The sequence below is a fragment of the Cornus florida genome, unplaced genomic scaffold (assembly GCF_030987335.1).
Source record: "Cornus florida cultivar Cherokee Brave unplaced genomic scaffold, ASM3098733v1 CherokeeBrave_3.0.0_Hap2_Chr08, whole genome shotgun sequence".
Taxonomy (NCBI): domain Eukaryota; kingdom Viridiplantae; phylum Streptophyta; class Magnoliopsida; order Cornales; family Cornaceae; genus Cornus; species Cornus florida.
Window position 1 is genome coordinate 244,680 of NW_026775578.1, and position 60,948 is coordinate 305,627.

The window sequence follows — 60,948 nt, forward strand, 5'->3', positions numbered from 1 at the left end:
CATGGTGAATTGGCTTTCTCCGGTCTGTCGTCTTGGGGCCCACAAGACATTCGAAAGCTCGTCCAACCATTTACCCTTTTCGTCTTCAAGCTTCTTCTTAATGCAAGCAAAGATCGTCCTGTTCGTGATTTTAGCTTGGCTGTTTGCCTGTGGATGGCTAACCGCTGCCAACTTTTAATTAATTCCATATTCTTCTAGCAAATCCCTCACTTGTTTACTGTCAAGATTAGTCCCATTGTCCCCAATGATCGATCTCGGCACGCCAAAATAACAAATGATATTACTCCAGATGAAGCGTCTTACTTGAGTTTCGGTCACACTAGGATATGGCTCTGCCTCTACCTATTTGGTAAAATAATCTATTGGTAGCAAAACTTATTTATTTTGTAATCTCGCGATCGGTAGAAGGCCAACCACATCCATCCCCCATTGCACGAAAGGCTATAGTTTGGCCATTACGTGCAAGTCTTCAGGTGGTTGGTGGATCAGTGGTCCGAACCTTTGGCACTTATAGCATCTTCGAGAGAATTTTTCTACATCTCACGACATATTTGGCCAAAAATACCCTTGCATCATCGTTTTGTGCACTAGAGATCTCCCTCCTGAGTGATTGCCACACACACCCTCGTGGATAGTTCGCAGGATCTGCCTTGTTTCTGTGGGGTTAACATATTTCAAGTATGGACCCAAGAAAGACCTTATGTACAACTGGTTATGTACAATGGCATACTTGGCAGCGTTCAATCTGATTTTCCTTGCCTCATCTTGTATGAAAGTTATAATTAGATCGATCCAACTCGGCTCATATGGTATGACATTCACTTGGCAAGGATCTGAGCCAGATGGTTCCTCAAAGATAAATGGCTGACACAACACATCAATTGGAATCACCCTTGCCAGTGTTTCTCCAAAACTTGATGCACTGCAGGCTAACCGATTGGCATCTTCGTTACGTTCTCTCGGTAATTGGATAAACTCGATTTGATCAAAGCCCTTTGCTTCACGCATAACGGCTGATCAATACACCTTCATTGTCTCATCCTTGGTTCCGTATTCCCTAGTCACCCGCCGAATGATCAGCTGCGAATCGCTAAAAGCAACTAAACTTTTGACCTTCAGTTCTTTAGCCAGCTTTAGTCCAGCCAGCAATGTTTCATACTCTACCTCATTATTGGCTGCTCTGAACTCAAGTCTGATCGCTTGACTCAGCGTGGTACCTTCTAGTGTCTGCAATTTGATCCCAATTCCTGCCTTTATTTGATTTGAAGAGCCATTAACGAAAAGCTTCCATGAAGAATCTCCAAAATCATCCTCCATGTGTCCTATGTCACATTCCAGCAGGAAATCATCCACCGCTTGTCCTTTGATGGCCATTTTGGGTTCATACGTTATGTCAAATAAGCTCAACTCTATGGCCCACTTTGTCATTCTTCTCGACAGATCTGGCTTATACAGGATCACCCTTATAGGAAAAGTGGTCAGAATGATGATAGGATGGGATTCGAAATAGTGCTTGAGTTTCTTCTTTGCATTCACCAATGATAGGATCACTCGTTCGGCCTTCGAATACCTTCTTTCTGGCTCGTCCATTATTTTGCTAACATAAAACACTAGGAATTGCTTACCTTCTTTACACCATACCAGAACGGCACTTGTTACAATCCTGGACACTCCAAGGTATATGAAAAGTTTTTCACCTGGTTTTGGGGTAGTCAAGACTGGAAGGTCCGCATATACTCCTTCAACCTGGTCAATGCCTATCATTGCTCATCCCCCCAAGATTGCCTTCCGTGGCTTCTTATTGTATCGAAGAATGGTTTGCAGCGATCTGGCAGCTTAGAAATGAATGGACTTAGTACTGCTATTCGTCCGATGAGAGCTTGTACCTCTTTAACAATGCTTAGTTCTGCATTTTTTATCAAAGCTTCCGCTTAGGCTAGACTAACTTCAATTCCTCTATTGTTGACCACATACCCCAGAAATTGCCCAGAACCCACACCGAATGAGCATTTGGTCGGGTTCAGCTTCATACCGTATTTTCTCAACACCTCGAACACATCTTACAAATGTTGCAAATGACGGTCCATCTTTCTACTCTTTACTACCATGTCATCAATGTAAGCTTCCACAGTCTCACCCATTTGACTTTTGAAAATCTTACTAACCAACCTTTGGTGGGTGGCCCAAGCATTTTTCAATCCGAACGGCATGACCTTATAACAATAGATCCCACGCTCAATGACGAAAGAAGTTTTTTTTTCATCATTTGGATCCATAGGGATTTGATTATAGCCTAAGTAAGCATCCAGAAAGGTTAGCCATTCATATCTAGTTGTGGCATCCACCATTTGATCAATCTTTGGTAACGGAAAATTATCCTTCAGACAAGCTTTGTTCAGGTTGGTAAAGCCAATGCAAACTCTCCATTTCCCATTCTTCTTTTACACTACAACCACGTTTAAGAGCCAGGACGGGTATTGAACTTCACTAATGAACCTAGCTCCCAACAACCTGTCAATTTCATCAGCTATGATTTGGTTACGCTCCGGGGCGAACCTCATCTGCTTCTGTCTTACAGGTTTGACGTTCGGGTCTACATTGAGGGAATAACAAGAGACCAAGGGATCGATTCCTGGCACGTCCGAGTGGCTCCAGGCGAACACATCAGCATTCTAAGACAGGAAACTAACTAACTAGTGTTTTTTCTCCTCTACAAGAGGTTCTTCAGTAGGGACCGAAGGCTCCTCCTCCCCATTCTCGCTGGGTGGAGACTCCTGTAATTGCTATCTTGGGCTACCAGTCTGGCTGGGAGCTTTTCCCTTCCCAGTGGCTTTCAGAGTTACAGAGTAGCATTCCTTAGCTGCGACCTAGTCCCTATGGATATCAATCACCTTGCTCTCTCAAAAATCTCATCACTTGGTGCAAATTCGATGGGACACCCTGGACCTGTGAATCCACCCTCTTCTCATCAAAAGATTGTAAGACGGATGGATCTCGACTACCACAAAGCTTTCAATCAGCTCTCTCTCAGCAGCTCGAACAAGCAATTTTACCATACAGATAGGCTCTACTCGCTTCCCATCGAATCCCAATAAGGGATTTCTAGTGGGTTTGAGCTTCTCTGGCTTGATCTTGAGCCGGTCAAACGTTATTCTTGGCATGACATTCGCGCTGCTCCCTAGATCAATTAAGATTCTTCGTACCAAGCACTCTGCCACCGTCAAGCTAATGACCAGAGGATCTTCGTGAGGGATCTGAACTCGCAGCAGGTCTATTCTGTCAAACTTTATCTGTACTGATGCGCTCTGTTGGTGCAGAGCATTTACACTACCTATCCTCCTCTTCATTTGTGATTGACAAAGGCGCATTCGGAGTAATTCTTCTAAATCTTTAGTCTGCTCAGGTCGGCCATGAATTGCATTTATTATCCGAACAAACTGGCCATTATGGTAGTTTGGCTTCTGATTTCTCTTCACTTGCTCAGCCAATCGGTTCCACTCCTGTGCTGGCCCTTGAACCTATCTTACGAACTCACCCTTTGCTATCAGCATCTCTACTTACCTCCTTAAGTTCCTGTATTCATTAGTCTGATGACCAAAATCACTATGAAAAGCATAATGTTTGGATTGATCTCTCTGTTCAAGGGGTTGTCTAATTGGTAGGGAAGAGCGAAACTTATCTTTGTTCTCTTGATACAACCTTTCCAAAGTGACTTTAAGTGGAGTGACTAACTTCTCCTCTCTCGGCCTCTTTTCTACTTTCCAGGAGGTCTGACGCTGTGATGGAGCTTGTTTTTATCGAATCTTTGTTTTGGACTTCTCTTTCGTCGAGATCATGGACGTTTTCCTGGCATTAGCAGTTTCTTCTTCCTCCAAGTGCAAACAACTATCAGCTCTTTCATTCAACTCGTCCATAGTTCTTAGTGTATTCACCACTAGGCTTGTATGAACGGTGTCCCTTGGTTCATTGCTAGTTTAAACGCTTGAACTACAGTGGATGGATGGCATTCTATTACCATGCTCTTGACGAGGTTGAATCTGATGAGGAAAGCTTGGAGACGTTCATTTTTATGCTGCTTCATCGTAAACAAACTTAAAATATCTTTGGCCGGACGCTTGTTCCTATAATATTGGCTTATGAATCTATCACACGAATTCCAGAAGCTATCCACTGAGCCTCTCGCCAGGTTCTTGAACCAATTGAGCGCTGGTCCGGTCAGGCTTGTAGGAAAGCACTTGCACATCAAAGGATCATTCTTCGTGTTCAGAGCCATTTTCAATTGGATATGGTAAACATGATTGATCGGATCAGTCGTTCCATCGAATATAATGAAAACTGGTATGGAAAACTTTCTTGGATTCGGAGCATTTAGAATCTCGTCTGTAAATGGTGAATCGATTGTTCCTGCTGCCGAACGAAGGGCCTCATTCTCCCTCAAAAACCTTGGGAGAATCCTCTGATCTACAAATCTCCTATCCTAACTTCTATAGTCGTACGTAGCCATTGAAAGCCAGTAAGGCGGATCGAATGGTCTTTCCTCTATGAATTCTCTCTGCCACGGTGACATAGCCTTATGGTGATCAAACTCCATGGCTTCCTCTCGCCTCAGCCTTTCTTGATATGGATCGAACGCCATAGCTTATTCTCGCCTTATACGCTCGCAATGCGGATCCAAATGAATAGATCATTCATGATCATCCACGTGATGAACATTTGACGGTAAATCACCTGGCCTAATCTCTTCGCGTTGAAGATCCATGTGATTGTTTCCTTCCTGCTCGCCTTGGAGAACAACATCAGGTTACATAACTCTCTCTCCTACTGGAGGTGGTTATGGAATCGCCGGAGTTTCCCGACGCTCCATTCCAACTTGTAATTCTGCATTCTTTCTCCTCAGAGCTTCAATCATACTCATCAATTCGTTGAGCTTTGTTTGCTGGTCATTCTCCTGTGGATTAGAACTTTCACCTCCTATCATCATTCCTAATCAGAGCAGAGTCATCAACCGTGAATTCCTGATCGAATCTGAACTCTGCTAATGCCAATGCACCAGATCTGGCCTCGAACTAGCTGAATTCCGATCTCCTTCGGCCGGATCTGAATCTTTCCTCCTGTGAACTCGTCGGATCTAGCTTCACCTAACATATTGCGATTGTGCAGATCCAACTCCAATCTCCAAAGATTAACTAGAACCAAGACTCTACAAGACAGATCATAATCTCGCCAATCTAAATCCAACTTCCAGAGATCAAGCTTATTCTTCTCGAATCAATCTCGATCGGTTCCCACAGACGGCGCAATTGAAGATGCAAGAAAAATACTCTCTCAATTTCAAAAGAATAATTGTGCACTTCCAATATTTTTTAACCCATTTTCCCTCTCTTTTCAGTCTATTTATAGACTGTTACAAACATTCTAGAAGCTTCCTAACTAACTCCTTACGTTGGGCTGACCTTCTGAGCTTATCTTGGTTATGGGCTCACTTCTTTTCATCTTAAATCGAGATTTCAAAATGATCTTCCGGTCCTGGGCCTAATCTATGAAGACTTGGTTCGGGTTGATTGTTTTTACCCGACCCATTCCTGGCAATTTGGGTCGCGCCTAGCCTAGGCCATTTTTGGTATCCTCAGACATCCCCTTCTTTCTCAGTAACTTTATAAGATGATACTTCCTCTGTCCCAAAAAGGATGTCGCGTTTAGGGAATCGTGACTCACAATAGAATATTGAAGACAACGACTTAGCATAGGTAGCTTCTGGGATCAGACTCAGGGTATGGAAGAAACCCGGATAACCATCAAAAAAATGTTCTTTTCGTAGAAGCAAGGAATGCATTAATAGCCTATGACTCCACCATTGAGGTTGCTGACTTAGACCAAGAATATTGGAGACTGCCAATCAAATAATTCCTCCAAAATACAAGTGCAGGTGCTGAAAAAAGAATCTAAAAGATTACACAATATGTGAGTCACGGTTCCCCAAACACGACATCTTTTATGGGACGAAGGTAGTACTTTATATCAAAAAATGAATAACAGAATCCTTGTACCCAAACAAGTAAGATAGATGGTACTTCATCTAATATCCCCATCTATGTCCGAATCATCATCAATTTCGTTCAGTCACGACGCATCCCTGTGTTTTTCTCTCTTCCGGCCGATTCTCTCTCATCTCCTCTATCTTCACAATTTTTTTCATATCGTTATGAATGGATATATATATACACACATAAATCAATTTACATATATATATATATATATATATATATAATACCCAGGTCAACTATCGGCTCTCTCTTTATCTTCTTTTCTCTCTGGCTCCATCATCTTCTTCTTCTCAATTTTAAAACGAAAAGTCTCCGGTGTTTCCAAATCGACGTCCGGCGAGTCTTCGTGCGTGTCCGGACGTGTCCTATTAATTAAAAAATACAAGAATACGTGTTCGGTCCTTAGACGTCTACAACAGCCGTGTGTCAATGCTTCATAGTTTTTAAGTGTTTTAATTACTAACTTGACATCATCTTTACGATAAAGTATTAAATGTTTCGAGAATATTGGTATCTAAAGCAATGGCAGTCCTTAGATCATAGATGTGGTGGTGAGTTCCACCACATACGAGGGTTGGAATGACTTCTGTAGCATACCACCAAGTATGAAAAAATATCACTTACCTTTCTCGATGTTAGGCATAATTACATATAGGTTTCAAAAATTATACTGACCTCCCTTCAATCTGATCACGTTTCAGTTGTATTAAAAATGTGTGAATATACTTATATACTTCTATTTTTATATTAATAATAATAATTATCTATCAAATTACTCTTTTACCTTACCAGCCTTAAATGATTTGATATGTAAATGAACCCTAAATTTGGAGCGCAGAATCTTCACTACCGCCAAAGTTCAGAGCCACCATCTTCACCACCGCCGGCAATGCCACCATCTTCATCACCCCCGGGACAGCCACAACAAAACCACCATCTTCACCACTGCTGCTACAACAAAACCACCATCTTCATCGCCGCCACATCACATCCACATTCCCCACCGCCGTCGTAACGGCCATAGCCACCACCACTGCCACAACTTAGCCCCCATCTTCACCACCACCGCCACGGCCATAGCCACCATCACCACCGCCATTCCCCACTCCTACCACCGTAGTTGAACCCATTAAAGTCGGTCCAGTTACACCACCACTGCATACACACCCCCACCCCTACAATCAGCACCATCCCCACCCCCAAACTACCATTGCCATCTCCACCCCAACAATAACCCGTGTATTACGGTATGATTAAACCACCGATCCGACCGTCACCTCATAACCACCATGATTAGTTCATTACCCACAATAAAATCCAAAACAAAACCCTCACTTATCATCACTGCCACGGGCATATACCTCGTCGGGGCACATACCTCATCGGCGACGACTATGGGATCCATGATTCCGACAACCATGGAGGAATGGATTGATTATGCGGGCTTTTTATGGCCACGAGGTTGAAAGATTGGCAAGGGTGGATGTGATTGAGAGACTCTATATATATATATACATATATATATATACACACACACACATAACTATAGTTCTTCACTGCCAATTTTTTTTTTAATTTTTTTGAGAAGCCCGTATATATATGTTTATAGATAGAGGGAGATTGGTAAAGGTTCTAGACACAGAAGCAAAGTAAAAATATACATAAAGGACATGGACGAGTTTTTCTCTCTTTATATTGAGGGTACATAAGTAATTTTGTATCAAAAAGTGAGGGTGCAAATGTCTTTGCAACCTATCTAAAATATGGCATTTCACTCTAAAAATAACTGACATTAGCAAAAACCAGAGTTGGCCGGGGCTAAGTGTTATGACAGGGGTAACTTTAAGAGAGATTAGTGTAATAATTGAAATTATAAGAGTACCGGATGTAATTAAGTCTAACCTAGAGAAAAGTAAATGATATTATCTCGGTAAGTATTTAATACTTTTTTTATCTTCACACCCATACCACACCATCTAATTGTGTATTCAATCCTAATACCGTTGGTTGGGTCAATGACTAGGAATTAGCACTCAATCACCCACTCCCTGTGAATCATCTCATTCTATTATAAGAAACAAGGTATTAAATAGATACCACACACTTAAAATATAGGACAAATTACGGTGACACCCTTCTTAGGTTAGGTCAAATGTATTTTGGTTTTAATTTTCATTCATATTTTGAAGTGTTGATCCGTATTTCATTCACATCCCAAAAGTCACTTTTTACATGTAAAATGACAATACTACCCTTCTCCTGTGTTTACTTTGTTTCATATATAAAATAACTTAACTACTCCAAGAGCCCCACTTTAACTGACCAAAAATGTCCTAAAATTTAACATATGCGTAAAGGGAACACATTTTTTGGACAAATTTGACGGTCATCAGAACCTCTCACGTCATTAAAAATGTGGGCATTTATGTAATTGCATAAAAAAACCTAGCCACCTACACATCTTTTTCTGTGTCTCTCATATTTCTGTCCAAAGCCAACACAATCGTCACCCCCACAAGGGCCACAACAGCAGCCATCATTCCCACCACCACCAACATTTCCCAAGGGACTTCCCCCTCCTGTCATCAGAACATTATTCACTACTAATTAAACAAACAATGCATGTAGTGCACCAACCATCACTACCAATAACAATAAAAATAATAGTCACAATAATATTGATCATGATCTGTCCCTCACTGCACCATCTTCTTCAACGGCATTCCCAGTAGTACCTAACAAGGCATCTTTGGCATTTAAAATTATAGATATTTTGTGGTAAAATTATATTTAAAAAATTAAGGGTAAATGTTCCAATTCGTATGTGTCAGCCCAAAAAATAATTTGAAGTGTAATTAAAAATTAAAATCAAAATGTCCATCTATGTAAAATTTGACCTAACCCGAAGATGTCAATGTAGTTTGCCCTAAATATATTAAGTTTTCAATTTTTTTGGCAAAGGATTTCTATCCACCGTCTTGAGTCGGCTAAGCTTTCAATTTTTCCACACAATTTTTCCAGTTCGCATCAATTCTCTTTAACTTGTGCACGCATTTCATTGTGTACATACATCTAATCACTTCCGCCGACCCCCGCCGGTACATGTAAAATTTTGTATTGTATATTTATTCATTCTCACTTCATCTAGGTCAAAGGAATGCCCATCAATCTGCTGCTTGTAGAGTTCATAGCAACAACAATTGGCTGAACTGAAATCACAAACGTTCAGTAGCCATCCATGGTAGGACCAAGATAAAATGTCCACAAGCACACGGGCGTATTAAATCCATCCATGGTGGTGCTTACGACTGTTGCTGAATCAAAACAACTAAGCTTTAAATTTCCCAACTTCTAATTACTTCCAAGTGCCCTATCAAATAATTAAAAATAAATAAAAATATGAATTATTACAAGGACGTGGTAAAGCCTACCACATTGATCCCACAATTTCTCTACATTTCAACAGTGTGGTTCCCTATGATGCTATGACCTCTTCAAGATTTACAAAACTTTAAATGCTTACACTAAATGATGCCCCAATATACCATACAAAAGCTCCAATACACTATCCAAAAGACTCAGATGAATCTTTATATTGCTTCATTCAGATCTCACGTCGGGTTTCATGAGCTAGACTGGGGGCTGACAGCTGATGATGAGGATTCAACAGCACCAACTGATTTAGGGTTATTACTGTCACTGCCCCTTCCATTTGCAACGAGCTTGGCTGATTTCTCACTTTGTTGTTGTTCCTGATCTTTTACCAGCACAGGACGAAACTGACGGAAGACATTGCATTTTAGAAAAGAATTAGTAACTGCTGTAGTATTTAAGTGACATATCAGTGGCCTATCATAGAAAAATTAAAGATGTGAAAGACCCAGCTTTGGTTAATTACAAACCTGGTATATGGCATATATTACATTTCTTCTTATCTGCGCCATCATGTCTATGAAAAGGTTGTAGCCTTCAAGCTTGTACTCGATAAGTGGATCTCGCTGTGCATATCCTCGTAAACCTACAGCTTGTTGAACAAACTTGAGTGCTTGCAAGTGTTCTTTCCACAACCGATCAATGTTGCTCAAAATTAGGAACCTCTCTGCTTCCTTCATCAAACCTGGTGCTTGTTTCTCCACAGCATCCTACAAAAATTTATAAACCAAAATGAAAATCTACGAACACCGGGAAAATGAACAATCAGGGAGTTAGTCAAGAATGCTCATAGCATGATTCATTTTACAAAGTAACATTTGGCTACTGAAAGCTGTGCAGGATACTAATTGGGAATCCAGTCTTTCTAAAGTCGAAGTAAGTTGAGATGTATATAAGCCAGTATTTTCTTTCTTCCTTTGGATATTTGACAAGTTCTGCAGCAAGTAACAATTTTGGCCACATCCCGTTTCAAACTTGGCCAAAAAAACGATCTTCCACCATGGCAATGGTTTTCTCTCTTCCAAAATGGCCTGCTGCCCCACCAGCATGCAACTCCCATATCACATATTCACGAAGAGACGTCTTAGGAAAACAAAATCGAGTTCCTTTGAAGAGATAACCATCATGCACCGAATAATCAGGATATGTACCCTGCTGTCCAGGTATCAAATCAGCATGTGTGATGCTAAAGTCTGTGCAAGATAAGTAGTCTCATTTAAGCATATCGAAACCAAGAATTTGGACAGCCATGGAAGCAAGAATATGAAGATCTCGGGCTGCCTTATTCTCAACACCAGCTTTATGTTTGACAACGAATGAGTACTCTTGCAAGTATGAAACCCACTTCCCATGGCGGTGGCTTAACTTCTTTTGGGAGTTGATATATTTGAGAGCTTCATGGTCAGAGTACAACACAAAATCCTTGAAAAGAAGGTAATGACGCCAGTAGCAAAGTGCTTGAATCACAGCATAAAATTCCCTGTCATAAGTGGAATACTAAGCTTTGCTTTGCTTCATTAAGTTTCTCATTAAAAGATGCAACTGATGTCCTTCTTGACTAAGCACGCCTCCAATTCCAACCTGTGAAGCATCACATGCAACTTCAAAGACTTTTGAGAGGTCTGGAAGGCACAAAATAGGAAATGCAGCCATTATTTTCTTTACTTCTTCGAAAGTTTGTGCTGCTGCCTTTGTCCAAACAAACTGACTGTTCATACAATTGGTGATAGGGGCCATTATTGTGCTGAAATTCCTAATAAAACGCGGGTAGAATGAAGCTAGCCCATGAAAACTCCATGCTTCCTGCAATGTGTTGGGAATTGGCCAATCTAGAATCGTTTCACTTTATCAGGATCAATATCTACCCCTTTGGAAGAAATAACAAAGCCCAAAAATACCACACTCGGCATCATGAAAGAACACTTTTTCAAGTTCATGTAAACTTCTCTCGGCGGAGAACTCTCATAACTTGTTGAAGATGGGAAATATGCTCCCCACTTGTTCTGCTGTGGATTAGGATATCGCCCAAGTAAACAACCAGAAATCGACCAATAAAGGGCTGCAATACCTGAGTCATGCAGTGCATGAATGTACTACGGGCATTAGAAAGACCAAATGGCATAACAAGCCACTCGTAAAGTCCATCTTTTGTCTTGAAATTCATCTTCTATTCATCCCCGGGCCTTATGCGAATTTGATGGTAGCCACTTTTCAGATCTATCTTTGAAAATATACAAGAACCAGCCACCATGTCTAGCAAATCATCGATTCGAGGAATAGGAAACCGATATTTGATTGTAATCTTGTAGATAGTGCAACTGTCAACACACATGCACCAACTACCATCCTTCTTTGGTGTGAGCAAAGCTGGGAAATTTCATAAATAAATCCTTTGGACAGCAGCTCATTAACTTGCCTCTGAAGCTCGGCATGCTCGCTTGGATTCAAGCGATAAGCTGGAAGGTTAGGCAATGGAGACCCCGGTATAAAGTCGATGGAATGCTGGATATTACGTAGAGGAGAGAGTTCATTAGGGAGATTTCGGGAGACAAATCGGAGAAATCGGACAGCGAGTTGGCGACCTCTGATGGCATGAACAACAGTAGAGTCTTTGATTTCCCTCGCTACAGCAGCATATATAATACCTGTCTCTTTACTTTCCAATTGAAATCTCTTCTTGGAAAGAAGATGGAGGGACTTTTTCTTGCTTTTTGCATCATCTACAGCCTTCCCACCCTTATATTTCTCCATTTCAGCTGAAGACATAGGCTTCAAAATAATCTGTTTGTTGTTAAACAAGATAATGTAGGTATTCACATTCCCACAATGATACACATCTCGATCATAAATCCAAGGCTGCCCAAGGAGAATTTGCGTCACTTTCATGGGAATTACATCACACCAAACAGAATCATTATAAGCTCCACAAGAGAAGAAAACGAGACAACGTTGAGTTACAGGAATAGAAGTTTTATCTATTCACGCCACTTTGAATGGTTGTGGACGTGGTTGGACTGAAAGCTTGAGGCGCTCAAACTGTGGCTGCAGACACAACATTCATGCAACTTCCGCCATCAATAATGAGCTTTCGAGCTTGATTCCCACAACAAACTAGCATTTGAAAAATAGATGTGCGTCGCTGATCTTCATCTTCAACTTTAGGGGCAGCAAACTTTAGGGGCAGCAAAGATGTGCCTCACAACGGAGATTGACGGAACATCTTCATCCTCTTCTAGATAAGCAGTGTTGTAGATCCCATAGTCAAAACACGTTATCATTATCCTCTCCTTGTTCTTCTGGCTCTTCTTCATGCATTATCCCCCAATGTGTAAAATTTTCTTTGGACATTGGTACGCCATGTGACCTGTTTCTCCACATTTGAAGCACTTGTTATCCCTTCCACTACCCTTGTTGGTCATAATGCTCTTTCCTTTAGGTTCAGCCATGTTAGAAAAGGATAGTTTTGATCCAGCATTTCCAACATTCGGCTGCACTGCTGCTGATCGTGTGCTACATATCTCCATCACTGGACTTCTTGAGTGCTGCCTCCCAAGTCTGATATCCAGATCTTCGAGCTATTTGACAACTCAAGTACTCCATGTCCAATGCAACCTGAAAAGCATGTTCAACACCATATGACTGGCAAAGCAATTCCCTTCTGATATCAGACCTTAGACCAGCCTTGAATCTTGCAAGTGTTTGTCGCAGGTCTTCCACAACTTGAGTTCTGGTCTTTAACTCATCAAATCTTTGCATATATTCTGCGACCGAAATGCTGCCCTGCTTTAGATTGATAAGTTGATCACACAGCTTGTCATAGTAATTGACCGACATGTATTTCTCTCGAAGCTTCGACTTCATTTCTTGCCATGTGCTGATTGGTGGTCGTCCCAACCTCCTAATATTCCCTTCAACACCAGTCCACCAAACTTATGCCAGGCCCACAAGCTTCATTCTAGCAAATCTCACTCTACGATCATCACTCATACCATACCAATCAAAATATTCTTCAATTGAAGCAACCCAATCAGAAAATATTGTGGGATCAACCTTACCTTCAAAATCTGGCACCTCTATTTTAATTTTCTTTGTAATATCTCCAGCAGTATCATGCAGCTTACAATAATTCACTCCTAATGGAAACTCGAACATTGGATGTAGTGGCAGATCAGCCCTCACATTTCAACTTTGTTGCATGTTTAAAGGCCGCTGTTGCTCTCGATCTCTGCCATCATTTGTACTAGATGCAGTTCCTTGTTCAACGGCAGCATAATCGTTATTGGGCTGACACATTCGAGTTTCTAACTCACTGAATCGAACATTCAGCCCATTAATCTGCTCCACAATCTGAAATAACAGCTCATATCACTGATTACCACCCGATCTTTCATTTCCCAATTGTGTGAACATGATGTCAACTCAGGCTCTAATACCAAAAACTGATGTAGGACACAAGCAGCCTCAAATAGTTGAAAACAAATAAGAGTTTGGGCTGAAAATTCAGATAACCAAGCTATGGTTCAAGATGTGCTAGTAGAGGAGGAGGATTGGCATCACACAAAGGGGTTAGGCATCACAGCTAGGGAAGGCCTCACACCCTCATATATAGGGATGGCAATTTTCCCCCGACCTGGCCGGTTTCCGCCCCGCCCCGCTCCTAATGAGACAGATTTGGTAGCCCCCTAAATGAGTTTGGGGCGAATATGGTAAAATAATTAAAAACCGGAAGTGGGTTTGGGGCGGAGGCGGATTTATCACTAAACCCGCCCCGCCCCAATTATATATATACCTTTAAAATTTATATATATAATATCTTTAAAAATTTTAAGACCCTTGTTACTTTTCTACAAGTGTCAATTAATATATTAATATTCACTGCTTAGTAATTTAAAAATTAAGCCAACTTATTTATCAGCCCAATTTGACCACATTGGGGCAAGTTTTTTTATCAAATAATAAAAATAGCATAACCAGCCCCGCCCCCACAATTAAATGGAGTACGCAGGGCAAAGTCGGTACTTTGTCTACCAGAATAAGGACGGGGATAGTATACCAATTACAAACCCGTCTCAAAATAGGGGCGGAGTTGGTACGACAGATGTTCTAATGGGGTGGAGTAAGGTTTAACTAACTCCGCCCCGTTGCCATCCCTAATATCTTGTGAATCACTCACCACGAAATTTCTTAAGATATTTTATTCATTCATTGACTGAGTAATCAAAGTTACATACAGAGGAAAGTTTTTGAATAGGGAATTCTATTAATTTCCTTAATAGTTTACAGATTGTACAAGGCCTATATATACAAGAAAGGACAGCTACACTCTAAGCTATAAATAAGGAAAGAAATATATGTACAAAGTCAAAGATTTGCAGTTGTACAAACAGCTAGAATCGGAGACTAAAATGGGAAGGAATCATTCCAATTTATTCAGGGAATAATTCTGAATAAATTGGATCCGAATCCTGGGTCAACCGTGCCTAGAATCCCGGATTTTCTGGTGATCTGTTTTTCTACACTCCCCTTCAAGCTGACGTGTAGATATCAGTCATGTTCAGCTTGCCAATTAACTCCTGAAACTGTCCTTTAGCCAAACCTTTAGTCAAGGTATCAACTAGTTCTTTAGATTGGATGTAGGGAGTACATACTAGGCCTCCTTCAATTTTCTCCTTAATAAAGTGTCCGTTGATTTCAATATGTTTTGTTCTATCGTGTTGTACTGGATTGTGTGTTATACTAATGGTTGCTTTGTTGTCACAGTAGAGTTTCATAGGATTACTGCTTTCCAACTTCAGTTCTTTTAAAATAGACTTCAGCCAAAGTAACTCGCAATTCCCAAAGCCATTGCATGGAACTCAGCTTCAACGCTTGATCTAGCCACAACCGTTTGCTTTTTACTCCTCCATGTTACCAAATTACCTCCTACAAAGGTACAATACCCTAAGGTAGAGCGTCTATCACTGGGTGATCCTCCCCAGTCTGCATCAGTGTAGGGTTCAATCTCCATATTCCCGTTTTTGGAGAATAAAACTCATTTTCTTAGAATGCCCTAGAGATATCTTAGGATCCTAAGGAACGTGCATGAACCTGCTCACAATTCAATTCCCAAGGCATAGGCAATATCAGGCCTAGTATGGGATAAGTAAATGAGCTTTCTAACTAATTGTTGGTACCTCTCCTTTTCCACCATTGCACTTGTGGTTATAACATCAAGTTTGTGGTTAAAGTCAATAAGAGTATCTTCTGGTTTGCATCCCAATAGACTGGCTTCCTTAAGCAAATCAAGGATATACTTCCTTTGTGACATAAATATTCCTTTTTTTGACCTTGCAACTTCTATTCCCAAGAAATACCTCAGATTTCCCAACTCCTTAGTCTCAAATTTTTTTGCAAGAGACTTCTTCAGGTCCACCTCGGTGTCATCATTACCAGTCACAATGATGTCATCAGCATATACAATTAGTACAATTACCTTCCCTCCTCCTTTGTGTTTGTAAAACACCATGTGATCTCCTTGGCTTTGCGTTACTTCAGCCCATAAAGAGATTTCTTTAATCTGCATAATTTCTTTTCTCCAAAATTACCTTCGAATCCTGGCGGCAGCTCCATATACACTTCTTCCTCAAGGTTTCCATGGAGAAATGTGTTTTTTACATCAAGTTGGTGCATCGGCCAGTCTCGGTTTGCAGTCATGGACAGTAAAACCCGAACTCTATTCATATTTGCCACAGGTGCAAAGGTTTCTTCGTAGTCTATCACATAGGTTTGTGTGAAGCCTTTTGCGACCAATCTTGCCTTGTATCGATCAATCGAGACATCTACCTTAAATTTGACAGTAAACACCCATTTACACCCCACGACCTTCTTTCCAAATAGCAAATCAACTAGTTCCCAAGTGTTGTTCTTGTTGAGTGCCCTCATTTCTTCCATCACAACTTCTCTCCACTTTGAATCCATCATTGCTTCCTGAATGGACTTGGGAATCTTTTCATGTCAAACATTAGCAGAAAATGCTTTGAAGGGTTGAGATTCTTGTATGAAATATAATTGGAGAGTGGATATTTAGTACAGGATCTATTTCCTTTTCTAAGGGCAATGGGGGACTCACCTTGTCTCTCCAAGATCTCATTGGAATTTGAAGTGACCGTAGCTGGTTCAGGGATTGGGCAGTGCCAAGGAAATGTCCCAACCTCCTTATCCTTGTTCTTTCTTGCATAAACCTTCAGTTCTTTAGTCTGCCCATCATTGGTTGCTGGTTGTTAATCAACCAACAGTTGTTGCTGCTGCTGTTGTGGTTGCGGTGGCTGCTGTAGTTATTGCTCCCCCTCACTTGAGTTACCAGGGCTCAGTTGTGGGCTAGGAAGGCTTAGTTGTGGGCTAAGAAGGAAGCTAGGTTGAGGACTGTTTAGGCCCGGTGTGGACTGAACAGGGATAGGCAACACGGTAACAACCCAAAACTGATCTCCCATTTGATTATTCTCCCCCTGGAGTGAAGTTTTGGTGAAGAACGATTGATGTTCATAAAAAGTTACATCCATGGAGACATAAAATAGTGGGGTCAAAACACTTGTACCATTTCTTAGTTGGAGAGTAACCAAGGAAAACACATTTTATGGCTCTATAATCCAGTTTGCTTTTGTTGGGACTGTGATCATGAACAAAAGCAGTACATCCAAAAAATTTGGGGCTTAAGGAAGAGAATATATGTTTTGTCAAGGGAAAGGATTTCTTGAGTTGGTTCAAGGGTGTCTCATACTTAAGAAAATGACTAGGCATTCGATTAAGTATAAGGCTATTAAAATGGCTACACCCCAAAGGTATTTAAGAACACTCATTTGGATTAGGAGAGCCCTGGCCACTTCAAATAAGTGCTTATTCTTCCTTTCGGCTACCCCATTTTGTTGGGGTGTGTCAACACATGAGGTTTGGTGAACAATACCATGAGCAACAAGATAATTTCCCAAAATGTTTGAGAAGAATTCCTTACCATTACCAGTACTAAGGATCTGAATTTTTTTTCTGAAATTGGTTCTCAATCATTTTATGAAAGGTTAGAAACACTTGGGCTGCTTCGGACTTTCCTTTAAGAAGATAAGTCCAACACATCCTAGTATGGTCATCAATGAATGTTATGAAACATTTTGAACGAGAAACATTGGTGACACGCGAAACGCAAAATATCCCTATGAATAGGAGCAAAAGGGCTAGACTCAATGTAATTCAAAGTTAGAAAAGGCACTCTATGATGCTTAGATAATTCACAGGTTTCACACTTGAAATCTGAAACATTTTTCTCTGAAAATAATGAAGAAAACAACATTTTCATAGAGGAGAAACTAGGATGTCCCAACCTAAGGTGCCACAAAAGAACATCATTCTTGCTAGCCAGATTCAAAGTCCCACATTGCATAGCTTTCATGCCTTAGCCTTCTTCGTCTTTGCCTTCTTCAAGGACAAAGAAGCCATCCATTTCTCACTGACAACCCTCTTCCTTGTATACGGTTCTTGAAATTCACAATGAGTAGAAGAGAATTTAACTATACAATTCAAATCTCGAGTGAGTTTACAAACTGATATACGGTGGCAAGAGATTTGGAACATGCAGGACAGATTCAAGGACAAAATCCTTTGAAATAATTATGGAACCTTTCCCTGCAACTGATGATAAAGTACCATCTGCAACCTTAACTTTCTGTTGTCCTGAGGCTAGGAAATAGGTATTGAAGAGGCTGGATGAACCTGTCATGTGGTCTGAAGCCCCGGAATCTATTGATCCAAGGGCTGGTTTTTGAAGTTTGTGTGTGTAAAGCAGTGAGAAAGTTACCTGCTTGTGCAATATTAACTGAAGAGGAAGGTGTAGGATTACTACTGAGTTGGCTCATGAATTTATGAAGATAATCTAACTGTTCTTGGCTGAAAACAGTAGTCTCCGAGCCTTTCTGCACATTCTGAGTCTTCAGGTTGTACCTGATAACCTCGGTTGTGCTGGCTGGATTGGTTGTTGTTGCTGTCAGCCCTAGTTCCTCATCCAATGCCTTGCGGTTACCCATGAAGCTTCCAGCAATGATCTCTTGCATGGCGTGGCTTCTTACGATAGTCACACCATAGTCTGTCTTTGTCCTCATTTCTCTTACTAGTTCGCTGTGCTCCAAGAAAGGCATTCTCGGTTTTCACAGCCATGATTGAGTTCTCATTACCCGAGTTATTTGAGCCATTCATCATCACAGCCAGCCTTGATTATTCCCTTCTAACTTCGGCAAAGACACGGCTAAATATTCATTTGTCCGAGGAATATGTGTCCGACACGGGTACTTCACTACTTTTGAAGAGTCCTTGTAACAGAGTCTCTAACAGATGGAACTGGTTTCCTTCCAAGCAATCTTCCTCTAATCTGATCGTATTCACCATTTAATCCAGCAAGAAAATCAAACACTCTGCCTCTCTCAAGAATCCTCTTATATTTCATGTTGTCCTCCACATTCTTCCAATCATGGTCCTGATGCAGGTCCATTTCTTGCCAAAGACGACTCATTCCATTGAAATAAACAGACACACTTTGTGTACCTTGTTTTGATTCATGGATCTTTCGTCTCAAATCAAACAACTGTGAGTCATTATCCTTGTCCGAATAAGTGAGATTGACAGCCTCCCAAAGCTCGTGTAGTAAAAAAAGACTTGAAACTCTTATCTCTGGCTCCATCGAGTTAATGAGCTAGGAAAAAATCATGGTTTTCAGCACCCCACGCTTCAAAACCAGGCTCCTTTGGTTTGGACACCTTCTTTGATCCATCCAACAGTCCCATCTTCCCTCTGCCTTTGATGAAAAACTTCACGGACTGAGACCAGCGGAGAAAGTTTTGGCCATTGAGTTTGTGGGTAGTAATCTGAATGGTAGGACTTTCTATAGGCCCTGAGGTTTGCCCACTATAAGTCTTTTCCGAAGCACTAACAGAGATTGCTTCAGACATGGTGGTCAATGGAAGTTAGCATAGAATGAAGGCCGAATGATTTAGAAGAAAATGAACCCAGAACCCAAAGGAGGCTCTGATACCACGAGGAAATTTTTTGAATAGGGAATTCTATTAATTTCCTTCACAGTTTACAGATTGTACAAGGCCTATTATATATACAAGAAAGACAGCTACACTCTAGGCTATAAATAAGGAAAGAAATAAATGTACAAAGTCAAAGATTTACAGCTCTACAAATAGCTGGAATCAGAGACTAAAATGGGAAGGAATCATTCCAATTGATTAAGGGAATAATTCTGAATAAATTGGATCCGAATCCTGGGGTCAACCGCGCCTAGAATCCCATATTTTCTGGTGATTTGTTTTTCCACACATGCTATCTTTTTTATAACAACGGACGACCATTGGATTACCCCATAATTGAGGTAATCAATAGTTGACTCTAGCATAATAAAAGTAACAAAAAACTTGATTGATGCAATTTACCATAACTATGCAATTTCACCATAATTGATACAATTTGACCAAATCCCCTAATTATGCAAGACTCCAAGTGGACACCCCCACCCCCCCAACCCCAAATCGTCTAGCATGTGCCAAATTAACGCTTGAGCCTTGCAACCCTCCTTGCCACGCCTTTTTTACACTTTAAAAGGTTGTTGCCACTGTTCTTTTTCACTCTATATCTTTCCATTAGTCTCCTTAATAAGTTGATAGCCTCCATCGTGACCTACATGGCAAGAATCCAAATTGATTTTCGAACACTTCCGTCTCTCGTCTTAAGCGTTGTTGAATCACTCTCTCCCAAAGTTTCATAATGTGACTCATTAATTTAATACCACAGTGATTATCACAACTTTGTACATCCCCCTTATTTTTATATATAGATACTAGATACTTTGGCACCACTCATCCAGCATCTTCTTAGTTGTTATTATATTTTTAAACAATTTTGTTAACCAAGACAATCCAACTTCTCCAAGACACTTCCACATCTCAATAGGAATGCCATCGGGCCCTAAAGCACTCCCTGATTTCATCTTCCTTAAGGCATTCCTAAACTCCCACTCCCAGACCCTACGGAAAATATGTTCTCTCTAACATATTCTTCTCAGCCTAGACTTCATATATGGTTTTCATTTAGCAATTTCTCAAAATAACTGTTCCATTTTTCTTTAATTTCAACGTCTTTTACTAGAAGCCGTGAATCTTCACTCTTAATACATTTAGTATGGCTAAAAGCTCTAGTTTTCCTCTCCCTTAGCTTAGCAAGGTTATATATATTCTTCTGCCTTGTGCCTAGTTTAGAATTGAAATCGACATATGCTTTATGTTATGGCTCAAAGAGGGGGATCGTAATACCAAGTTTTTTCATAGAACTGCTAATGCTCATAGGAGGGGCAACCATATTGGGCGACTGTGTGTGGACGGTCTAGTCTACAGAGGAGAGGTGCGAAATGGTATTGTCTCTTTCTACCAAAGGCTTTATTCTGAGCCTCTTTGATGGAGGCCAAGGCTTGATGACCTTCATTTTGACTCTATTTCTGTTTTGGAAAGGGATGGGCTAGAGGTTCCTTTTTCGGAGGAGGAGGTGCTGAAGGCTCTCAAGAGTTGTAATGGCGATAAGGCTCCAGGCCCCGATGGTTTTACTATGAGATTTTTGCTGGAAAGTTGGGAGGTGCTTAGGCTTGAGATTATGAGCACTTTTCATGAGTTTCATTCCACGGGGAGATTTGAGAAATCACTGAAGGCATCCTTTATTGCCCTTATTCCTAAGAAGGGTGGTGCTTCTAATGTCAAGGACTTTAGACCAATTAGTTGATTGGGCGTATCTATAAGATCATTGCGAAAGTCCTTGCGCTTAGGCTGAGGGAGGTGCCTGATGGAATTGTTTCTGAGTCTCAGAATGCCTTTATTGGGGGTAGACATATTCTGGACTCGGCTCTCATTGCCAGTGAATGCGTGGATTCTAGACTTTGTAGTGGTGTTCCTGGTGTTCTTTGTAAGCTGGATATCGAAAAAGCCTACGATCATGTCAGTTGGAATTTCCTGTTGTATCTGTTGGAGAGGATGGGTTTTGGTGCGAAATGGAGGAAATGGATTACTACATGTGTTTCCATTGCCAGATTTTCGATTTTGGTTAATGGGTCTCCTACGGGATTCTTTGGTAGTTCTCGAGGTCTGAGGCAGGGGGACCCGCTTTCCCCATTTTTGTATATTATTGTTATGGAGGCCCTTAGTAGGCTGATGAGAAGGACTGTGGATTTGGGGTTTATTAGGGGTTTCAAGCTCAGCCCTGAATCGGTTTAGCAGATGGAGATTTCTCACCTTCTTTTTGCGGATGATACTATTGTTTTCTGTGAGGCAGAGGTGTCCCAGTTGCAGTATTTGAGATATGTTTTGGTTTGTTTTCAGGCTGTCTCTAGTCTGAAAGTCAATGTGGGTAAAAGTGTGCTTGTCCTTGTGAGGGAGGTGCAGGATGTGGATTCTCTGGCTGCTGCTTTAGGCTGTGGGACGCGACGCTTCCCTATTTCTTATTTGGGTCTACCGCTGGGGGACTCGGCAAGGAGGGTGGGAAGTTGGGACCCGGTGATTGAGCGGGTCGAGAGAAGATTGGCTGGTTGGAAAAAGCAATATCTCTCCAAGGGTGGAAAAGTCACGTTAGTGAAGAGTGTTTTGTCAAGCCTTCCAACATACTTTCTCTCGCTTTTTAGGATTCCAGCCTCTATTGTGGGAAGACTGGAGATGCTCCAACGGAATTTCCTTTGGGGGGGTCGTGGGGAGGAGTTTAAATATCATCTTGTCAAATGGGATCAGGTTTGCAAGCCTCTTCAGCTTGGTGGTCTCGGAATTAGAAGACTGGCCCCTTTTAATAATGCTCTTCTAGGCAAGTGGCTTTGGAGGTTCGGCAGTGAAAGACATAGATTATGGAGAAAGGTCATTTCTTGTCGTTTTGGGGAGGAGAGAGGGGGGTGGTCAGCTAGGCCTGTTTGGGCTGCTTATGGTGTGGGGGTGTGGAGGTCCATTGGGAAGGGGTGGGATGAATTCTCCAAACACATTAGATTCAGAGTTCGGAATGGAAGATTTGTCAGGTTTTGGGAGGATTCCTGGTATGAAGATAGGCCTTTGGCTCTGTTGTTTCCAAGATTGTTTAGAATTGCTGTTGACAAACATGCTATGGTTGCTGACTGCTATCGTTTTGATAGCGAGACGTTGTCTTGGGATGTGCGATTCAGGCGACCTTTTCAGGATTAGGAGTTGGATGATGTCACTGGCTTGTTGGCCCTTTTGTATAGACAAGAATTGGATGGCACTGGTGTGGATTCCTTGTTTTGGGTGCCTTCTTCTAATGGGACGTTCCAGGTCTGGTCATTCTTTGTGCGCCTCTCTGGGTTTCATGGGTTGCCCTTCCCGTGGAAGATGGTGTGGCTCTCTAAGGCGCCCCTTAGGGTGGCCTTTTTTGTGTGGACTGCAGCTTGGAGTAAGATTCTAACTTTGGACAATTTACGGAAGAGAAGACATATCATTGTTAACCGGTGTTGTCTTTGCAAGTGTTTTGGGGAGTCCGTGGATCACCTTCTGTTGCATTGTCCTGTTGCTTATGAATGTTGGAGTCTTTTGCTTGGTTTGTTTGGCATCCATTGGGTCATGCCTCAGACTTCTAGAGGATTGCTAGATATCTGGAGGGGCAATGGATGGGGGCTCAGGCTAGAGACTTCTGGAGGGTGACCCCTCTTTGCGTTTGGTGGAATCTTTGGAAAGAGCGGAACAGAAGATCTTTTGATGGGAAGGAGTCCTCTATTGGAGAGCTGAAATTTTCTATTATTTGTACCCTTTTTTGTTGGGGTTGGGGGAGGGATTATTCTTCTTTAGAGGACATTGTGGACTTTTTGGGTTCTTTGAGTTCATAGATTCTTTTTGTGTATATCTCGGGATGCGTTCCCTTTTTGAACGCTTTCTAATACATTTTACTTATCAAAAAATATATATATGTCAAAGGTTTCACTATTTTTAGTGTTTTGTCAAACTTCATAGCATTCCCGTTTTGTTTTTACAACTTTTTTTGGTCCCATTCCTTGTGATTCCCCTAGGACTTTTTTTGCTACCCTTTTAATATATATATATATTCATCTTATTCCACATTAAGTTTGTTTCATCTTCTACATTCCATGTTGCTTCTTTTAACATCCTATTTTTAAATAATTCTACTTTCTCCCCTCTAAAATTCCACCACCTAGTCCTTAGGTTTATGGTTCTCTTTCTCCTTTTAGGTTGTCCTTTTATACAAAAATCTAAAACAAGAAATTTTTGCTTGTTAATCTATCTACCTTCTAGTTAAAAAGTAATCAATTTGACTCATATTTTACCCACTTTTAAAGGTTATTAAGTGTTCATCTCTCTTTATAGAATAGGTATTCCTAATTATAAGATCATATGCTAAAGCAAAATCTAAGATAGTCTCTCCGGCATCATTTCTATCTCCAAGTCCATGTCCGCTGTGTACCATCTCATATCCTCCACACTTTTCCAACATGACCATTAAAGTCTCCTCATATATACACTTTTTCTCCTTCGGGTATCCCTTGCATCAATTCATCTATATGCTCCCAAAATTTTGTTTAAATATTGACATCTAGTCCTACTTGGCGTGCATACACGCTAACTATATTAACTCTATTTCCTCCTAATACGAGTTTTTACTAATATTATCCTATCTCCTTTTCTAATGAAAGTTACCACATCTTCTGTTAAATTCTTATCGATGATATCCCTACTCCATTTCTATGTCTATTCTTTCTGGTATAACATAATTTATATCCTTCAATCTCTCTAGTTTTTGCACCTACCCACTTAGTTCTTGTGGACACAAAATATTGATCTTCCTTCTAATCATAGTGTCTACTAACTCCACTCCTTTACCCATCAAAGTTCCTATGTTTCAGGTCCCTATCCTGGGCTAACTTCTTTACCCGAGGTCGTTCAGAAAAACGCGAGAATCCTTGCCGATTTTTTACCGCACCTGGGCGCCAATGCAGCACCCCTTGCCCATTTCTCGAAGCATCCGGAAGTTGATGCAAATGGTCACTTAAGGGGAATGTTGTAGCATTTACTCGTGTATTTATAGGATTCACCAAAAAAAAAAAAAAGACTGACCCTTTTCTGCAAATATGCTTCGCGACCACGAATGTGAAGGTAATCCCGCAGTTCATCATAACTTGAACAATTGCTCACAACCAAATCCGGGGTCAAATCATTCAGCAGATAGCAGTACCTACACAAAGTAATATGTAGGAGTTTGTCAGAAAAAATATTTCAGAAAATCGTACAGTTTAAAGGCATTAAAATCATTCATAAGAAGGATTTTTAAAATCTGACGTTGACAATGATCAGATCAGGTGAAACTTTTGAATCAAAAAATCAAATGAATTATTAGTAGAAGCCAGAATGCCAAAAGCCTCAATCTATCTGTGCTGGACCCACATGTGAAAATCCAGAGCAGAATAATTCATCCTCCTCTCATTTCACAGGTAATTAGTGCTTCAATTTTGACATATCTTTAGATTTTTAAGTGCCACGTACACTCAGATAGAGGATGATTCTTACTGTTGGAGTTTTGCGATGAGCTTTTCGAGGTCCCAGCTTTCCTTTGGAGCATCAGACCCAATATTTGCCTATTCATATTATTAATAAAAATCTAAGAATATGCCAGGACTTGACACATAACAAAATATAGAACGGAATCAGCTTATGAAGTTACCAGAACAGATGTTGTTTACCTCTAAGATGTCACCCATTGTCAGTTCTGCATATTCAATAATGAGAGATTGGAGATCATCAGATACAAGGGCTCGCCTTCTCTCTGTATATACACGGTCTCTTTGGCTGTTTAAAACATCATCATACTCAAACAATTGTTTCCGAATATCAAAAAAGTAATTCTCCACTTTACGCTGAGCTTCATCGAGTGCTTTTGTCAGCATCTTCGACTCAATTGGTAAGTCTTCAACTCTAAAAGCTCTCATCAAACCCTACAATTCATAGTGATAAGAATTTTAACAAGAAGATCGTAAAGCAGTATAAACTTAACAAGAAGATTGTATAGCAGTATAAACACGTAGACCCTTAGTCCACAAATCAAACCTGAATGCGGTTCCCTCCAAAAATCCGAAAGATATTATCTTCAAGACTAAGGAAGAAGCGGGAGCTTCCGGGATCCCCTTGCCTGCCACTTCGACCACGCAGCTATACAATACAATTTCAAGATTAATTTCAATTCATCTGGGTCAAGCATTTTTTACATTGATAGGAAGGTTAAGAAAAGAGGGAGGGGGAGAAAATGTGAAAAAGAACATGTTTTGTTAAAATAAATAGGTTTGAACTCGCCAACTTAAATTAGAATGTGAAACTTAAACCTGATTATCGATTCGACGTGATTCGTGTCGTTCAGTCCCCACCACGTGAAGTCCACCTGCTAAGACAACCTACATCAATGGGGAATTAAAAGTTTAAATTAAATTAATTAAAATAAAAATTGGTTAGATTCATTAAAGGGTCCTCACAAAAAGTCAATCCCATCTAAGAAATGAGAATTTTTGAACTCTAAATTAGTTCTAAATAATTAAAAACAAATTCAAATAGGTTCTATTAGCTTCTCAATGGAAAACAAGGGACTAGGTCCAACAATCATATGAATCCCATTTAACATTTCAAATGTATTATAATTCAAGCTCGATATGAAAACTCTGTTTATCCCATTTGAACATTCCTTCTCTAAAATCTCTATTTGGCTTCCCATTATTCAGAACACCCAATAAACTAATTATAAAATCAAAGTCATTTCATACACTTGAGTTACACGACGGGGAACTAATGACTCCCATAAGTACTATAAGCTAGGTGTTTTATTTGATTATGGCATGACTTTAAGTTATTTGATCACACAAATAGTGTATATACCTGTTGGCTTCATAAGACCCATCTAAAAATATTTTCTGCAAAAGTAAGACTAATGGAATTTCATATATCCCCCTTCTTTCCTGTTGCTAACTTTTCACTTTGCCCAAAAAAGTTTGCAGTTAATAATAATGTACAACAATTCACTAGGAACAAATTTTAGAATGGCTTACCTTCATCCTTTCCTCCTCGGTGTAAACCTTATATTCTTTAACAATTTCTAAAAAGGCACTTCGCAGGTTGGCTATTACTTCCTCCTGAACGGGACCCTACAAATTTATAAAAACATTGATAAATATTTAGTAGTATATAAATGGTGTAACTCCCAAATAAGAACAGCTAACATCCCTATATAGTATATACATATATTTACGCATATATGTCACTACAACCAAGGAATATATCATATCCTGTAATGAAATAGTATCCTTTACTCATGTCACTTCTTATATGTCTATTAATATTCATCCGCAGAGAAAGTATCTGTATCTTAAATATGAATTTCACCTTTTCACAAGAATAAGATAGTCGCTCCTCAACTTCAAGCTCAGTTAACGATCTTTGACCCCATGTTTTGACAGCTAATTGTACCGCTTCCTCGGCCAATTTGGTATTTACTTTGGATAATGTGCATGGAAATAAACTCTCATTCACCTAGAAGATTGTGTAACAGTGAGATAAAGAATGACGACATTGCGAAACATAGCAACCATTATAATTGGTACTAAATTTACATTCACCAAAATCAAACAATACCTTCCATGTCTTTGTTGTAGGAGGTTTCTTAACAGAAACAAAAATTCCTTCAGCTGGCTTTACAACTCTGCAGCATTTATAATATTTTAGTCAAACTCAATCCCATTCACTTGTGAAAAGGCATAACTAGCATTAAAAAGAAAACGGCAGATGCTCTTCCCTATTTTTTTGTTGCGAATATGGCAAACAATGAAAGTGTTGTTTGCTAAGAATATAGCATGGGTGGTGGGCATGCTTCAAAAAAAGAATATAGCATGGGTGGTGGGAATGCTTCTTCCCTCCTGATGCAAGTATAACTTGATGCTTCGAATATATAGATATAGATATATATATATATATATATATATATATATATATTAGCTAAGCATTAAGGAAACTAAAAAGGACGCCTATATGACAAACAGTATAATACTAGAGGATGGCAACCCAAATACTCAGAACAAGTAAATAAGAGGAAGCATTTTAATATCATGGAAACCAGGATAATTTTTGTTTTTCTTTTTCTCCATTGAGAAGGGCGAAGGGCCAGGTGAATATATAATGCAATCATGTGAAATGGTGAAACTGGAGATTACAAAGTAATGACCGACTGCTAGAGACAGGGCCTGCTCTAGGGGTAGGTTATTGAGGCACTCGCATAAGACCTCACTTGAAAAAGGTATCCCCTATTAAATTATTTTTAATTCTCTTGGTGTGGGCACAATAAAAAATGGTTAAACAATGTAATAGAACCAATACCCTTCTATATCTACTCTTCTTTTTCTTTTTTTTTTCCTAATTGGGACTCACACACACTGCCTCCACTAAGGTTTGAACCCCTGACCTCCCTTTAGAAAGTAGGAGCCTTGTACCGCTAGGCCACACGCCTGTTGGTTTCTATTTCTACTCTTCTATTGTATCAGATTTCTATTTATTTATTTAGTCCACTTTTTTTTTTCAATTTTTTTGTATTAGATCCATTAGAATATTAATATCAAAATTTTCTACTTCAGTTACTTTTATTGTTTCACGTCTTTTCTTATTCTTTGAAGTTAACAGTTGTTAACACTAGTTTAGAAATCCATTCAAACTAAATGATTTTAACAACCTAAAATCCATGAATTATTTATTTTTTGCAACAACAAAGTCAGGGATTAATTATTGTAATCATAAAACCCTAGAACAAGACTGCGTCCCAACCTATATTCATGTGAATGTAAAATGCTTCATTTACAGTTTCATCTAAGGCCTCAGATTGTATTGAGCCTGTCCAGGCTACAGACTGACCAAATACTGCAAAGCTCAAATGATACCTTGGCATCAGCATTTCACGCAACTTCAACCTCGCCATAAATTCTGCATTGCCACCAAGGATTATATCTGTTCCACGACCTGCCATATTGGTAGCGATTGTAACAGCTCCAAGACGACCACTCTGTGCCACAATTTCAGCTTCTCTCTCCACATTTTCTGGTTTTGCATTGAGAACCTTCATATAAATTATAACAGTTATAACCTTACAATAAGGAACACTTGCTTAATGTGGATGTTTCATTATGCTAATAACAAAAATTATACTGATGAGAGACTAATTTATATAAAATGTCATCCATGGAGTGTGAATCAAACTTCAAATCTTTTCAACTAATATAACTTCTGCTTTAGAAAAAATAAAGATCACCTCATGGGGAATTCCAGCTTCATGCAACTGTTCCGATAATGCATCACTCTGCTCAACGCTAGTTGTGCCAACAAGCACTGGGCGACCTGTTTTGTGCAGTCTAGAAATCTCTACAACGACTGCTCGCCATTTTCCTTTAGTAGCCCTGAACACCACGTCTGACTCATCCTGGGTAAGAAGTTGAAGAATTAAGGGGCTCTGGCGGGAACTGGACAAGGATGTGTATAAATGCATGTATGCATGCAAAGGGGGTTTAACCATCGTATATCATAAAAAATCTAGATTACAAAGAGATGCTTAAATGTCCTCATAAAGTAAGTTTCCTTTGCTTTCTCCTTTCTTTCATGTTCAGAATTGGTGATCAGAGTTGCAAAAAGGTAAGCATGACGTGCAGCATTTCAAATGACAGGTATGCTCAATAGAACCTTTCTTATCATGGGCTTGTTCGTAGGTACAATTGTGACTTTAAGCTTGTATATACTCTCAAATTCTGTGCTCTCAGTTGCTGCCGTGCCAGTCATGCCACAAAGTTTTGGGAACTATAACAGAGCAAGAAGCCAAGCATCAGAAACTTAAAGAGCAGAGAAATATTTTCCATGGTTCATCTAAAAAGTTGAGAAGCCTCTCTCACCTGGAGAAAAAAGTTTTGATAGCTAATTGAAGCCAGGGTCACAGTTTCATTTTGAATGGGCAAACATTCTTTTGCTTCAACTGCCTGGTGAAGTCCATCACTCCAACGCCTCCCCTAAAAGAAAAATAACGTAATGTAAATATTATGTGCCTTTTAAAATCCAATCCCATTTTTTCCTATTTATCACTCTAAGGTGGTGCATGCTCAATGAGCACAATCATATCTCGTGAGTAGAAAGAAAGATATGAAAAATAGGAAATAATGCATATGTGACTGTGTATGGGAAAAATCAACTTACAACTGATGTACAATTACTTATTCTTACACCTAATTAATTTTCTGTAACTTTCACCTTTTGAGAATCCTACTACTAAATTATATACCCTTAAAATGCTCATTGTGCAAACCAAATATCAAGAATCAGATGTAAATAAACCAATCCAAGAACTTATATTTCTCTTAATAAAATATCATAGCATAATTCTAGTTAAAAGCGTGATGTCAATGAGGCAGCTGTAAATGATTTTGGATTAAATAATATACATGATAAGGAAATCCAATCTAATGGCTGGATTGTCAAGGAAGATGACAAAAAGTTCTTGATGAGTCTAAGATTAATTTATTCTTACACCATGTGTACACAGATTCGTTCATTTATACATATATATATAGAGAAGAGAGAGAGAGAGAGAGAGAGAGAGAGAGAGAGAGAGAGAGAGAGAGATGGAGGCAGGGATAGAAGAGAATGGGTAGGGAGAGGAGAAAAAAAAAAAAAAAAAAAAGGGAACTGCTCTTTTCCACCATCTTTATGAAATAGTACAATGCTACCATTTACCAGTACATTGTTCCATAATAATTGTTATGATAAAATATAAATCCTAATAATAGTTTTGACAACCAAGCCTGGTCCTGGGCTTAAATAATGGTATAGAAAATTATTTGGACTCCTAGTTATCATAATTCATCAAATAGCATTCCGCAAAAGGTTATTTTTAGTAATCTAGATATGGATATGATTATTAGAATACCAATTTGTTAGCCGAGAATTGATAGGCTAGAATCATGAATAGCTTTCTTATTTGGATTTTAATATATATTTGGTAGTTAGCTAATATAAGGCTAAGATTTTGGAGGAAGAAACTCTATATAAAGCCTTGTAATAGCTAGAGTTTGGAGGATTAGTTCCACAGAATTATTTTACAGCAAATAAAAAGTTTTCCTTTCAATTCAATTTTTTGTTTTTCCTCAATGAAGAAAAATTTATATAAATAAAACAATATAGAACAAGGCTATAAGTTAGGGCATACCCTCACTACACACACCAGAACCCTAGCATTAGGGTATTGCTAACAAGAAAACCAAACAACAGCTAACATGAAAGTCATCCTGGTAGGAATGCTAAGGACAGTCGCCTTAGGGCTAAGATTTAGAAGGAAGAAACTCTATATAAAGCCATGTAATAGCTAGAGTTTGGAGGATTAGTTGCACATAATTATTTTACAGCAAATAAGAAGTTTGCCTTTCAATTCAATTTTTTTTTTTTTCCGAAATGAAGAAAAAATTATATAAATAAAACAATATAGTACAAGGCTATAAGTGAGGGCATACCCTCACTGCACACACAAGAACCCTAGCACTAGGGTCTTGCTAACAAGAAAACCAAACAGCAGCTAACATGAAAGTCATCCTGGTAGGAATGCCAAGGACAGTCGCCTTAGCGAGTGTCCATTCTCAGTCGCTGATTTCATTGGCTGTGGTTTACCTCATTAATTGCATTGTCTCCTACTTTTATGGAATATTGAAAACTCAACTTTTTTAGACAAAATTGCCCTTTTTAATTTCTTCTCCTCTCTTATTTGAATCAGTAAAAATATAAAAAGAAGAAAAATGAGAGAATTGTGTAATGGCTTGAATGAGATAATCACTCATTCACAGTTCTAGTATTTATAGATAAAAAGAGCACATGCTCATATTACAAGAAAAGAAATTAAATCAAATCTAAATTAAATCACAGCATATTCTATGGCATATTCTATAACATATTCAATAGCATAATCAAATATCTGCTAATACGGTAAGTCATTCCATAAATCGTAGTTATCATATCTGCTAACACTCCCCCTCAAGTTAGTGCGTGAATATCTGAAACGCCCAACTTGGACAATGCATTCTCAAACACAATCTTGTTGACACCCTTTGTAAGAGTGTCTGCAAGCTGCTGAGAGATTGTGACAAATGGAGTGCAAATCTAACTAGCAATGATTTTCTCTCAGATGAAGTACCGATCAACAAATCAAAAATGTCTCCTCAGACCATAAACAACTAATCATGTCTCCTTAGACCGTAAACAACCAACAATGTCTCCTCCGACTATTTCCCTTCATACACATGTTTAAAGCATGTAGATGGAAGAATCAACAATGTCTCCTCAGACCATTCCACTTCATACATATGTTTAAACAATGTAGATGACAAAATCAATAATGTCTCCTCAAACCATAAAAAGAAACAACTATGTCTTCTCCGACCATTTCTGAATAGGTGGTGCCAAACTCGCAACGCCCTCATTGAGGTCGGACCAACCTGCCTACCTGACACCTCCCGGATGGACGATATCACCTTAGACCATTCCCGAATGGGTGGTGCCGAACTTGCAATGCCCTCATTGCAGTCGTTGCAAGTTCGGCACCACCCTGGCTTTGATACCAAGTATAAATATAAAAAGAAGAACAATGAGAGAATTGTGTAAAGGCTTACAGCTCTAGTATTTATAGATAAAAAGAGCTAATGCTCATATTACAAGAAAGGAAATTAAATCATATCTAAATCAAATCACAGCATATTCTATAGCATAATCAAATCTCTGCTAATACGGTGAGTCATTCCATAAATCGTGGCTATCATATCTACTAACAGAATCGTGTGTGTGTGTGTGTGTGTGTGTGTAGCTAAATCTTTCCATGTGCATTCTTTTCCAGGACCTTTCTTTCTTTTTTTCAGTTCTTTTTTTTTTTTTTTCTCTGCTTGTCTTTACGTATTTGTGTGTGTGTGTGTGTGTATACACACACACATATACACATACATGCATCCATATCTTTCAACTTTTATTTTTTTATCAATACCTAACTCTCCCTCTTTTTTTTACCAAACCATATTCATCTCTCTCACAAAATAACTAAAACTCAATTTCACAATTTTACTTCAACTTATACTCAATTTCATAATTTTACTCAGTTAAAACTTTCCATGAAGAATCACATTTAATATATATATATATACACACACACATATAATTTAATATATATATATATACACACACATATAAAGAAACTATCCAAAGTAAGAATTACGTGAATTCATATGAAGTATATATATGCGTATATATAAATAGTTAAAGACAATTGGAAAAAAAAAAAATCATGCATGTGAGGTTAGTTGTATGTTATATACATATATGAAAAGAAGGGGAAATTTTGTCTTAAAATGTTAAGTTTTAATGTTCCATAAAAGTAGGAAATATTGCAATTAATGAGGTATACAGCCATTGAAAACAACGACTGGGAATGGAGACTCGCTAAGGCGACCGTCCTTAGCATTCCTCCACTAGGGTCTTGCTCACAAGAAAACCAAAAACAACAGCTAACATGAAAGTCATCCTGGTAAGGCGGCATCAATAAATGTCATAGTTGTGAGCCTGTGAATGTGTGATTAATTCTCATTGAAGCCTTTACATATTTCTCTAGTATTTCTTCTTGGTATCAAAACCAGGTGGTCTAACCGCAACTAGGGCGTTGCGAGTTCGACACCACCAATTCAGGAATGGTGTGAGGACACATTGTTGATGGTTTGTGGTCTAAGGAAACATTTGTGATTCTTCCATCTACATATTTTTAAACATGTGTATAGGGGAATGGTCTGAGGAGACATTGTTGATTATTTATAGTCGGAAAAGACATTGTTGATTCTTGGGTTAATTTCACTGACACCCCCTCAGGTTTGGCCAAATATCACATTAAAACATCTTTCGAAAAAAACTATCACTTGCATTACAAACGTTTGGTCCGTTTTTCACTTACACCCCCAAAGTTACTTTTCAAATATGTCAGATACCTTTTTACATGTAAAATGACATTGTTACCCTTCTAATTATCTGTTGACTTAAAAAAGGGGTGAAATGACTTGAATACCGTTTTACCTTCATTATATAAATTTAAAATTATTATATATATATATATATTTCTCATTATGTACACCAACCAATTTATAATTATAAATTACAAACGTTTGGTCCGTTTTTCACTTACACCCCCAAAGTTACTTTTCAAATATGCCAGATACCTTTTTACATGTAAAATAACATTGTTACCCTTCTAATTATCTGTTGACTTAAAAAAGGGTTGAAATGACTTGAATACCGTTTTACCTTCATTATATAAATTTAAAATTATTATATATATATATATTTCTCATTATGTACACCAACCAATTTATAATTATAAATTTATAATTATTTTTTAAAAATTATTCTTTATATATATATATATATATATATAAAGAATAATTATAAATTTATAATTAGAATAATTATAAATTTATAATTATTATTTAGTTGGTCATGATGAGAAATATATATATATATATATATATATATGAAAATTTCTTATCATGTACACCAACCAACTTTCTCCTCATTTTCGTCTTTATATACATGTCTTTTTCTTTTTGTCTTTTTTTTTTTCTTTTTTCTTTTCTTTTTATTTTATTTTCTTTTCTTTTCTTTTCTTATTCTTCCTTACTACCGGCAAGAAAGGAGCCTCAGTTAGACCCAAAATCGGCGAGTTTCAACAGACTCAAAATCGGTGAGCTTCAACATACCCAAATCAGTTGAGTTTCAATAGACCCAAAATCTGTAAATTTCAAAAGACCCAAATCGGTGAGACAGACAAAACCAAAGCTCCTTGCTGAGTAAATAGATGTCCAACTGAAACCAAAGCTACGTTCTGATCCAACCGAGACCCATCAAAAAGTCTCATTGCAACCTTATATATATATATATATATATATATATATATATATAAGGCTTCAAGTTTGGTCAATTGGGGGTTCTGGAGAGATGATAAGTAGAAGAAATAAAGCGATTTATGACGGCGCCTGCATCGTCCAAGATCGAAATTCGCGATCAATTATTGTGTTTGTTAAATCTATATATAATATTATATATAGAATATATATAAATTTATATATAGATTATATAATATTATATTATATATAGATTATATATAATATTTATATTATATTATATATATATTTATTTATATAAATAAATATATATATATAATATAATATTATATATATTTATATTATATGTGTGTGTGTGTGTGTGTGTGTGTAGAGAGATACTACAAATTGGCAGCAAAAGATTGAGATGAAGAGTTTTGGGGGGTTACAGAGTAATAAATGAGGGCAATTTGGTCATTTTAGGATTTTGATATTTTGGATTAAAATAGATTAGAAAAAAAGGGATAAAATTGTCATTTTGCACCTTTTTAACGGAAAAAGTAACGGAAAAGAAAATTGGAGTCTGAATGATAGTTAATTTCGAAAGATGTTCGAGGGTGATATTTGACCAAACCTGAGGGGGTGTCAGTGAAATTAACCCTTGATTCTTTCATCTAAATATTTTAAACATGTGTATGAAGGGAAATGGTCTGAGGAGACATTATTGATGATTTATGGTCTTAGGTGACATTGTTGATTCTTCCATCTAAATATTTTAAACATGTGTATGAAGGGAAATGGCTTGAGGAGACATTATTGACTGTTTATGGTATGAGGAGACATTGTTGATGGTTTATGGTCTGAGGAGACACCAACTCAGTTAGATAAGACATATCCACGGTGGATTGGAGATAACACCATAGTTATGTTTTGGGTTGTCCATTCAAAGTAGCCAAACATAGTCATTGGCTATATGTTTATGAAGACCAAGTTTGAGAATGCATTGTCCAAGTTAGGTGTCTTAGATATCCATGCACCAAATTGAGGAAAAGTATTAGTCGAGATATGATAGGTTAGAATCATGAATGTAACTTACCATATTAAGATATGATAGGTTAGAATCATGGGATTTGAACTTATTTACACATATATCTAGGCATAGGATATGCAGTGATTTTATCACGTTTCATTTTTTTTGTAATATAACATGTGCTCTTTTTAGTATACAAAGACCATAGTTGTGAGCCCATGAATGTGTGATTATTTCTCATTCAAGCCTTTTAATATTTTTCTTGTATTTCTTCTTGGTATTAGAGCCAGGGTGGTTCGACCGCAACGAGGGCGTTGCAAATTCGTCACCACCCATTCAAAAATGGTTTGAAAAGGCATTGTTGGTGGTTTGTGTTAGCCAAGATATGTTAAGCCTAAAATCATGGGATTTGGGGGCGTAATTTGTGGGATTTGACCACGTAATAATTGTAATAATTAGTAGGCATAATTAGTGAGATTTGCCCACGTAATTATTGTAAATTATATTTCTAACTAATATAAAGACATGGGTGTAGCGATGACAGAAATATAACCCTTTCCTAAGTATTGTATCTCGGTTAACAATATAAATTTTATTTTTTTAGATTTTTATATCTTATTTTACTTTTTATGTCTAGGTTGGCAACTTGATTTATGTTCCACTCAAAAATGATAGGTAGGTTTTCATTTAAAGGAATTGTGTCTCTAACTTGGAAATAGAAAATTCTGAGATTTTTTTTCCATCCTTCCCCCCATTTTGGGAAATTTTCTTCAATAACCTGAATTTCCTCAAATAAAAAATAAAAACTAATAGCCTGAAGATAATATTTTATTTTCCCAGAACTTTCTAGTGAACAAATAGAACCGAAGCTTAAAGAATAAAAGAACCCTTCAGATAATCATTTTTTGTAGTTCCCTAGAAATAATCATTTTATCCAGCATTACGGTAAATTTTGCTAACTGCACAGCAAAAGCAGGCAAACAAAATTAAAATGGGTCCAGAATTGGAAAACATTGTGAAATTAGTATATGATAAGAAAATGAAAAAGAAAAATAGCCAAGATGATTTGTTAGGGTGGATAATTAGTTAAAAAAAATGAACAAATTGTGCATCAAAAAAGCTAGAAATGGCCTTGATTGGAGATAAATACAGGAAAAGCCAACTAAAATAGTTTGGTCATGTCCAAAGAAATATGGAAGGCAAAGAAACATGGTCATAAAATGGGTAAGTCCACAATGTGGATGTTGACAACTTGACATGGATGTGTGGTAAGACAAAAAAGGATAGTATTAGACATAAATAATTTCCTGACATGGTGGAAGTAACACTCACTGGTGACAAAATGAGAGAAAACTGACTAATACTTTAATCATATGCTGGAAGATGAATAACTGCTCCAAATGCACCAATGAGGAAGACATGGTTCACGATGAAAATAACATAGGTGGAAGGGAATATAAAATACTCGTCGATTGAGATAGTAACGGAATAATGGTAGCATATGGTGTGGTTTTATTGAAGTTATTAACCTAGCAAGAACAGAAACACAAAATGGGATACATAGAGAAATCTCATATTGTTGAGACAAGGTTTTGCTGAGTTCAGCTGAATATGACAAGAAACATAAACGAGTCAATATGATTATCTTTTCCACTCAAACTACAACTTAGATAAACAGAATCACCTGCATAACTCGACCAGTAAACTCATCCACTATTAGGACCTCCTTGCCACGGATAATGTAGTTCACATCTCTAAGGAAAAGTTCTTTTGCTTTGATTGCATTCAGAACATAAGATGCCCACTGTTCCCGTGGATCATATAAATCTTTTACATCTAGGATTTCTTCAGCATCTGCATAACCCTGTTCCTTAAGTAGAACAGTTTTCTGCTTCTCATCAACCTGCAACAACAATCTTGGTGAGTTAAGAGCAAACATGTTCTCTACTACTGGTCTAACTCTGCCTTGGTGACTTTGGGTCTTAACTTCTAAGCGAAGGTTACAAGACTGGTAGAGAAAAGGGGGAGAAAAAATTTAAAAAAACAAAAAAAGGTTTTCTTCTGACCGCTCATTACAAGAAAATGGACAAGTATTATTTACTGAGAGAGAAATAAAACTCAGTGTTTTATGCTTTACATGTAATATACAGTTGTCAACCTTTGGATCAAGAAAATTTGATGACTACAAATTTCAAATAAGATTAAGGGTCAGTGGCTGCACACAGTCTTACCCTAAATAAACCATCTGAGAGCCAATAACATATATTAAACTACTTGAGATCACTTCATATAACACTCGCAAGGACAATAGTTTCAAGTAGCTCAAGTCATATAATGGCCAAAAGGACTCCATTTTGCATATTTCACCAATTACTAAGAAAGTTTGATGTTCAATAACCAAAATAAACCGAGGACTAATCTAATAACAAAAATCGATCACTAAGCACTAGCTTGATTCCAGTTAATTTAATTTAAAAGAAAATCACCTCTAATATAATTTCTTACAGTGTAATGTATATCTCGTTCAAAGGCAGCGGCTATCTTAGCAGCTTTATAGTATCGATCACTTGGTTTTTCGGCAGGTCCCGATATGATGAGAGGAGTTCTTGCTTCATCGATAAGGATGGAATCGACCTCATCAATTACACAATAATTGAAACCCCTCAAGACAAGCTCATCAACACTCTGCAGACCAGAATATAGTGAGTCAGGATGGTAATGGCATTAAGCAAGGTCTAAAATTAAATAAAGGAAATAAGAGTATACAATAATGTTTACTAAAAGAATTCGCATAGCACAAACTTTACTTTCCGTGGCAAGATTATCTCTCAAGTAATCAAAACCAAGCTCACTATTGGTGACGTAGGTGATGTCACTTAAGTAATTTTCCCTCCGCTGTTCACTTGTCATATTCTCTGCCAACATAATCACCCCGTTGTTAGAGTACAGTGTGATATTTTACATTCAGAAGCCAGCATCTAAAACAAAAATCAGAGGCTTAAATATGAACCAACTCTGACAATGAAATTCTGTAATCCATAACAATGAACCCAACTAACATGACCCAACTAACACGATGACATGCAACTAATCTATTGCACTAATGTGAAAATATTGAAATAATAAGTAAATCAATGACGAAATTTAGGGGTGGCAAAATGGTTCATAACCCATCAACCTGCCAATATCCGCCCGCTTTAAACTGGATATGGGTGAACCATTTTAAAATACGGATCAAAATGGGTGATCCATATTCAACCCATTGTTATAGAGGGAATGGGCTGAATATGGGTCACCCATATTTCACCCATTATATAAGAGACCCACATTCACCTCCTCTATTTGACCCAAGTTCACCTCTTCTCTCTCTCTAAAACTCTCTCACATTATCTCAGATTCAATCTCTGCCTTTCCCACTCTGTCTCTATAAAATTCTCTCTCTAAGATTCTCTCTCTCTCATCTGCTTTCTCTCTCTAAAATTCTCTAAAAGGTTATTAGTTGTTATAGCCAACGACCATTTTGCTTAAGCAGGTTGTCTGGGCCTTCTAAGTCAGGCCTTGATCTTTTGCTAATGTTCTTATGCCAACAAGGCTTGCTGGGCCTCTTTTGAAATATATGCCCAAAACTCATGCTATAGACTAACATTTGCACATATATACAATTTGCTTAATTTCCGTGAAAAAAAAAAAATGCAAACTAATGCCTCCAAACAGCAGCTATACAAATAGTGGATTCTTGGACTCAAGTTGTTCTTTACAATTCCAAAATAATCTCATCAAAACCCCATTCCAAACCCCACCCTCTTAATTTCTTCACATTTTCTATACCCATCTGTTTCTCACGAGTCATGACAATCAAGAGTGAAAAATATTCTTTTAAATTATCTATAGATTTTTTTTTGGGTAGTGATATTGGCATTCCAAAAACATACTGAGGCGCTCCACCATGTTCATATAAAACTAAAATGACAAAAGTGCCCCTAACATCTATTTGAATATATAAACTCCATTACAGGTATCATCAGCCATCCTCCTCTCTCTCTCTCTTTCTTCTTCTAATCTCTTCTTAACCAAAGCTAATTGATATTTCCAAATATCTTTCTTCTTCTGTGTCCTCCACAATCAACCCTTCTCACTATCGAACTTTTTACCATAGAGTCATGATTCTTACCGGTGGCGATATGCAACTAAGCGGTGGTTCTGAAGATCAGAGGGGGCAAAAACAGTGCCTGAACCAATCAAATTCCAGCAATAGGGTTGTTAAGTGTTCGCCAAAATGCCTCACATAAAGCTGTTACCGCCAGAGAGAGAGCAGGCATTGGCGGAATGTTGGTGGAATAGACAGTTGGGTTTGACGATGATGATGAAGATGAAGTGACGTAACTGGTGTTATTCTTGCCCCGACAGATTACAGCTTGTTTGCCGCTGGCATCAATGGCGCAGAAGAAGCCATCTTCCTGAATGCGTCAGAGATTGACCCCATTGATCTTTGATGCGAATCCAGTGGAAAGATAATAAGTGGTGTAAAGTTGTAGAACCCAAACAGTGTTATGCGGAGGTTGTCCTTGAAGATCTGGAACTGATGGAATTGAATCAGCACTGTCATGGATGATAAGATGGTCATTGTTGTTGGTCTTTGAGCTGTTCTTTGCTAGTGAAGTTTAGGCTTATCAGTAGATTATAAGATTATCAATTAAAGAGAACTTCTCACCCTCCAGAGAGTTGAGAGTGAAATCGGCATTTTTGCAAAAACTTTGTACCACAAGAAAGAAAAGAAAAAATTTGAAATTTAAATGTCAACTCCAAATTTCATATTGTATGAAACTGCTATCATTTACAAAATTTTCTTCTACAAACTCTTAATACATGTGACAGTGGCATAATAGAGGAGAGGAAAGTGATAGAATTGCCCAGGAAGGGAGAAACGAAAACAAGACACTTTTTTGGGTAAATAAAAGAAAGCATTGATGGCTGGATAAATAGCTTTTGTTTGGGCATAGAGATCGATCGGAATTGATACAGTACTGGAGACATGGAGATAAGGGGCCCTTTTGACCTTTTATTTTGTAAAAATAAGGTTGGAGTGCCTTAGTATGTTTTTGGAGCATCAATATCACTACCCTTTTATTTTTAATTGTATTCCCCTTTTATTTCTCAATTTTTAGTTGCAATGTTGTAACTTAGTTTTTTCTACCTAGGTTCTTCTAAACTTTAATTATAATTTATATTTCACTAAAATCCTAACTTTATTGTTTCAAACAAAGCACATTATAGAATTTTCAAAATAAATTGAGGGATTTACGTTATCCATACATATTTTTACAAGCTTTTATCCATCTAAAATCAAAAAATACAATGATAAAATTATCCAAAATAATAACAAATTTTTTCCCCAAAACTGGTCGGTGGGCATGACGGGTTGACCCGGACCATTTTGACCCAACCCGCATTCAACCCGCTAAGAGCGGGTTGAATATGGGCCACAACCCATATTTGCCCCGGCACAAATCCAACCCAACCCGCCCATTTGCCACCCCTAACGAAATTGTATAAGAACATTATAGTTACTGCAGATGATTTTAATATTTTCAGGAATGTAAATCATTTATACTCAGGGAGCAGAGATAAGAGGCAAATAACTGAATCAAGATTGAAGAAACAAGATAAATGGTCAGCTGTAAAAAACAAGAAACAAACAAAAGAAATCAGCCTAAGGGAAATGACAATATTGAATATGTAGAAATGTAAAGCTTAAGATCTCATACAATAAATAGGGCAATTATACTTTTCACTACCCAAAGTTGATATGAACTTAACTTTGATCCCAAAACTTTTAATTTTAATAAATGTGACCCTGGACTTCTATTTGCAGTGCAATGGAAACCCTCCGTCAGCCTCCAAAATTGATTTGGATGGCAAAATTCATGTGCATCTCACATGAGATTTAATTAAGGGAATTGGAGGTAATTAACATATGTATATCAATGGCAGTCTGTAGCCAAAGCACAATACATCAGGTCAGATCAAATTGTGGATCAAAAACAAAGTTAAGAGCGAGAGAAAATAGAGAAAGAGTGGCAGAACCAGCCTGACAGATTCAGACTATGGTATTGACGAGCAAGACAAGGAGGGAAAAGAAGGAAAAGAAAGGGCTCAATAGAAAGCCCAAAGGCATGTAAACACCGTCCCTACACATCCTCCAAAGCCTCTATTTTTTCTTGAACCCAACCAACAGTTAAGTGGTGTAATTATACTGGATGGTGGTTGGAGGCACTTAGGTGGCATTTTTTTTTTCTTGTTTTTTCCTTGACAAGAAATTCACACACCCATTTGCCCCTATGTACCTTCAACAAAACAGGCATCAACGCCTTCAACGGATAGGTGCATCTGCTCTTGTTTCGGTGAAGTGGCTAAGTTGGAGAGTTGAACCCTGACCTTCTACCTTGTGAGGTGGAAGAGATACCACTGGGTTGTACTCTATGTGGTAGTTAGGGTCATTTAACAACAATGGGGACGGTTCATGGTGGTAATGCAAAAGAAAGACTAAGGGGGTGGCGAGATCCTCTACGTTCTCTTTGTAAAACTTGTTTGGTTATAAATCTCAGATACCACTTGTTGTTCCATAAAGTACATACGCATCTAAGTTTCAATCACAAAATAGTAATGAAAGTAAACAAATATATGAAGCAATAATATTTTAAGCAAGATTGTTAAAATTAAAATCCTACGCTGGATCAATGAGAATGGAAATTGTGAGTCTGGATTTTCTATGAAGAAGGGTTTTAACGAATAATGGAGTGTTTCACAACTCCTGGGATGGGAATGTTGGGGAAGAAGATGGGTGGGAGAAAGTAGAGAGAGAGTAAACGGGGCATAACTGTTATGAACTTCTTGTTATCCCTTTTCCACAAACTGGCATGCCCTTTTATATTGTTTTCTCACATGCCAAGAACTGGAATATCAATTAGTTAATGCTGGTGAGTATCTCATCTTTTAACGTTTTAGCCAAAACGTGGACAGTTGCAAGGTGGTCAGCGACCAAAGCAGCATCGCCAAATTCACCCGTTTACTTACCCAAGCATGGATCTGTGAAGGGCTCAATGGGGGGCCCCCACTGAAATTTTTTATTATTTCATTTTATACCCCTAAATTTATATTTTTTTGCATTTATACCCATAAAATTTTGAAATTGCACCCACTGAAATTATGAAAAAAAACCCTCTATATAAATTTGCCCCCCCTCATATGAATTCCTAGATCCGTCCCTATACTTACCCGATCCCAACTAACCCCTAATATAAGCCTCCATGCCTTGACAAACCCATAATCCAATGGGGTACTATGCAGCTGACTAATTGTGATTGCAACACAGTAATGTGGTCACCAAAACAGCCCACAGTAATCATTTTGCTCTTCTGTCCTCGAATAAACATCATCCACGTCTTCTTAAGCCAAATGGCAACCATACGCGACAAGACCAATGTTAACGCACAAAACTGCCTTGGCTGCGACACTTAGCAGTATGTTCAGATCTTGGGATTACACTGCAGGTAGACTTCATTTCCCACAATGCAGTCATGACCTTTCCTAGCCCAAGGCTGCCTCTTGCTTAGGACAACAGCGGCTTCATCCTCTCCCTACTTTCCTGAAAAGGGAAGTATCCTCTTACAATAATACCTGAGGATATTTAACCATTCCAAGAATTCACAAAATACACTATGAGCACGTCTAAAACCGGTGAAAAATACAAAAAAAAATTAAGACATATTTTGAACATATAAACTTCCAAAAACTCTCTTCAATAATTTTGGAGCACATTCACTCTCACATAAATAAAACAGTACAAGCATAAATAGCTTTTAGATTACATAGAACTAAATATAAGATGAAAAGTCCTTCAATCACCATGCATCAATGATCATTCATTGCATCAAAATATTCAATTTTCATTTGAGAAAAATTCTAAAGAAGATCTTTTTGATTGTTGAAATAGTAATTTAAATAACATTTATAAACTCTTTATAGCTATTATTTTAAACCCATTTTCCTCAATTTTTGAGATTTAAAAAATAATAATAAAAAAATATAGCAACGGGAATGTTTAAGAACAGGATACTTTAAAGAGCAATAGAAAGGAAACTTTAAATTCAATCTATTTTACAGGTCCACATAAAAAAAAAAATTAGAGACTACATTATATAATAAAGAAAACCTACAGTGAGCCCACATTAAAGAAGCTTAATGGGGTCATGGGCCATATTAAAGAAATCTAATAGGGCCTTTTCCACAGGTCATTATGCAATAGCCTTAACGGCCTAATGGTAAAACTGACCCTAGTTAGCGGATGAGAAGAGATAATCCTTTATATATTGCAAAGAAAATATAGTACAGAAAACTTATTAGCAAAAATCAACATCAATTCTAATCTCACAATCACCACCTCCTTGCTCAAAGGTATCCAAGCCCTGAACCAACGTCCTTTTCCATGCACACCCCCATTTCCCAAGTCCTAAATCAATATTTGCTTCCCTACTCCCTAGTATTCTCAGCCTCTTCCCCTCACATCTCTACAAACACTATGAAACTTCATACTCATATCTCCCTCATGCATTGAATCTGACATGAGGCAACATCTCCTCATAAGTCTCAAGTAATAACCTACTTATCTAGTACAGAAACCTAAGCTAACCTCCTTGAAAAACAAGAAATATAATTTCTTATGTCCCAAATCAAACTATAAACGATAACTTCTATTTTTAAAAAAAAAAAAAGAAATATATATATATATATAATAGAAATCATTCACACACACACCCATACACAATAATGCTATTTTCTGAACTGTTACGACAAGCGCAGCAAACCAAGAATCACGCCAGAACACAAATTTATGTGGTTCAGCACAAGTTGTGCCTACGTCCGTGGTGAAGATCCCGCAAAATTTTTCACTATGGGAAAATCAGGAAATTACAAGTTTCAGCCCCCAAACCCTAACTCTCACTCTCGCTCTCTTTCTTGCGATTTTCAGTGCTCTCTCATTACCCGTTCCAAAGCCTAAACACCCTTATATAATGAGCTACTACAAGAGAGTTCTAAACAGGGTCCATGACACGCAAGCTCACTGTTGTGACCAGGGCCGAGAAAAAAATTGGGCCACAACATCACACGAACAAAAAGGAATCTCCGTAAAAAACTCCAAGCTTGTGCTACAATTTTTCCCTCAAACAAAAATTAAATAAGATTTGCAAAAATAGGGTGTCACATCGTGGCAACAAATCAGTTTGCTAAAGGTTGTGTTATGGATGATCGGCAACGGCTCAGAGCTCAATTAGCAAGAATGGCAACTCATATGGACATCATTAACCCGACAAAGTGTTTTTGAAATAACTGACTTCGGTCTCCATCCTATATTACCTGTACTCGGGTACATGTATCAGGTGCGGGGTATATGACTTAAGTGTTGGATACGTGGACACATCTTGCAAACTCTAAACATGAATATGTTATATTAAAGTGTACTGTGTCGTGTCATTATCCTTTAAAAATATACTTAATAATAGTTGAAATTATATGGAATAGTGTGTGTGTGGGGGGGAGAGAGAGAGAGAGAGAGAGATTTCGTATACATCTGAAGTAGGAAACCTCTCTTTGTTCTCAAATTTGTGTTTTTTTTTTTATCATTCTTTGATCATCAAAATTAGAAAATACATTCATCTGATTTAGGTACATGTTCTAACTACAGATCCCATGCCCATGTCCTGTCGACACGGATTCATTAAGACTCGAGAAATAGGAGAGTGTGGTAACACAGTCTATGTCTCTACTTAACCAGAATATAGAATCATTCAAAATGAATTTTTTAGTAAATTGACAGAACCTCTTAAAGATTGCACCTTTTGAAAGTTCCATGGAAAGAGAGAGGGGAGGGAGGTCTACGTAATGAGATCATAATCAAACAATGGCCTTTTGAACTGTAAAAAATCTTGAGGCATGAAATACATACCTACAAGCACTGAGATGATTTATCTCCAACTAATTGGACATGATCATATATCAATCTTAATGAACAGATATCATATAAATAAAGAATGAGACATACGTTGGATTAAGCCAACCTTCAATCCAAGAAACCTGGGAACTTGACCGACCCACTCACAATCTCGCCGTGCCAGATAATCATTGACAGTGACAACATGAACTCCTTTCCCGTTTAACGCATTCAAATAAGCTGGTAATATAGCAACCAGGGTCTTTCCTTCTCCGGTCCTCATTTCAGCTATTTCCCCCTTGTGAAGAACCATGCCCCCTACATAACCAGAAAATAAGGAACAGAAGAGCTTCACACATACGAAAATAACATATTTCTTAGCAAAAGAAAATATGAAAAATAATTCTTTAACTACTCTGCTTTGGAAGGGATGGCACTAAAAGTTGTAGAGAGGGAAAGAGGGATCTAAATATTTGGGACACAACAAGAAGTTGTCTTCGATACTTCAGTTATACTATACAGGCCATCATTTGACAATGTAATGCATCCTTGAACATCAATTTGTCATATATCATGTGATAATCTATGAATTAATAACTTCGTAATATGTATTTGTTGACTTTAAGAGATAATCAAATCAAAGAGTAAAGTATAAGAAGAAGAAGAAAAAGAAAAGACAAAGGATGAGAGAAAAAGAGAGAGAGATGGGGAAAGAGAGAAAGAATGAAACAATACTTTCATCATTCCACCACATTATATTTATAATATTAAGTTTTAAAAATTACACAAAGCACCAACAACACTCCCCCTCAAGCTGGTGCAAAGATATCTATCATGCCTAGCTTGACTAACATATTTTGCAAGCAAGTCTTACTCACACCCTTAGTCAAAACATCATCAACCTGATCATGTGTTGATGTATGGAGTACAAATCAGCCCAAGACGAAGTTTTTCCTTGATGAAGTGCCGATCGACTTCGATGTGCTTTGTCTTGTCATGTTGAAATGGATTATGGGCAATGCTAATAGCAGCCTTGTTGTCATAATACAACTTCATTAACTCGTGAATAGGATAACCCAACTCACCCAACATCGTTCGTAGCATGGTTGTCAAAATCCCGATTTTGAGTCCAAAATCCAAAATCGATCCAAATCTTGCAAAATCGTTTAGAATCGGGAGTAGAATGGTAGAATCGTACGATTCTACACGATTCTACAAAATTGGTTGTTTGGGCTTTTATTTTTGGGCTGGTTCCTTTATTTTTGGGTTGGTTTCTTCTGGGCTACAAAATAAAAGAGGCTTGGCCCAAGTATAGTATACAAAGTTAAATATTTATTCTATAAAAGATAAATTATTTTTCATTAGTGGCAGAAAATGAAATATATATATGTATATATATCAATTATTTTTACCATGTAGGTCGATGTTCCATAATATATTTGTGTTTAATTATAAAAAATTAAAAAGATCAATTATATCTCAAAGATGCATACACATGGCTAAAAGGTTAGGATTAAGTCACATCAATATCAATTATTTTTCATTAGTGGCAGAAAAAGAAATATATATTTGTATATATATCAATTATTTTTACCATGCACGTCGATGTTCCATAATATATTTTTGTGTTTAATTATAAAAAATTAAAATGATCAATTATATCGATGCATACTTGTGGCTAACAGGTTTAGGCAAATTTTGGTTTCATGATCAATATTTTCATTTGACTAATTTTTCTTTTTTTTTTTTAATGAAGGCTTATTGTATATATTAAAAATTAAAAATAATTTAAAAGCTTAGAAGACTTGCCGGATATTCCAGCAGAGGTATATAATCTTGTAGTCTAAACTGATAGTATAATGAGATCGAGTTAATATGTGGTTCATTAATTTTGTTGTGCTAACTCTTGATTAATTTCATTCTTGTGACTAATAAGGTCACATACACCGTAACACTTGGATTGGTGGACAAAAAGGTCTTTTTTATTTCTTCACTTTTCGGAAAAAAAATAAATAAATAAATTTCCTTTTCATATGTAATTTTAGTTTCTAACTTTGGAGATGGTTGAGTTAGGATTTGAGATTTGTAAACTCATGTTATTTTGAGCTCCATTCTCTATTATTGATATTCGAACTTTGGAATATATGTAATATTGTGCGTTTTGGCCTTATTTTTGTTATATTTTACAGCTCTTATTGTTTAAGAAGTTAGTTTCAATTGTTTTTTCACAATTTGGTTACGATTCACGATCCGATTCTACGATTCTGATTTTACGGAGTCCAAAATGATTACGCATAAAATCTCGATTTTGACAACCTTGGTTCGTAGCCATAACAACTCACAAACTCCATGTGCCATGGATCTGAACTCAGCCTCTGCATTAAATCTAGCTACTACAGATTGTTTCTTGCTTCGCCATGAAACAAGACTACCTCCACCAAATGTGCAATATCCTAAAGTAGATCATTGATCTGTCACAGACCTTGCCTAATCAGCATCAGCATAGGCTTTAACACGCAAGTGGCCAAGACGGCCAAACAATATCCCCTTACCAGGTGAACCCTTGAGGTAGCAAAGAACATGATGAGCTACCTCAAGGTGAGGTGTACGTGGAGCATGCATAAACTGACTAAAAACACTAACAGCGTAGGCAATATCTGGACGCGTGAGAGATAGGTAAATCAGTCTCCTAACCAATCACTGAAATCTCCCCACATCGTCTAATGGGTCTCCATCTACATCACTGAGCCTACGATTATGCTAAATGGGAATATCAATAGGTCTAGCTCCAAGCTTGCCTGTTTCAGCCAACAAATCTAACACATACTTCCGTTAAGAAATGAACACCCCTTTCTTCAATCTGCACACCTCGATGCCAAGAAAGTATCTCAATGATCCGAGATCTTAAACCTCGAACTATGTCCCCAAGAATGACTTCATTCGATGAATCTCTTCTGGATCATTTTCATTGATAACACAATATCAACATATACAATAAGGGTAGTGGTGCAACCCTGGTACTTCTTGATGAAGAGAATATGATTTGCCTGACTGTGTGTGTACCCTACTCTTTTCACAGCAGTGTTGAACCTCTCAAACCAAGCACGTGGTGACTGATGAAGAGAGTATGATTTGCCTGACTCTGTGTGTACCCTACTCTTTTCACAGCAGTATTGAACCTCTCAAACCAAGCACGTGGAAAACATTCTTAACATCCAACTGATGTAAAGGCCAATTCAAATTAGCTGCCAAAGAAAGGACACGTATAGAGTTCATTTTGGCAACTGGAGCAAATGTTTCCAGATAATCAATACCGTAGGTCTGAAGCCCTTTGCAACTAACCAGGCTTTATATCTCTAAATTGTTCCTTCTGCATGATACTTTATTGTGTAGACCCATTTGCAGCCTATTGGTTTCTTACCCCTAGGTAATGGAACAATATCCCAAGTACCATTCTTCTCAAGGGCCTTCATCTCTTCCAGCATAGCTTCCTTCCATGGAGTTTGACTGAGAGCATCTGAAACACTAGAAGGAAGAGATATAGAGGAAATACACAAAATGAAAGCACGATATGTTGGAGATAAGGCATCATACGATACAAACTGAGATATTGGATGTTTTGTACAACTATGAACACCCTTACGATAGGCAATAGGGACATCAAGATCAATAGGAATACAATTGGGAAAAGAATCAAAAGTATCAATGTCAACTGAGGGCTTACTTGGATCGAGGGAGACTTCTTGAAGGAAAAGGCCTCTAGAAGAGAAGTTTTAAAAAATTGCGTGCCAAAGGAGAAAGTTTCCTTATAGCAAAGATGCGGCCGGAGTCCACTACTCCGACCAATCACCGGAGTCATAAACTCCGCTGAAATCCTCTGTTATTTCCTTCATTCTTCCCTTTTTCTGTTGGTGTTGGTGTTTGCGGTGATTCGGGGTTTTTTTTGTGGCTTTCATGAGAGCTCTCAACGGTCAGAGGCCTTCTTTTCTGGAGGTTGCTAGTCTTCCTCGTCTGGATCTGAAGGGTGAAGTGGAGTGTTTCTCTTCCTCCGGTGATTTCGTTTTTTCAGTGGATGATCGCAGTACGTCTTCTCGCGAGCGTACGCTTAGGGCTTGTCTGGTTGGGAGATTTGATAGGGAGGTGGGGTCTCTCGAGGACATTGAAGATTGGGCTACGAGGGTTTGGTCGATCTCGGCTGGTGTTAGGGTCTCTACTTTGCCGGATGGACTTTTGATGTTTCGTTTCCCATCGGTCATGGAGGCTGTGAAAGTTCTTGATTTTGGAAAGAAGACATGGGGCGACGCTCAGTTGTTTATTGACTACTGGTACTACAAGGTGGGGTGTTCTGGGCTGAGAAAGAAGTTTAAATGCCGGAGAATTATTGTGTTTGGTCTTCCTCTCCACCTTGGGTGTCAAAAACTTTTCGTTGCTGTGGGGGACCTGTGTGGTGGATTCCGGGACATTGAGGCGGTCAAGATGAGTGATACGGAGAGGATCGTCATCACTGAGGAAGAAGGTGGTGTGATTCCGGAGGACAGTCAGCGAGCTTTTCGCATCTCTCTCACAGAGGAAATCGCCCCTTCTATTGAGCCGATCTCTAAGTTTTGTGCTAGATCTGGTTCTTCCAATTCTTCGGAGGTGACGACTAAGGGGGCTCTTTCGTCTCACATATCAGCTTTCTGTGGTGGGCGTGAACCGGTGATTCCTAGGAAGACTCTACAAAGTCGCCGAATGCAGGGACAGGGACGAGTGCATTTCCACGCGCCGGAGACGAGTAGGAAGGAACACCTGGTAAGTGGGACACGTGGTTGGAGGACGTTTCCCCCCCGTTGTGAGTGGAATCCAGCTAAGGGTGCACATGCCTTGGCACGTGAGGTGGTCGGGAATTTAAATTCCTCTCTTGACGAATCTAGTTGGAAAGGGCTTAACCAACGTGGGCCTGTGAAGGGTGCCTTGAAGGCTGATGGCAGGGCCGGGCATTTTAGGCCCAATTCGATTAGGCGCTCATCTTCTTATGGATCTGGGCTTGAAGGTTCGCGGGCTATGAATAGGGATGGACAGGTCAGGTCCAATCTTAAGCCTCTCTCTTCTTCTCGGGCTTCTCTTGCTAAGCCCAATTTTTCTAGCTTTAGAGAAGTTGCATGGGGTCCAAATAGAAGCCTCTCGATTTCAATTAATGGGATGCAGTCTAAGCCATCTTCTGTAACGGCTTCTAGAGGCGATTCTCACATTTTAGTTGCTCCTAAGCAACCGAAGAAAGATGCGAGACACTGGAATCAGGTGGAAAAGGAGAATTGGGTCTCTGTGAGTTCGAAGATGATGAAGGGTCCTAGTCCACGAATGAAGACTTTCAGGCATGGTGCTTGTTGTTAGAAATTGTTATCTGGAAACAGATTTGGGTTGCTCCAGTCATGCCCTTCTTGTGAGGACGAGACTCGCAGCTGTGCCACCCTCAAGGAGAATGTGTCGAGTTGGCCCAGCAAGTCTGGGAGAAGATGGCCCAGAAAGGATACGTAAAAATGGGTCACCCGCCAAACTCCTGAACCGGGTAAGTCCCCCCCTTCTTACTCTCGTAATTCTTCCTTTTCTCAGTCTTCTCTCTCCTCTCCTTCTTGTGGGTTAAGGAGGAAGGAAGTGGGGAATGAATTCGCTGGTTTGTCACGGAGGCTCTCACCAGTGGCTGAGGTGGGAAATGAGACTGTTGTTACAGCTACTATGGGGTGTGAGTCTTTTGGACCGTTAGAAAGGGATGGGACGGTCGGTTTGGTTGTGGATGGGGGTTCAGATCGTGCTAGCAAAGGGCCAGAGGATTCTTGCTCGGAACTTTCCTCTTCTTCTCATCAGAGGGTTAAGTCTGGATGTGACATGGGGGGTTTGGTCAAGCCTCAGCTGGATTTGTCTCCCCCTAAGAGGGATGAATTGGTGCCATCCCAATCAGTTTGTGAGCCTGACTTGATGACTGTTTGCGTGGGAAAGGATATCCGTATTGTTCTTAATGAGGAATCAGCCTCTCTGTTGGTGAAGGAGATACAAAAACATAGACGCCTGACTAATGTGCCTTCGTGTGATACAGCATCCCTTGATAGTGGGGTGGATAGTGGTGCTGAATGGGAGACCTGTGCGGATGTGATTGAGGAGGGCAAAAATGGGGAGGCTGATAAGAACTGGGAGGATCAGAGTCGGTCCTAGATATGGTCTTGTGGGAGGAGGAGAGCTTTTCGGATTTGGGTTTGGTTGACCCTCTGGCAATTGTTCATCCGGAGGGGGTGGCCACTGATCTTGTTAGGGAGGAGTGTGATGATCTTGGCAAGGACTGGGTTTTGAATAACATTGGTCCCACGAGTGATTTGCTAGGTGTTTCTTGCAATGGCAACCGGGAGAAGGCTTTAGCTATTCTTCAAGCTACGGCAGAGGGGAAAGAAGGGAAGATGATTCAGTTTTCTAGGAGGAGGAGAAAGAAGACTCAACCTTCTTGGAAAGGGGAGAAGGAGCTGCGTAATCTCTGTTGTGATGTGAATTTTGATGGGGCTCTTGTGGGGGAGAAGGTGAAAGGGGGTGTTAAGAAGGGAGGGAGGGGTAAGGGGGTGAAGGGCGCTATTGTTTTTCCATGAAGCTTCGACTTCTATCCTGGAATGTCCGTGGCCTCAATGACCCGGGCAAGAAAAAGGTGGTGAAGATGGCGGTGAGGAAATGGGGGGTTCATTTGGTGTGTCTCCAAGAAACGAAGATTGATTCTATGACTGACAGAGTTGTCAAGAGCCTTTGGGGTAGTAGATTCGTTGAGTGGGAGGCGCTTGATTCAGTTGGGACTTCCGGAGGTATTCTCTTGATGTGGGATAGGAGATGGATGGATAAGGTGGATGTGTGTAGGGGGATGTTCTCTCTGTCATGTGCCTTTGTGTTGGAAGAGGATGGCTTTCCTTGTGCTTTTTCAGGTGTCTACGGGCCGGTGGATGATTGTGAGAGGCCTATGCTGTGGGAGGAGCTTAGTGCGGTTCAAGAGATGTGGTCTCTTCCTTGGTGTGTGGCAGGTGACTTTAATGTGATTAGATTCCCGATGGAGAGGTCTACAGGTGGGTCATGGACTCCGGCTATGAGGCTTTTCTCGGAATTCATAAATGATCATCAATTTATTGATCTCCCTTTGGAGGGAGCTACTTTTACTTGGTCTTGCGGTAGGGAGATGCCTACTTTTTCACGCCTGCATAGATTCTTGATTTCCGGTGAGTGGGATGAGCAATTTTCGGATGCAGTTCAGGCTGCGTTGGCTAGGGTGACGTCAGATCCCATTCCTTTGGTTTTGGATTGTGGAGGTTTGAGCCCTCGTCGTACTCCGTTCAGATTTGAAAATATGTGGCTTAGAGCGGCGGACTTTTAGGGTTTGGTGCGGACTTGGTGGGAGGAGGACATGGTGGTGGGTACTTCGAGTTTTATCCTTGCAGGAAAGCTTCGTATTCTGAAAGATAAAATTAAAATCTGGAATAAGGAGGTGTTCGGCAATCTGGAGTGGAGGAAAAATAGGGCCCTCGCTGATATTGCAGAGTTTGATCGTTTGGATGCAGCGGGAGGTCTTGACGACTCTCAATGGTCTTGGATAACAGCTTGTCAGGCTGAATGTGCTGAGATTGCGGTAATGGAGGAGATCTCGTGGAGACAGAAATCTCGGGCTTTGTGGCTCAAAGAAGGTGATCGCAATACTAAGTTTTTTCATCGAACGGCCAATGCACATAGGAGGGGCAATCATATTGGTTAGATTTGGGTGGATGGTTCGCTGTTGACTTCCGATGAGGAGGTGCGAACGGGGATTGTTTCTTTTTATCAGAGGTTATATACTGAGCCTCTGCACTAGAGGCCAAGACTTGATGGTCTTCATTTTGACTCTATTTCAGTGGAGGATATGGATGGGCTGGAGAGATCGCTTACGAAGGAGGAGGTCCTGATGGCTTTGAAGAGTTGTAATGGTGATAAAGCTCCAAGCCCGGATGGTTTCACTATGAGTTTTCTACTGGAAAGTTGGGAGGTGGTCAGACAGAAGATTATGGGCACTTTCCATGAGTTTCATTCCACTGGGAAGTTCGAAAAGTCGCTGAAGGCTTCTTTTATTGCTTTGATTCCAAAGAAAGGGGGAGCTTCTGACATTAAGGACTTTCGTCCTATCAGTTTGATTGGGTGTTTGTATAAGCTCATCGCTAAAGTCTTGGCCTCCAAATTGAGGGGGGTTTTGGAAGGTGTTGATTCAGAGTCTCAAAACGCGTTTATTGGAGGCAGACAGATTCTGGATTTCGTTCTTATTGCCAGTGAATGTGTGGATTTTAGGCTTCGTAGTGGCGTTCCTGGAGTTTTGTGTAAGCTGGATATTGAGAAAGCCTCTGATCATGTTTGCTGGAATTTCTTGTTCTATTTGCTTGAGAGGATGGGTTTCAGTGAGAGATGGAGGAAATGGATTGTTACTTGCGTTTCGTCTGTCAGATTCTCGGTGCTGGTTAATGGTTCCCCTTCGGGGTTTTTTGGTAGTTCTCGTGGTTTGAGGCAAGGAGACCCCCTCTCCCCTTTCTTGTTCATTATTGTTATGGAGGCTCTTAGTAGGCTGATGAGGAGGGCTATTTCATTGGGGTTGTTTCGGGGTTTCAAGATAGGTCCTGAGGCAGTTCATCAATTGGAGATTTCTCACTTGATGTTCGCGGATGATACATTGGTTTTTTGTGAGGCAAATGTGTCCCAATTGAGATATTTGAGATGTGTCCTGGTCTGTTTTCAGGCTGTTTCTGGTTTGAGAATCAACGTTAGCAAGAGTGTGCTTGTCCCTGTAGGGGAGGTTCAGGAGGTGAATTCCCTGGCAGCTGTCCTTGGATGTAGGACGGGTTCCTTCCCTATCTCTTATCTGGGTTTGCCCCTGGGGGTCTCCTCAAGAAGGGCAGGTTGTTAGGATCCAGTTATTGAGCGCTTCGAGAGAAGGTTGGCTGGATGAAAAAAACAATATCTCTCGAAGGGAGGAAAAGTTACTCTAGTGAAGAGTGTCTTTTCCAGCCTACCAACTTATTTCCTCTCCCTGTTCCAGATTCCTACTTCTGCTGTCAGGAGACTTGAGATGATTCAACGTAACTTCCTTGGGGTGGTAGGGGGGAGGAGTTTAAGTATCATCTTGTTCGGTGGGAGCAGGTTTGTAAGCCGTTTAAGTCAGGAGGCCTTGGGATTCGGAGGTTGGCCCCTTTCAACAGGGCCCTTCTTGGCAAATGGCTTTGGAGGTTTGGCAGTGAAAGACATAGACTTTGGAGGAAAATCGTTGCTTGCATGTTTGGGAGGATAGAGGGGGTTGGTCTGCTAGACAGGCTAGATCTGCTATTAGCAGTGGTGTGTGGCAATCTATTGGGAAGGGTTGGGATGAGTTTTCTAAGCATATTAGATTCAGAGTTCGAGAAGGGCGGAGTGTACGATTTTGGGAGGATCCTTGGTGCGAGGAACGTCCTTTGTGTCAACAGTTTCCAAGGTTGTTCAGGATTGCTGTGAATTGCCATGCTTTGGTTGCTGACTGCTATCGCCTTGATAGCGGTAGGTTATCTTGGAATGTTCGGTTCCAGCGAGCTTTCCAGGATTGGGAGCTGTATGATGTCACTGCTTTTTTGGATCTTTTGTATCGTCAGGAGGTGGAAGGCACGGGGGAGGACCTTTTGACTTAGGTGCCTTCTTCGCGGGGGACTTTTCAGGTCCGGTCTTTCTTCTTCTGTCTTTCCAGTTTTCAGTCTCCCTCTTATCCATAGAAAACGGTTTGGCATTCGAAGGCTCCTCTTAGGGTCGCCTTTTTTGCTTGGACTGCTGCTTGGGGCAAGATCCTAACTCTGGACAATTTGAGGAAAAGGAGACAGGTCATTGTTAATCGGTGTTGTCTGTGTATGACCGATGGAGAGTCTGTGGACCACCTCCTCTTGCATTGCCCAGTAGCCTATGACTGTTGGAGTCTTATGTTGGGTCTTTTTAGCGTTCAGTGGGTTATGCCTCAGACCTCACAAGGTCTTATCGATATTTGGAGGGGACAGATGGTGGGGGCTCGAGTTCGTGACTTTTGGAGGGCGACTCCCTATGCATTTGGTGGTGTATATGGAAAGAGCGCAATTGAAGATCCTTTGTTTTGTTCTCTCTTTAGTTGGGGCATGGGGAGAGATTGTTCTTCCGTTGAGGAGTATTTGGAGTTTTTGGGGTCTTTGGATCCCTAGGCTTTTTTGGTCTTTGTTCGTGGTTCTTGTACAGCTCTTGGGATGTGTTCCCCTTTTGAACGCCTTCTAATTCATTTTTACTTATCCAAAAAAAAAAAAAAATCATTAGCTATAGGAGGACCAGACATAGGCACCTCAATAAGAAGCTCCCCCTGAATGGGAACAAACAAAGGAAGGGGGCATTCCCTTTGAATGAACGACAGATTCTCTACCTGTATAGTAGTCTCCCCCAGTAGAGAATCCCGAACAGTGGGAAAAAAAGGAACAGACTCAAAAAATGTAACATCCATGGAGACAAAGCGATGACAAGTGGTAGGGTTGTAACACCGACACCCTTTCTGAGTGGCAAAGTATCCAAGAAAGACACATTGGATTGCCTTAGGGTCCATTTTGTCCTTGCAATGATGAATGTGAACATAACAAACACAATCAAACACTTTCGGAGGGACAGTGAACAAGGCAGTGTGATGGTGTAAGACGGAGAAGGGGGATTGATAACCAAGAACCTTAGAAGGAATGCAATTGATAAGGTATGTAGTTGTTAAGGTTGCATCAGCCCAATAACTTTAGGCACTCCCATCCCAATTAGAAAAGAACGGGTCACCTCCGTAATATGACAGTGTTTTCTTTTAGCTACACCGTTCTGTTGTGTTATATCAACGCGGGAGGTTTGATGGATGATCCCGTTATCAGTAAAAAAAGGAGGCAAGACCACCATACATAAACTCTCCTCCATTATCAGATCGAAGGATTTTGAGGGGACAACCAAACTGAGTACGTACCATCTTATTAATGGTTTTAAAAATGGAATGAACTTCATCTTTGGCTTTCATAAGATAAAACCAAGTATATCAACAAAAGTCATCAACAAACACAACAAAGTAACGAAAACCAAGTAATGAAGTAGTAGATTCAGGACCCCACACATCAGAATGAACAAACTGCAAAGGAGCTGTACTTTTATTAATACTAGTAGGATAAGAAACATGATATTGTTTGACAAGAACGCATGTTTCATAATTTAACTCAAAAGATTCAACAGAAGCAAACTGGGGAAGCACATACTTCAAAACAAGACGAGGTAAATGACCTAGTCTATTATGTCATCGCATTAACAGATCTTTATTGACATTACTATTCTTAACACTAGATTGATTTGCAACATAATAAGAAGTTGGCCTGGTGTTCAGCAAATAAAAGCCATTGTCCTCACGTCCACTTCCAAGCGTCTTTCCCGTATCCAAGTCCTGAAACACACAGTGAAATGGATAAAAAGTTACAGTACAAGTCATGCCTTTTGTAATGTGACTGACAGAAATGAGGAGGTTATTAGTAAACTTTGGGACATGAAGAACAGATGATAAGGTAAGATTAGGAGAGGCAGAAACAGTGCCCTTCCCCGCAATGAAGGTGAAGGTGTCATCAGCCACTCTAACCTTATCCTTACCAGAACATAAACTGTACGAAGAAAAAGCAGATGCCATACTAGTCATGTGACCAATGGCTCCTGAATCAATGATCCAGGGTGGGCCACCAGATAATGTGGAAACCTGATGTATCGAATGAGAGGTATTTGTCTGAGCGAAGTTAAAGGTGGAAATGGAGGCATTTTGAGCTAGTAGATGTCAATGAGCATCAAGTTCAGCCCCGGACAAAGAACTCGGTGGCCCTGAGGAGACATAAGCAGTAGAAGTAGTGTCACGCTCTGCAGTATGTGTCGTAGACAACCCCCTAAATGGACCAGGCCTTGGCCTAGCATTCGCATGTGCAAGAGATGGAGTAGGGCGACCGTGTAGATTCCAGCATGCTTACCTAGTGTGGCGCGTACGCCCACAGTGATCACACCTTAACTTGCTCTTGTCATCATGTTTCCCTCCTTCTGGATGATTGGGCTTGTTCCATTGTTGTGTGGCAAGAGTAGACCTCTTAGGCAATGGTACTTCTAACTCAAGCTTAATGTATCCAGGTGCAGACATAGCCTTCATTCTACTCTCCTTAGCCTGGATATACGAAAACACATCTCTAACAGAAGCAGGGGCTAGATACCTGTCTAACACTTGTACCCTGGCATGCTCGTATCTCGGATGCAGACCACCATAGCACGAAATGTTTTAACATCAGCTGCACACACAAGTATGTAGTCTTGGTAGTGATCTAACTCTTCCATGTAGAGTGTGGTAATATGTAGCAAGAGTTTGGTCTTCCAGCTTGAATCTTGATATATGTTGTTAGAGTTCATACAGTTTTGCAAAATTACCAACCGAGGAATACGTCTCTTCTATAGCCTGCCATAGCTCTTTAGCTGTTTTCACAAACAGAAACCCTTTGTTGATCTGTGATTGCATTGACTGCAACAACCACGTCATAACTAGTGCATTACTTATACCCCACTCTTTGAATTCAGGATCGCTCTTGGAGGGATTCGTTACAGTCCTTTTGATATGGTCGATCATTCTACCACCAGTCATATGCATACGAGTAAATTGAGCCCACTCCATATAGTTTGTCTCATCCAGCCTAACTGTCGTAATACAAAGGCCTAAATGGTGATCACCACAACCTCCCTAGAGTCAAACTTGGGGAAGACCCAGCTTCTTTTGAAGTCACATCTGAGTCAGACATTTTATCAAACAATTTCTGGGTATTAATCCTCAGAAACAAAAACTGCAACAAAATATGTAGAGAACCACCTCTCTAACACACAAACTTCAACTAGAAAGATTACCGTCTTATGAGATGCATAAAAAAGCAACCACACCGTCACCACACAAACCCTAGAAAGCAACAAAGTAGGCCATACCAGAATCGCGAACGACGAAGAAAAAGGCGTTGTTGTAGAACCTCGCGAACGCGAAAAAAAAAACAATCGAGTTGGATCCGCAGTACATGTGGATATGATTAACACTACTTCCTTGCAAACAAATCCCATCTTAGAATCTCTTCAAAACCCTTCACACCCACTAGGTTTACACAAACTTGCCCTAGGGTTTTAAATGCACACCTAGAGCTTTACAAACCATGCTTTGATACCATGTTGACTTTAAAAGATAATCAAATCAAAGAGTAAAGTATAAGAAGAAGAAAAAGAGAAGAAAGAGGATAAGAGAAAAAGAGAGAGAGATGGGGAAAGAGACAAAGAATGAAAGAATACTTTCATCCTTCCACCACATTATATTTATAATAATTAGTTTCAGAAATTACACATAAACCCAACATTATATAAGTAATAACAAATAAGCCCCTGACAACAGTCTCCAATTGTGCGTGTGTGTATTTTGTAAGTACACGGACATTTCCAGCCTCTCATAGGTAAAAAAGTTGCGCTAGTTTGACGGTGTTCAAGTATCCACCAGAAGAAGTATCCTAGACTGATGCAACTCAACATAGTATTACTCAATTTCCCTGCTCGATTTCAGTTTTTGCAAGTTCTTATTATTGGGAAGGCATTCAAACTTACGACAAAGTCAATAAAACTTGAGGGTATACTTCACCTATCAGTTGGACATCAAAAGGACGAAGGCCTAGAACTCTTTTCGAAGCCTCTCTCACAATAGCAAATGCTTCCTGCAAGATAAAAATTGTTTCTTTTAATAAATACATGCCACTGCATTTTCGACAATAAACTGAAAAACTAAAAAAGGACAAGAAAAGCTGCAAGGATTGTTTCTTCTTACTGACTAGGGACTAAAATTACAGAAAACCTAAGTTATCAGTGGATTAAAAGGTACCACTTAATGAACATAAAATTTTACAGGTACCACTGTAAAATAATCTGGGCGCTTTTTGGTTTTCATTGTCAAGCACCCTGATGCCCTAAAGTTCCCCCAACGTGGTGAAGGTGAAACTAAATCAATCAAGTTATGAAATAATTTTCAACCAGAAACCAAAGTTCTCCTTCTTATTCATTCGTGTAGTCAGAAAAGTTTTTTAGAGGGTCCATACCATCAAGCTGAAAATTTCTTTTCTTCTTTTCCAACAGATAATACACAAAGTTGGTTTGAATCCAATCCAGGAGAGGTTTCGATCCCCTTTTTATGATCGGGATTAGTCAGGGATGTTAAAGTGAGTGTGGGGAATACTGAGTGCATACATGTATGTGATATGGCTATATATATATATATATATATATATATATAAAGGAAAGGGGAAAGGGAGGGAAGACTTACAGGTAAAATAGAGTCCAAAGAATCAGCGTGACGAGCGCGTTCCTTCAAGAGGGAAGTCTTCTCCCTCAATTGGGAATCGGACAAGGCTGACATCTGGGTTTCCATCCCGTTGATGAGTCCAACAGTTGCGATGTACTGCTGCCTGGTTGACTCCCCAGTGTCGTTGGTTCCCTTGAATATCCCACCCAAAAGGCCTCCCAAAGATGCCATGGCAGGACTATGACGACCACGACGACGATGATGAAGATCTCTTCCTTCGATTAATTTTAATTTTAATCTAGAAGTGTTTAGGGTTGTGAAATCGAGGTGGTGTTGTTCTCTCCTCCTGGGGGCGGAGGAGGAGGAGGAGGAGTAGGAACCCACCAACCAAGTAGGACTAGGAGGAGGTTTGGTACTAGTATAATTTAGGGGAGAGAGGGAAGAAAATAACGAGGAGGAATCGGAGGAGCAAAACAACTGATGCTTCAGCGCCATTTTTCAGTGCAAGGAGACAGAGAAGATTAATATACTGATGATCTGGACCAAGAATTCCAGAGAAGAACGCAATGCGGATATTTTACTTACTGATAAACAGACAGAGGGCAAGAGGAGGAGGGAGAGAGAAGATGTTAGTTAATAGTATGTTAACATCCTTCGTCTAGACAGATAAGGGGGTGTGAGAATCAGAAAAAAGAGAGCGAGTAAAAGTAGTTATGGATAATATACTTCCACGTGCTTCCTTTTCCTTATATATTAAATACAAACAGTAATGCATACACGCAACTTACATCCTCCGACACGTCCGTCACCGGGTTGTGTCTTATGTTGCGCAACTCCCCAGGTCAACTTATTAAATTTTCTTTGACGTGAAAATGGAGCGAGTAACGATACATTAATTACCAGGCCTACTATATGTGATTGTTCGTTAAATAAAAAAAAAATAGAAATTCTTTATATTTGGCGTTGACCAATCAAATTAGGTGCAACAGACTTTTCACTTCCCTATCCTGATAAGAATAAAATCCTCCGCTTCACCATGTGCCCACTATGTCATGCCACCCAAATACTTTCCAATTCAACTTACCTTCCTAACCTAGTCGTCATGCAGATTGCAATAATAATAAATAA

General features: G+C 39.3%; 1 protein-coding gene across 6 annotated transcripts; it reads right to left on the minus strand.

The window, feature by feature from the left end:
• Positions 1-9,399: 9,399 nt before the first annotated feature.
• Positions 9,400-60,489, minus strand: LOC132268730 (protein translocase subunit SecA, chloroplastic). Of its 6 annotated transcripts, none has more exons than XM_059769530.1 (20): positions 59,842-60,489; positions 59,167-59,239; positions 45,576-45,782; positions 38,288-38,391; positions 37,982-38,161; positions 37,161-37,379; positions 29,449-29,562; positions 29,243-29,356; positions 28,818-28,985; positions 28,450-28,625; positions 27,158-27,224; positions 26,909-27,055; positions 26,575-26,670; positions 25,861-25,929; positions 25,589-25,690; positions 25,225-25,476; positions 25,052-25,119; positions 24,602-24,719; positions 9,947-10,186; positions 9,400-9,823 (listed from the first exon to the last, which is right to left on the minus strand). In XM_059769530.1, the coding sequence occupies exons 1-20, from the start codon at positions 60,313-60,315 to the stop codon at positions 9,668-9,670; spliced, it is 3,144 nt and encodes a 1,047-aa protein (XP_059625513.1). In that variant the 5' UTR covers positions 60,316-60,489; the 3' UTR covers positions 9,400-9,667. The 6 variants fall into 6 exon arrangements, with proteins under 6 accessions (XP_059625513.1, XP_059625512.1, XP_059625511.1 ...); XM_059769529.1 differs by having other exon boundaries at positions 38,279-38,391; XM_059769528.1 differs by having other exon boundaries at positions 38,255-38,391.
• Between the last annotated feature and the right edge of the window lie 459 nt (positions 60,490-60,948).

What these genes read in the sequence shown, in the direction of transcription:
- LOC132268730 (XM_059769527.1), bottom strand. Translation starts at nt 60,315, where the DNA reads ATGGCGCTGAAGCATCAGTTGTTTTGCTCCTCCGATTCCTCCTCGTTA. An exon ending in TATCTTATTCTTGTGAAAAG is followed by an intron (nt 26,671 to 26,908) that starts GTGAAATTCATA and finishes ATAAATTTGTAG; the next exon opens with GGTCCCGTTCAGGAGGAAGT. An exon ending in CAATGGGTGACATCTTAGAG is followed by an intron (nt 25,120 to 25,224) that starts GTAAACAACATC and finishes TAATATGAATAG; the next exon opens with GCAAATATTGGGTCTGATGC.